This window comes from Emys orbicularis, chromosome 10 (assembly GCF_028017835.1).
Source record: "Emys orbicularis isolate rEmyOrb1 chromosome 10, rEmyOrb1.hap1, whole genome shotgun sequence".
NCBI classification, from domain to species: Eukaryota; Metazoa; Chordata; order Testudines; family Emydidae; genus Emys; species Emys orbicularis.
The window spans coordinates 29,969,607-30,041,695 of record NC_088692.1 but is presented as its reverse complement, the minus strand read 5'-3'; positions in this window follow the sequence as shown (position 1 = coordinate 30,041,695).

The window sequence follows — 72,089 nt, the reverse complement described above, 5'->3', positions numbered from 1 at the left end:
ATAGTCTGGATGCTCCCCATCAAAAACAGATGCCAGGTTTTTTTGTCCTACAAAAATAAAATTAAAATATTTTAAAGAAGCCTGATCTTGCTCTTGAATATATATATATACCGGGCTCCCACTTGTATCTATGAGAGACCTGCCTATATGTTATATGGTAGAATGCAGCCCTGTAGATTTTGGGAGAGGCCTGACATCTTAGTTGATATTTTGGGTAATCAGAACATCTACAATGTCCATTGATTAAATAAAGCCAATACGTTGGGGAGGGGAAAACCTTCTGCCTTTGGGGCTGGATTCCCCCATATGGCCCGGTTGCCTTGTGATGCTGTGATAGTAAAACTGGCTTAATTAGGCAATTTAGCCAGGTTTGTTGTGTAAAGCAGTCAGTGTGTACAACTGAATCCAGGCCTCTGATTTTGTACTTACTCCAAGTTCTTCAGAAGCAGTTAATTAACTAATAGATTCACAATAGTGTTTACCCATTCAAACCAGGATGGCCATGGAAGAGTTAGCTACAGCGTGATTTGGAATATTCAACACCCACATGAAATGAACTTTTGGAGACATTAAAGTTTTATGGGGTTCATAGCCAATTCCATTGCAGTGTCTACCTGCACAGACTAATGAAATCTGTGTTCATGTCAAATTGCAATGTACATAGGTTAATTCATTTACAGAATTAGAGAGTAGCTGTAAATGGATTTCTGGGTCCCAGCTGAGAGACTCCAGCAACAACACAAGGAGGGGTGATTAGCTCATGTGATGACTGTTAGTTATAAGACCCTTGGTACCTGATTAGCCCATCTAGTCATGCTGAAGGCATATTCTGTGGCTCTTGCTCCTACGCTACTGTACCTGTTCTTTGTGCAGATCTTTGGTGACTACTGTAGATGGCAGCAGAAGCTAAAGAAAATACAAAGATCTTGCAAAAAATATTTAATTAAACCATTGTTTGGTGTTGCCCTCAGTCTGTTTTATCTCTTGGTCTCTGCAGGCTCTTCCAGAGGGTTGAGGCGATTACAGGTGGCAGAAGCCAAATTAAATAAATTATATATTGAGCTCAGGTTTCGCTGGGTGACAGTTTGTTTTTTGCCTGGAGGGACTGTGGCTGTGCTGGCTCTGAGAGTATCTGTGTCAGCGGGGTGCCAGAAGCCAGTCTGCAGGCTTCTCAGTGTTTCTTTGAATTCCCCTGCCTGCTCCCGTGCATATCACTGTGTCAGAGAAAGGCCAGCAGCAATGCTGACAAATTATTTTTAACGTTCTGTCTCTGCAAGTGAATTATTTTAGTCTCTCTCTGTGTTACGGCTGTTAGCCACCATGGGAGAAGGCAAACAACTATAATGCAAGACAAAAATTGGGCACAGTCATCCTTCCCCCCTTTCATTCACATCTTAATGAGCAGTACGACTGGCATGTGCTGGTGCTCCACTCTGTGTTTTAAATCTCACCTTGAAGGATTCTCTCTGTAAAGTGGGAAGCTACTGGCATGACTTAATGACCAAATACTCAGAGCAGCTCTTGTATGCTTAAGAACACACAGTCCCTAAAACACAAGACCTGGATTTCTTTGGTAAAGTGAAGAGCTTTCATACTTCTTCATGGCAGCAGTTTGTTTATATTCAGCAATAGCGGAGCTGCTAAATCCTATTGATCTAATATAGTTTTCATATGAATAGAATTTTGCTCATTTTCAATACATTTAATTATTAAGGGTTTTTGTTAAGTATCTGACCAGCTTTAATTGATAAGGGAAGCCACTAGTCTGACCCTCTTCCAGGGGTGAAAGTAACTTAAAGGACTTACTGGTACGCCGGAGCTCCGGGACCTTTAAATTCCCGCCCGAGCCCGGCTGCCGGAGTTCCAGCGGTGATTTAAAGGGCCCGGGGCTCCCTGCAGCAGCTGGAGCCCTGGGCCCTTTAAATCACCGCCGGAGAAGCTGGTCCAGTCCGGCACGGCGTACCGGCTCTTGCCGGCTTACTTTCACCTCTGCCCTCTTCCCTGGGGCTGCAGCCTACATCATTTCTGACTCACTAGACTTCACTTGGCTCTCTCTAGAGAGGAGACTGCCTGGATTCATCTCCCTTGGGAATTTTGTTCCAATATCCAAGGGATGATAGAACACATTGGGTGGAAAGGAGATGAGTTATAATTATCTTGCCCTTCTTTAGTACCTTATAGTAGATCATTTTATGACCCCTAGAGAATTAAGCTTCACACCATCTCCAGTGAGAGAGGTAATTTTAGATATGGAAACATAAAGGCAGAGAGAAGTTCAGTGACTTGCCCAAGATAACACAGCAAGTCAGTGGCAAAGCAAGGAACAGAACCCAGATCCCGACTCCTGGCACTGTTCCTTAGTAGGGTTGCCAACCCTCCTGGATTGGCCGGGAGTCTCCTGGAGTCGGAATCGATCTCCCCAGTGGCTACTGAAACCAACCTGGGAGATTTTAACAGGCTGCTAAAAGTCTAGTAGGTGGTGCAGCGGGGCTAAGGCAGGCTCCCTACCTGGCCTGGCTCCGCGTGGCTCCCGAAAACGACTAGCACGTCTTTCTGGCTCCTAGGCACTGGGGTAGCCAGGGGTCTCTGCGCACTGCCCCTGCCCCAAGCTTTGACTCTGCAGCTTCCATTGGCCGGGAACCACAGCCAATGGTAGCTGCGGGGATGGTACCTGCAGGAATGGCAGCGTTTGGAGCTGCCTGGCCACCCCTGAGCATAGGAGCGGAGGGACATGCCGGCCGCTTTCAGGAGCCACCCGAGGTAAGCGCTGCCTGGCCGTACCTCTCACCCCCTTCCGCACCCCAACCCCCTGCCCCAGCCCAGAGCCCCCTTCTGCACCCAAACCCCTCTGTCCCCAGCTCAGAGCCTGCGCTGCATCCTGGTGAAAGTCAGTGAGTGTGGGGGAAAGTGAGCAATGGAGGGAGGGTGGATGGAGTGAGCAGGGGGGCAGGGCCTCAGAGCTGGGGTGGAGCAGGGGCGTGGCCTGGTGGAAGGGGCAGGGCAAGGGTGTTCGGGTTTGTGCTATTAGACAGTTGGCAACCCTATTAGCCCTAAGAAACATTGATATAAGTTCTGGTTTGGGGCCTGAAACATTCTGAGTAGTTTGTAGTCTATATAAGAGTAAAGAGTGCGGATTACACTACAGATGTGGTTTGGCAAAAAGAGAATCACATGTTAGGCCCTTAGCATTGAGGGGAAGAGAGCTCATTTTCATCATCTGCATTTCAATTTCAGTATCGTCTGTGATACTCTAGTGATAGCAAAGGCTTCTACCTTGTACTGGGCAGAGGCTCTTCAGATAATAGCTTCTTTGGATGCTAATAAAATGGATTGTGTTATACTTGCGTGTTGCAATCCTTAAAACATTTGTTGATGGGAATCTTTTCATTCCCAGAACAAACACAACAGTGGCAACAGAGCAGTTGAGGAGTGACAGATTATCAGCGATCAGGAGGATTGGTGGAAGGTTGTACTGTGAAGAAACATAGACTTGCTTTTTGGATGTTCATCCGTTATAGCCAATGATTTAAGAGGTCCTTTGGTAGAAATAAGTAAAGTCCAACCTAACTATAGGTTATGATGCTGAATTAGTTAATACTGTAGAGGAAAAGGATCTAGATGTAGTAGATCCACATGCTACATTACTAACAATTAGACCAAGCATTGCAGTAGTAGTCCTCCTCTGACCCCAGTTCCCAAAAGAATTGGATCCTTTAGAATATAGAAAAAGTGAAATACATGGACAAAACATAGTTATTTGTAATGATTAATCTAGATTTCTTTGCATTATTTTGACTCAAGCCTCATAAAACAGTTACCAGTGCTAGAGGTGCACTGTTAGGCTGGGAGCTGAATATATAGTCATAAACTATGGCCCCGATCCTGCAGTGAGCTTTCCACAGGTGGACTCTTGTGCCTGCACAAAGCCCAGTGAAGAAGGCACAGGGGTCTGTCAGCACAAAGCTCATTGCAGGATCAGGGTTCAAGTTAGGAAATCTATCAGTGCACTTGTATGTTGATGTTGCTTTTCATTTCCAACTTCAATGATAGTGTCTCACTCTACATTAGTGCTACTAGCATATCCTACAGAAAAGAGGAAATGCAGGGAAAACATTCACCAATCCTTCCACGGTCTCTCTGTAATGCATGTGTGTGTGTGTGTGTGTGTGTGTGTGTGTGTGTGTGTGTGTGTGTGTGTGTGTGTAAAATAAATGAAATCAGGACAAATATTACACAAAATAAAGACAATGAATGCATTTTTGAGTAACACTGGGCAAACACATTTTCCTGTTACATGTGTTGTCAAAGGGATTGAGCTGATGTGAATTTGGGGCTCAATTCTGTATTCATTGTATTTTCTTGCAGTGTTACTGGTTTCAGTCACTGCAGGATACATATATATGTATGTGTGTGTATATATATATATATATAATATTAGTTTTACATAATGCAGCCATCTGTGCTACATGATTTGTTAGTGATTCATCAAACAATCTGTTTTGCTTTGGATCTGTTTGGTACCTTTGTTGTGCCATTGAAGAATATCACCCGACACCTTAATCTTGATGTGTGTGCAACTTGTGCTATGAAGTGACCCATCACAGTTCTTTGTGACGCAGTCTATATCCTGCTATTTATTCACTTATTTCAATTTAAGCACATAGGACTCAAGCCTGCAGAGGTCTCAGCACTCTGTCTCCCACCCACCAAAGCATTTTGGTGTACATGGTTAACTTCAAATGCTTGAGTAGTCCCATTTACATCTATTTTGCTTTGCTCAACTGGGGTTACAGTGCTCAGCACCTTGAAGCATCAAGCTTCTAAAGTGACAAAAATGGTGCCCCTTCATAGGCTTTCAGCACCTTGACAGATAGCTGCAATCACAATCCACAGTAACAACAAAAGGTGAACTTTTATTGATGTGTTGCTCCTTTTCTCTCCTCTCCCTTTTGCACCCCCTGTAGATGGATTATAATTACTGTGTCTACACTACAGCCTATGTCAGCATAGTTTATGTCACTCAGGGCTGTGAATAAACCACCCCCTTGAGTGACATAAATTACACTGACATAAGCACTCATGTGCACAGCACAGTGTTAGCGGGATAGCGTCTCCCACCAATGTAGCTTCTGCCACTCGTGGAGGTGGGTTTTTTTATGCCAATGGGAGAGAGCTCTCCTGTCAGCATAGTGTCTACCAGATGGGCTGCAGTGGTACAGCTGTATTGGTACAGTTGCGCCACTGCAGCGCTGTACATATAAGAACATAAGAATGGCCCTACTGGGTCAGACCAAAGGTCCATCTAGCCCAGTATCCTGTCCTCCAACAGTGACCAGTGCCAGGTGCCCCAGAGGGAATGAACAGAACAGGTAATCATCAAGTGATTCATCCCCTGTCTCTCATTCCCAGCTTCTGGCAAACAGAGGCTAGGGACACCATTCCTGCCCATCCTGGCTAATAGCCATTGATGGACCTATCCTCTATGAATTTATCTAGTTCTTTTTTGAACCCTGTTATGGTCTTGACCTTCCTCTGGCAAGGAGTTCCACAGGTTGACTGCATGTTGTGTTTTAAAACCGCTGCCTATTAATTTCATATGGTGACCCCTAGTTCTTGTGTTATGAGAAGTAGTAAACAACACTTCCTTATCTACTTTCTCTACACCAGTCATGATTTTACCGACATCAGTCATATCTCCCCTTAGCTGTCTCTTTTCCAAGCTGAAAAGTCCCAGTCTTATTAATCTCTCCTCATATGGAAGCTGTTCCATACCCCGAATCCTATTATCTATCCCTTAATTATTCCCAGCATTCTGTTCGCTTTTTTGACTGCCGCTGCACCTTGAGTGGATGTTTTCAGAGAACTATCCACAATGACTCCAAGATCTTTCTTGAGTGGTAACAGCTAATTTAGACCCCATCGTTTTATATGTATAGTTTGGATTATGCTTTCCAATGTGCATTACTTTGTATTTATCAATATTAAATTTCATCTGCTATTTTGTTGCCCAGTCACCCAGTTTTGAGAGATCCTTTTGTAGCTCTTTGCAGTCTGCCTGGGTCTTAACTATCTTTAGTAATTTTGCCACCTCACTGTTTACCCCTTTTCCCAGATCATTTGTGAATATGTTGAATAGGACTGGTCCCAGAACAGACCCTTGGGGGGACACCACTATTTACTTCTCTCCATTCTGAAAACTGACCATTTATACCTACCCTTTGTTTCCTATCTTTTAACCAGTTACCAATCCATGAGAGCACCTTCCCTCTTATCCCGTGGCAGCTTACTTTGCATAAGAGCCTTAGGTGAGGGACCTTGTCAAAGGCTTTTTGAAAATCTAAGTACACAATATCCATTGGATCCCCTTGGTCCACATGCTTGTTGACCCACTCAAAGAATTCTAGTAGATTGGTGAGGCATGATTTCCCTTTCCTAAAACCATGTTGACTCTTCCTCAACAAATTATGTTCATCTATGTGTCTGACAATATTGTTCTTTATTATAGTTTCAACCAGTTTGCCCGGTACTGAAGTCAAGCTTACAGGCCTGTAATTGCCAGGATCACCTCTGGAGCCCTTTTTAAAAATTGGCATCACATTAGCTATTCTCCAGTCATCTGGTGCAGAAGTTGATTTTAATGATAGGTTACAGACTACAGTTAGTAGTTCTGCAATTTCACATTTGAGTTCCTTCAGAACTCTTGGGTGAATACCATCTGGGCCTGGTGACTTATTGCTGTTCAATTTATCAATTTGTTCCAAAACCTCCTCTAAAGATACCATGATAGGCATGGTCTTAAGTCTTTCCTCTGTCTTGACCATTTTCCCATTATCCTCCACTTGCTGCTCTCAAGAGCCAATGCTGAATGCCTCAGTTTACTTCCCTTCTCCTCCTAAAATGACAAACCATCTCTGTTAACAAGCTAATACTTAAACAATAAATAACTCCTAAGATAGCACATGGGTTCTATTTAGCAAGATAATATCCTACCATTTGAAGCTTACTAATCATTGGGGTTCTCTTTCTGTTAGTTCTCCAGGAAATAGCCTTTGATAAGCTTTGGCGTGTATCCTTCAGCAGAGGGGTAACACTAAGGCATCAGATGGAAGGGAAAAATAGACAACTGGGGGAACTTGCTATGTTCAGGATATACATCACCAATATCTAGAAGTAGGGCCACTTGCCACCATCAACGGATGGAATGAGGGAAGCCTCTGGGAGCTGGCAGCAGCATAAAGATAAAAGAAAAGAGCAATGAAGGGAAAGGAGCATACAGTAAATATATTACTTCTTAAAAGCCTTTTGATTTTTAATGAACCATTTGCAGTTTTCCATCCATCCCCATGGTTTAGGGGAAAATTTACATATCCTTGTCCCCTTTTCTCGTGTCAGTGCTTTAGCTGCTCTTCTACAATATGCAAGTCATTATTTTTAACACAGATTCTGTGAAGAATCTGCATTTGTGGAACATATCTTTGCTATTTATTATAATTGGTGGTTATTATGTAATATGTAAATTGTCCACAGTTCAACCCACAGTTGTGCTAGGCACTTTTCACTCAATAATATGGCAGAGTCTTGCCTCAAAGAGTTTACAATCTAATGTCCTATAATGGGATCTGAACGGGTATTTAGGGAGTTTCCCTTCATGGCTCTGAGGGCAGAATGAGGGCATAAATTGACATCACGGACAAAGGAGTAAGGGAAAGGATGCAATACCAGCTGCATGCTTCTGTTTTATTTTGTCTCATTGTTCCCTGATACCTCTTTTTAGGGAAAATAAAATACAATAAAATGGCCTGTGTCCACATGTTTTATCCCCCCCCCCCCACCACCTATTTACTGTTCTGTTCATATTGTAACTCCAGCCTATTCTTTCTTTTTGTTTAATTTATACCCCGGCCTGTTAGTCTTGCATTACTATTTACTCTGCATATGTTGTTACATTGTGTATATTATTGTATTTCTTTGTGAATCTTTTTCTCCCTCTTCTGCTCATGATCTTGTAGGTCCCGATCCAGCAAGGTATTTAAGCCTGTGTCTGACTTGAAGCATATTAGTACTTAGGCCCAAGCTTAATTATCTGTCTGAATCAGGACCTTAATTATTCCCATTCGACTTGCTTTCTCAGGCCAGGTCCATACTACAGACTTACATCGGTATAACTATGTTGCTCGGGGGTGTGAAAAATCCACATCCCTGAGTGATGCAGTTATATTATCCTAACACCCTGTATAGAGACAGTGCTGGGTCGACAGGAGAGCTTCTCCCATTGACATAGCTACAGCCTCTTGCAGAGACGGAAGCTCTCCCATCGGCATAGTAGCGTCTAAACTAAAACGCTACAGCGGCAGAGCTGCCCCTCTGCAGCTTTTTAAGTGTAGACCTGCCCTCAGTCTCTTTCTCTGTCTACCATCTTCCCTTAGTTTCTGTGATGCTTCCCGGGGGTACCCACGTTGTTTGGTACTTCGCTACCACCTGCCCCTATCATGAGGAAGACTTGTCTTTGCCTGTCGGACGTCAGCTCCCCAACTCCACAGAGCATGAACAATACAAGCGCTCCCCTGTAGGCCTACACAGGCCCTGCTGTCTCTCTACAGGTTAGCAATAGGCACACTCCAACCCCACACTCTCTGAGCATCTCCCTGGAGTGTCTGGAATTGCTGCTTCCAAAGAAGCAGGACACCCCAGCTTACGAGTTTCACCTCAGATCACCACCTTATTCGACACACAGAGGTTAGCTATGTTTATAACTGGAAAACAAATCAAAGTTTATTTAAACAAAATATAGAGGTTCAAGTGATAGCATGTAGAAGTATTGGAAACAAATGGTTACATACAAAATAATAGTATAACCCACATTTTAGAACCCAGACTTCGTTAACTAGCTATGTCCATGTCTTACCCAAAGTCTTTTCACCATTTTAAAGCCAGGTTTGGCTGTGATCTTCCATTAATGAGACAAGTCATGCTGCCAGCTTTTTTCTCTGGTGAAAGACTCAGGGTATCTCTTTGCACCCCCAGATATATCAGAACAATCCATTGTCATTACTCATAAACAAGATTCCTCCCTGCTGTTCCCCGCCCCCCTATTCCCCCTCCCCCCCCCGTATATTCCTTTCTTGTAGATTTGATAATCTCTTAATCAGCATCTGGCTCAGTATGCAAATAGGCACATATTGTGAGGCACATAATACATAGTAACCAGACAGGGAGATAAGAATCTGTTACTCAGTGCCTGAAAGGAAGCTGAGACATGTCACCTGCCTTAAGACCATCACTTTAACTATAGGCACATAACTTCTTAAATATTATCTGTACATACCTTTGTCCATTATTATAATGACCAGTGGGCTACAGGCTCTTGGTAGAGACTTCATATGCCACCCATTAATGAATTATTATTTTGTGTGTGTGTGTGTGTGTGTGTGCTCGTGCGCACACACAACTCTCTAGGGATCTCTGTAAAATCCTCTGAACCCCCTGTACCCTCTGCCAATAGTCCCTGGGTCACATCTTCCTATAGACTTCCTTTGCTTTCTGCCTAGGGTTGCCAGGTGTCCGGGGCTAAGGTAGGCTCCCTGCCTGCCCTGGCTCCCTTGCCTGTTGTGGCTATGCGCGGCTCCCGGAAGCAGCAGCATGTCCCCCCTCTGGCTCCTAGGTGTAGGGGCAGCCAGGGGGCTCTGCATGCTGCCTCTGCCTCAAACGCCAGCTCTGCAGATCCCATTGGCCGGGAACCATTGCCAATGGGAGCTGAAGGGGCGGCACCTGTGGACGGGGCAGTGAGCAGAGCCGCCAGGCCACGTAGGAGCTGTGGGGGGGACATGCTGCTGCTTCTGGGAGCTGCACCCCCTCCCACCCTCCAAACCCCTCGATCCCATTCTGCAGCACCCTCCTGCACCTCAAACCTCTCATCCCCAGCCTCACCCCAGAGTCTGCACCCCCAGCTGGAGCCCTCACCCCCTCCTGCATCCCAACCCACTGCCTCAGTCCGGAGTCGCCTCCTTCACCCCGAACTCCGTATTTCCGGTCTCACCCTGGACATCGCACCCTCAGCCGGAGCCCTCACCCCCTCCTCCACCCCAACTCCCTGAGCCAGCCTGGGTGAAAATGAGCAAGTGAGTGAGGGTGGGGAGAGCAAGTGACAGAGGGAGGGGGGAATGGAGTGAGCAGGGGCGGGGCCTCAGAATGGGCAGGGCCTGAGGAGGGGCAGGGTAGGAGGTGGGGCAAAGGTGTTTAGTTTTGTGCGAGTAGAAATTTGGCAACCCTATTTCTGCTGCCTCTGTGTGCTGTGTCTGTGTTTCTTGCCCTATATCAATCGTTCCCAAACTTGTTCCGCCGCTTGTGCAGGGAAAGCCCCTGGTGGGCCGGACTGGTTTGTTTACCTGCCGCATCCGCAGGTTTGGCCGATCGCGGCTCCCAGTGGCCGCGGTTCGCTGCTCCAGGCCAATTGGAGCTGCTGGAAGCGGCGGCCAGTGCATTCCTCGGCCTGCACCGCTTCCAGCAGCTCCCATTGGCCTGGAGCAGCGAACCGCGGCTACTGGGAGCCGCGATCGGCCAAACCTGCGGATGCGGCAGGTAAACAAACCAGCCTGACCCGCCAGGGGCTTTCCCTGCATAAGCGGCGGAACAAGTTTGGGAATGACTGCCCTAGATCTTTCCCTCCTCCTCCCTGTAGAAAACACTAGAGGGAGGAAAAAAATCAAAAGTGCCATGATGTGACATAATGCCAATTAACTGCTTAATTATAGTAATGTATTTCCCTTTTGCAACACCTCTGTTAAAGGCCATAAATGAATATAGGAGAAAAACAGGCCTGTGAAAGTATTTATTTGCAGTATTTGGAATGAAGGACTAAGTTTTAATGGAAAATTACTCCTGATCTTGAACTTATTACAAGAAGCAGTGGATGACTTTTAAGTAATGAAAGGGCATGAAAACAAATTATGTCTAAACTGCAAAGCAGGCTTTAGGTACAAGCAGTAAATAATCAGCTGTACCAAAAGGCCTATATTTGATTAACAAAACTGACTCCAAAGAACGAGCTGTGAGAGTTTGGGGGGTCATTTTCTTTGTTTTTACTCTGAAAACTATAAAGCTCAATTTTCTGCATGGAAGACATTTAAAATTAAGCAAAATATGGTGCATCAAAATAACTCTGTGCTTTTCAAATATTTCTGAAATCCCCTCATTATATAGGAAAACTGCAGAACAATATGGAAGTTCCACTTAACTGTGTTCAATACATCATGAAAGAAGGGCACAAAGCACTAGGTATTAAAGTTTGAGTCTATTAATGCACTGCTTTGGGGGAATTAAACTTTAATATTGATGATAAACCTTCCATAATAAAATGTGGGGAGAGCAGGAATAAATCTCTCTATTGCAAAGGTCCTCAACTGTTTAAATAACTATATGCAAACAGTATCTCCTGAGATACACTATGTGTATGCTTGCAAATGTCTGTGCATGTATATGAATGCTGTATTCATACACATGTATACTATTTGTATAGAGAACATTTGAATGCAGTTATCTTCTAACAAAGTGTACTATTTCAATGTGACTGTGCTTCCTTTAAATGTTCAAGATATAATGATTGATCTTTGCCATTGATTTCACAGTATTCCATTCAAGACTGATATCATTCACTACTTAGAATGTGTACTTTGGGTTCGATCCTGAGTTTTGCAATCAGTGGGAAGTTTTCCATTCACGTTTCTTTGCTTTGGATAAACCCAAAATGAAAGCAGAGGAGCGTGAAGTCCAGAATAGAAGCTTTAACATCTATGTGTCAATGTGCCATTTATATAGGCATTTATAGAAGATTGTAAGGAAAGGAGACAAAATTACTTTAAAATGTTGGATTAGAAATGGACAATTGTATGTTCCTGTGGCCTAAAATGTAGCATCACTCTCTTGTCCTTAGTGCCCCCCCACCAATATTATCAACAGCTAATTAAGGACCTGGTATTTGAGAAGAAAAAACAAGTCAAATCAGATGGCAAGAATTAAATATGAAGGAAGTCTGTGGGTTATCCCTTGGCTGTATGAAGTTGTAAAACATTAAATAGCCTTATAGTGGGAGTTTTATTTTCTACTTTTTAAAAAATTGTCCTGCTACAAATAGCACTTTTATAGTAATAGCCCTTGTATTCTGCTCTCAGCTACTGGGAAGGCAAGACAATTAATTTTATTCATATCAATCTGAAAATAAATAACCCTTCTTTTCCTACAAGGGAATTATTGAATCATAATTTCAATTTAACTTTATTAAGGCAATTTATCTTTGTTTGTTTTGTTGTGGGGTATTTTTGCATATGAATCATCTTTATTAGCAATTTAATCATTTCTCTCTCTTCCGTCTGTAGTGGATGATAAAGAATCCTTTTGAAGTTGGTTAATTTCTCTGACAATCTTAAAACTCTCTGATCTCTCTGGGAAGGTCTGTAAAATGCAAGGCTACATGGCAGCCTACATTGACAAAAGAATCCGATTCAAAACAGATGAAACATTTAAAATTGGCCTTTCATCTGATATGTATCAGATGAGACAAAAATTATGCTTTTCCAATTATCATAATCTAACACAATAACACACTGCATCAAAGCATTTTTCAGATGTTGTTACTTCATTTGGTAGCTCTCATCCCTGAATTTTGCCTTTAAAAATAAGCTGTATTGGTTAATTGTATGTTGTTCTTAATTCCTGGCTCCTGTAGGGGAGTACAAGAAGGCAATGAGACAATATTAGCAGCATAGGCAGTGATATCAGTGACCCAACTGCAGACAAGTTTTTTTTTTTTTTGTAGGTATCCAAGCAAAGCAGGGTTTTAAGGAGGATAAAGAGGTATGTTTATGGGGAACTCCTCTCAAACACAAAGGGGAACATGGGAAGGAATATTTGTTATAAAATTTAAGAAGTGGGCAATAGATGTTGGCCTCATTGTCCGAGGAGAGGCGCATGTCAGCATCTCAGTAGTGAATGAGAAGTGATAAGTAGGGTGGGGGATAGGCTGTGAAGGGCTTGAAAGTGAAGACGTTGCCCTTGTATTTGATGCGGAGTCTGGTGGCACCTTAAAGACTAACAGATTTATTTGGGCATAAGCTTTCATGGCATAAGCTTATGCCAAATAAATCTGTTAGTCTTTAAGGTGCCACCAGACTCTTCATTGTTTTTGTGGATACAGACTAACACGGCTACCCCCTGATACTTGTATTTGATGTGATACATAAGGGGGAGCCAGTGGATGGATGCAAAGGGATGGGCTAGGAGAATGTTCTTTGCAGCAGTATTCTGAATTGACATGTGCAAGGCAATATTGCATATGTGAAGGCTAGGGAAAAAGTAGCAGCGGTAATAGAGATGTGAGATGATAAGTGGTTGGGCAGAAGTTTTAGCTGTGTGAATGGATAGGAAAGGTTGTATCTTACAGATGTTATGCAGAAAGAATTGGCAAGATTTAGGCATAGCCTAGATGTGAGGACCTAGAGAGAGGTCTGAGTCAAAGATGACATTCAGTTTAGGAGCCTGAGTGACAGGCAAATAGTGGTGGTGTCCACAGTGATTTAGGGTATGTCTACACTACCTGCCGGATTGGTGGGTAGTGATCTATCTATCAGGGATCGATTTATCGCATCTAGTGTAGACGCGATAAGTGGACCCTGATCGCTCTGCCATCGACTCCTGTACTCCACTGCGGCGAGAGGCAGAAGCAGAGTCGATGGGAGAGTGACGGCAGTCGACCACGTGCCGCGAGGACGCGAGGTAAGTCAACCTAAGATACGTCGACTTCAGCTATGCTATTCTCGTAACTGAAATTGTGCATCTTAGGTCGATCACTCCCACTTCCCCCCCCCCAGTGTAGACCAGGCCTAAGAGGGGAGGCCTTGGGGGAAAGATTAAGGACACTGTTGACCTGCTTAGTCAATAAAATGGTCAGTCAAGCGTTAAAATATAGTCATTTATATCTCTGCAAAAAGGGGAGGGTATTTTTAATTGTGATATTGAAAGAAATATATCCTTAATTTCTTGCTAATAGGAAATCCTTATGTCTGATCAATTCAAGACATTTTGAAGCAGTCATTGCTATTAGTCAAGTTAATCAAAAGTTACTGCTGTGTTAAAAAAATCAATAAAAAACAGACAGATTATATAAGTAAGAGAGGATAATTCTGCTGCAGGGCTTTCATAACTTCATCCATCAATAAACAGTAGCCTCACTGCAAGAAGTATGCATATGTCCTGCTAATGTTATTAATCAACTGTGCACTGGATGTTCCATTGACTCAATTGCATGGCCTTATATGAAATCCCCCAATCTTCAGTATAAGATTGTATCCTGTGCCAAATGAAATTCTGAAGAAATCCAGAATATAAATTGAATATGATTTGTCTGAATGTAGAAACTTTTGTAAGTTTCCTGAGTTGCTTCAAATGCACCTACAACTGGTTTATAGTAGGTTACAGTTACAGAGGGTCAGAAAAACGTTATCAGGGCCATTTTCCATTGAAAAATGCAGTTCTGTCAAAATCAAGATGCTTTAAAATTGTGTCAAATTTCCACAAATTTTCATTTTGGAGAAAAACCCGGGGGGGGGGGGGTAAAAAACATTTTGATCTTTTCAGAGTGAAGCATTTTGATATTTTTTGTTTTGAAATGGCATTTTGTTTTGAATATTTTCATTTTATTATATCATATGTTTTATATAATGCAAAATAAAATCAAAATGAAACACTTTGATTCTACATGAATTTTCCCCAGAATTTTCTTTCACAGAGACTTCTGAAATTTTAGGGTTTTGTTCCAAACCAGAACAATATCAAAATTCTTTGTAAAATACAAGTCCCCAACATAGCTCCAGTCACAATATTGCACAATGGTAGCATTTATACACATGGAAAGATAGAGTAAGGATGGTAGAAATGGAGAGGCATGTTGAATAGACTTGGTTTTATAAGCATGAGAGTTAGTAGGAGGAAGTTGGGAGGTGACGTTTAAGAAGAGTCAGGTGAAGAGGGAGACAAAGAAGATAGTCCAAGTAATGGGAGTAGAACACTGGGGTTGGAATTCACTGTCCATGCTGGGGACGGAAGCAAACAGAAAGAAGAATGGCATAAAAGGAGAAGTTATAATAGGCTCCGTAGAGTCAAACCCTATTCAGAGATATAGTAGAGGATCTTCAAGACAAGGAAGAAGTTGTCTGATTATGATTACCTGGATGTACATTTACACAAGGACTCTGGAATGTAAATATAAAGCATTAAATGGGTGCATGGGTGCATTTCTAAATGCTTGCTAATTTAGGGGAAAATGCTTGCTAATTTAACTGCACATTGTAGCTGCTTACATTCTGCACCACTCCAGTCTTAGTGTTCTGAACTGGGATTATATATGCTTCTCTCCGTTGAAGGTAGGAATTGCCAGACTGGATCAGCCCTAGCTTGAAGAAATTTTAGCCTATGTGTGGCTGCCCAACTGTTCATGAACGAGCAGAATATTAGATATTCACTGGTCTCTATACAAGCTCTGTGATTTGTCATCTAAATTACATGGTAGTGTTTCTGTTCCCTTGATAAATATTTCGAAATCTAATTGAAACAGATTTAATTTTGTCACAGAAGAGAATGGCGGGGTGAAATTCTGTGGCTTGTGTCATGCAGGCAATCAGACTAGACAATCACAATCATCCTTTCTGGGTTTAAAATCTCTGCAATCTATTCATTTAGTTGTGATTAGACAGATCTTGACTGTAGGCTTAAAATTCATATTCTGTGAACACTCATGTTAACAAACTTTGCTCACAATAATGCTACAGAAAGCAAATAAAAAGGAGCCTGGTCACAGTGAAATTCTGTTTAGAACATGTATGCAAATAATTTTTTTTAATATGAACCTGACCCTGTGTTGTGCCAGGTGCCTTCAATTCCTATCAGCTGTACTTTTAGGAGGCAGTGCAATACTGTGTCCATTCTGCTGTCCACATTTTACAAAGGAAGTTGAATATTTGCTGTGGCTCTTTTCTTTGCCCTTTCCAATTTTTCAAGGTCTGGGAAAATGCTTTACAATGAGAGACTTCAATCTGTTTAGTTTATCAAAACAAAGGACTGAGAAGTGACTTGATTATAAGCACCTTCACAGGAAGAAAATACCAGGTACTAAAGGGCTTTTTAAGGTAGAACAAGAACTAATGGCTGAAAGCTAAAGACAGACAGAAATTAGGCACAACTTTTTAACAGAGAAGATGAATTAACCACTGGAACAAAGTACTAGGGGAAGTGGTGGATTGTCCATTTCTTGGTGTCTTCAAACCAAGACTGCCTGGAAGATGTATTTTAGCCCCACACAGGTTATTGGGCTCCATACAAGGCTAACAGGGTAACATTTAGTGGCCTGTGATATATAGAAGGTCAGACTAAACTATGTAATGATCTCTCCTGGCCTTACCTCTTTCAATCAATGATGTGCTCAGCACTGTGTAGGATCAGGCCATATCCATCCCCTTTAGAGCCCACTGGCTCTACAACACTTTGAACTTGCATAGCAATTTTCATCCATAACTCTCAAAACACCTTATAAGGGTGGGTGATGTTATGCCAACAGAGGTGGGAAATGGGGCACAGGACAGTTGAGTGACTTGTCCAAAGTCACAGAGTTATTTGGAAGCAGAGTTGGCAGGGGTGGTAGAACCCAGGTCTCCTGACTCTCCATCAGTGTCCAAGTCACTTGGCCATGCTTCAGTACTTACAGTAAGCTAACAGCTGGCTGTCTGATCTCATATTGCTGAAAGAGAGACACCAGCCTCAACGGTGAGACTGATCCTGTGTACATTTAAACTAATAGAAAAGTTTTTAGCAGAGACTGAGTTGGGGAAATGGCTTAAAACCAATATTTGTTTTACATGCAGATTCTCATTCAGATGATTGCTTCCTAATTCCTTCTGACCTTTTAACTTTCAACATATTTAACTTGCAACACATGCTGCAGTGAAATTCTAAACAAACCCTTAATGATAGACTGTGTAATTCCTAATTAATTCTTAATGCTTTCATGTATTTTTCCTGGGAGCTCTTCGCAAGCTACTCTGTGCATGTAGAGGACATGAATCACAAACCAGTGAACATTTATTTTGTTGTTTGATTTTTTCCCCCCTTTCTATTAACACTGTGTGATGCTCAACCAGGTTAAAAATGGAAAAAAGCTGTACTTGTTCCTTTGGATGTGCTCAGAAATGTTTTCCTTGGTTCCTAGTTCTCCTTATGACTCTTGTCACAGCTGTCACCACAGCCTCCATCAGCTTTCTGTGGCCTACCAGCATCAATAGTGTCCTCCAGCCCTGGTTCGCAATTTCTTGACAAGGTTTTTTTGTGGAAAAATGCCAATTTTTTTAAACATTTTGGATTTTTTAAATGAAATTGGACACTTGGAAGCAAAATCAAAATGCTTTATTTTGAAAATGTCAAAACAAAATATTTTAGACTTTCAAAACTATATTTGTGTGGAGCAAAATAATACAATCTAGAAAAAACAACAAGAATTTGCAAAACTTTTCAGTAGCTGAATTTGCATTTAGTACTGAAAAAAGTTTTCGTTGAAAAATTTTGCCCATCTCTAATCCAAATTTCTTTTATTCATTAGGAAACCTTCTGATTATGGGGGCGGGAATCCTCCTATAAGACTTTGCTACATTCTGTAATGGGGGGGTACAGATTCTCATTCAGATGATCACTCCTAGTCCATGGTAGAAATGGTAGTTTGTCTCATTAACCAGTGTGATTCCTGCTTTCTATTACTTGCTTTTGAAGGTGCAGTAGAGAACATACTGTATTTTCTGTTCAAGGTGTGACTGATAAAGTATGTACTGTAGTTTCAGTGGTCATTTCTGGCATGTAGAAAGCTTCTTTGCTCCATTCCTTGGCTTTGCAGATGGTATCCATCACAAGAGGGATATGCCATAAAAATGGCAGGCGTTGAGTTGCTGATTGGCAGTGGGGAAAAATAGAACACTCGTAGTGTCAAGACTGCATCAGAGCATTTGGATGCTGGATTTAATTTGCTGCCAGGTCCTTGCCAGAGGAGAACAGGATAATGGATTTGGTACCAATCCATAAACATAGATTTTTATAGTTACACCTAAAATTCTGGTCTTAGACTCCATTTTCACCAAGGAGGGCAATTGTATAGGATAATTAAACAGAACAATTCTGACAGTTCATTAGAACTTTAGGTCTTGTGGTTAAGGTACTGGATTAGGATTCAGGAGACTTAGTTTCTGTTCTCTGCTTCACCACAGACCTCCTGTGTGAGCTTGGGAAAGTCATTTAGTATACCTGTGTCTTGGTTCCCTTACTGCACAATTGGAATAATCCTTATCTACCTCATAGGGGTGTTGTGGGATGAATTCGCTGGTGTTGCTGAGCATCTGAAGTACTAAGGTGAAAAGTGCCATAGATAAGCCAAGAATAGGACGCTGGACTGGTTCTGACACTGAAGTGTTGTGTGACCTGGGGCGAGTCACTTCACCGGTTAGTCCGTCTTTTTCTGCTCCCACCCTTCTTCTGTCTTGACTTTTACATTTTAAGCTATTCAGGACAGAGACTGTCTCTCAGTATTGGTTTGTACAGAGCAATGGGTTTGTACAGTTAGCAAAATGGGGCTCCAATCTCAGTTGGAGCCTCTAGGTGCTACAGTAATATAGAATAATAATAATACTGGCTGAGTAAACACATTTAATGATGTGAATACTCAATAATACTTTTTGAAAATGTTATACATATATTAGCCAAGGGCCTGATTTTGCTACATTTACATAACACCCAATAATTGTATATATATTCCTCAGCTAGGTTGCACACACTTTCCAGTTGTGAAATGTGCCTCGCTCCTTAGCAGAATTGTACATTGCAAGGCAACATGAGTTTACCTTTCACCTCTCTGACTGCTTTACCCTTGCTTATTCATTCCAGCATGTGTGCTGCAAGACTCTGTTGATGAGCAACTGTAATCACAATGCAGCATTATGATTAGGTCTGTGCTTCTACCATTACATTTTTTTAGGAAATGTCATGGAGGGTCATGGAGCGAAGGGCATGGTGGCATAATTGGTTTTCCCCTTTCAGCATAAATAGCTAGAAATGCTTGTGCTGTGATAACGGAACAGGTCTGAATAAAATAGATTTGATCTTTCTTAACCCAGCCTAACTTTCCATTAAAAATTCAATAAGATTAATTCTTGCAGAAAGGTGAGGTTTCACTGATTTGAGTTTTTTGTTTCGCTTTTAATTCTTCTGAGAATTCATTAGTCCAAATTGTAGTTGCTGAACTCCTGGTCGGTTTGTTCATACAACCAAGGATGTTACTTGGCAGTACCCAGAGATCTAGAGGAAAATGATTTAACTCTCACTAAATTTCCTGCTGATGTAAATGGGTGGAACATGAGTGAAGTCAATACAGCTGCACCCATTTATATCAAGGAAGAGAATTTGGGCCTTTCTTTAAAAACCATGAAAATCACTAAATCCATGGCTTCTTGCAGCCTCACTAATTATATATTTCCTGTATCTAGCCTAGAGATTCCCTTGCCATTAATTCTTGATTATATGAAGTCTCAGTTATCTGCGTATATGTGTTGTCTAGTTGTTTGGATAACTGGGGCTTTATTGTACTTAATTTTTAAATGTGAACGCTTTGCTGATCTTTAAAATTACACGCATACTCTTTGCTGATTTTGCTCCTAAATAGTACTTATTGGATTTTGAAAAGCAATAATGTTTTAGCTAACTGCAAATATGCACCTTCACTTCCTTAAATTTTCTGTGCTGTAATGTTCTTGGCAATAGTTCCTATGAATGTGTGGGCTCATATGTTTAGGATTCTGAGACAACAGATCTTTCTGTAAATGAAGATGCAGTGGTGAAATTCCTTGCTATCAACAGATATCCTAATGAAATCCTAAATGACACTTAAGGTACAATCTTTTGGCAACCCAGTGTGTTCTGGAAGAACCACAAGAAAAAGTCAAGATGGCTGAAGAAACATTTGATACTAGATCGTGCCTTAAATGGGAGGAGGTGGGCAGGGCTGGCAGGGAACTGATGAAAGTGAGGATGCAGCAGCTCCAGGAAGCAGAATTCTTCCTGGAAGGTGCCCAATGCAGCTGCCCTGTCTTGTGCCCAATCAGCTCTCCTGACTAGTATGAGGGGCACAGGGCCAGGCCATGGCACTCTCAGTGCCTTGTGCTTTTGGGGAAGTTAGCTCAGCAGTAGAACTGGTTTAGAGCAATGTTCACCCACCATGTGGTGTGAGGGCACTGTACAAAGGCACCAACAGATGTGAGACTCCTTCCTTCCACACTTTCACAGGCCCACACAGGATAAGCCACAATCTGGCCTTTAATGTTTACTGTAACGGGCAAACAGTCTAAACAGAACCTTACAATAAAACCCAATCTTGCCAGCCCAATTTAACTTTACTCCCTCAAATATCTTATGCATTAGATATTAATCCCAGAAAAGAAAACCGATAATGTGGCCTCTTGGAGAAATGTTCTTCTTTGCTCCAAGAAGTGTTTTGGTTTGGGTTTTACAGAAGCTGCAAGAGGGTTGTATAGTGGCAATTGGTTAGTTGGTGGTGGTTATAATAACATGTAGAGACTCCAACCAAGACCCAGGATCTCATCGTGCTAGATGCTGTACAAACACATAGTAAAAGACAGTTCCTCCCCTTACAATCTAAATAGACAAGACAGTCAAAGGGTGGGAGAACAAAGTGTTGTTAATCCCATATTAATCAAGGAATGGAGGCACAGAAATATTAAGTGACTTGCCAAAAGTCTCTCAGCAATTCACTAGAAGAGCTAAGAACTGGACCCAGGACTCTTGAGTTCCAGTTCAGTGCTTCAACCTTGGCAGACCATAAACTAGTAGGGCAGCACAGTGCTCCCTACTAGTCACAAGACAGGGGAGTTTACAGGACACTGAACCCAATATTTTTCTGTTTTATGTTAAGTGCTAACTTGGTACTGGCATGTCAGAAGCTGACAAGGGTGTAAGAGACAGGGCTTCTGTGCTCTCATGTGTTCCAAGGACCCCGATTGGGGCAGGGACAGAGCCTTAGCTCCCAAACAAGTATCCCCCTAGGCTATAGTTTAGTACAGAGGATCATCCATTAAATGAGTTAACCGTAGTGACTTTTAGTGAAACTGTCAGGAAATACTATTCACACAGAGATAGTATTCACATAATGGTTCATAAATACAGTAGGTGGCTTTCCAGCTGAAGTTGACATGTGAATCAGGGCTGTGGTGATAATTTTGTTACATAAACATTTATGTTGTCCAAGGCTTGTAACACAGTCATTAGAATATCTCTCTAAGGTTTTAAAATGACACATTTGGCACAATACAGAAGTGTATGAGAGACTGTGTGTGTGTGAGAGAGAGAGAGAGCAAGCACATGCATTCGCATGCAAAAGCAGCGATGGTGGGGAATTAAAGGAAGGGCTTATTTTCTAAAAAAATAATATTCCAGCATCTTTAAAATAAGTGTTTAAATGTTCATATTTAGTGAAGGGAGTGTTTTTGAGTGGGGGAAGGGCATTGGAGGAGAACTTTCATAACTCAAATCCTATTTTTCAATTAATTCAAACATTCCATTTTGCTTAATTTGACCCAGTTACTGTACTTTAGTTATTTTAGAAAACATATCAAATGGCTTTTTAGTTTTGCAAAGCAGATACTATACGGAAGAGGTAAATATATGTGTATATATATGGTATATTACAGTGTATATCAATATGCTTTTAAAAATGTAACTACATTTTCATACCCATTAGAAACCACTAATGTGTATTAAAAACATTTCTAAAGACCTATTTACCTGATAGATTTAATGACCCTGATGGAACTATTAAAGTCTAAATAATAAGGGGTTTTAAATTGTTCTAAATACTGTCTAAAAAACCTAATGGGTCCTAAGGCGCTGCATTGATAGTCCGTTTGGCAAGCTTCACATATGCTATTAAATAAGGAAATGCTTTTTGCAGAATGAGATGATGCAGGCACCATAAAATATTATTTATTCCTATATCCACGATTACATTCAACAATGATGGAATAAAACAATTCAGCTAAAACTAAAATCTGCTTGTATAAAAATATAAATGAATAAAAATTATTATTGTTGTGTAATGATGACAAAACGTTTTTTTTTTCCAAACAGAAGTTTTAATATCCCAGTGAAAATGGGATAATTATTTGATGTATCTAAGCTCTGAAGAGCCTGGGACACCAAGGGTCTAGGTCTGCAGAAGCTGAAGTACAGGCCCCACCCATTTGACACTATCAGACACTAAGAGCTAGAAGCTTTGCTGCCTCCCAGCCAGGAAGGCAGAATGACTTCTAGTGTGACGAAAGCTCAGTAAAAATATTTTGGTCCCAATCAGTTTAGGACTTGGAATGTCATCACAAAGACCAACAAGGAGTCCAGTGGCACCTTAAAGACTAACAGATTAGTCTTTAAGGTGCCACCAGACTCCTTGCTGTTTTTGTGGATACAGACTAACACGGCTATCACCTGATACTTATCACAAGGACCTTGAACTCTGTCTGTACATCTCCTAAATCATTGCATCAATCAACAGTAGGCAGAAAGCAGAGAAAGAGAAACAGATCTCCTAAATTCAGTAATAATAGAACTGCAATCCAGATTAAATCTCAGCCTGTCTTTGACGACATCTCTTGGATGTTTAGCCATCAGTTTATGTTCAACGAGACCTAAACCAAGTTCTTCATCCTCCTTCCGACTTCATTGTGGATGACACCATTGTCCTGCCCATCACTCAGGCCTGTAACCTCAGTGTCATGTTAGACTTGTCCCTTTCTTTTTAATTGTGTGCTCAGCCCATAACTAAGCCTTGTTATTTGTTCCTAAACTACATCTTCAAGAACTGGCCTTCCTCTCAGTGCCCACAACTAAAACTCTCATTATATAGTGTCTTAATTTCTGCAACCTCTTCCCTTCTGGCCTGGATGAATGCAGTTATGCCCTGAAAAATGCTATTGCCAAGATCACTTTCCGATGAGATGCTCTGACTAATTAATCCCCCTCTTTCCATACATCCACTGGTTCATCCTTCTCCACCTTATTAAACATGAACTGCTTCTCTTTACCTTTTAGACTCTTCCTGACTTAGCCCTACCCCACCTTTCAATGTGTAGACATTACCAAACCATTCACGCCTGCCTCCCTTCTGCCAATGATGCCAGCCTTCAATGCCAATTCGAGGAATTTTCTCTGAAGCACCTTACTGCTTTCTCCCATACCACCCCTTATGAGTAGGAGGAGATCCTTCTAATGATCCATAAGGTGACCATATTGTCACTCTTCAAATCCTTCCTTTGAAATTCACCTCTGCTCTGATGCCTACAAAACTCTCAACAAGGCTAGGCAGCTGCTATGCTCTGACTGACACTCAGTGAGACTCCATTGCTTTACTGTTACCCTCTCCTCCATTCAGTCTCTTTGCTCCACCTGTTGTCCCTCAAATTATGCATGAATTATGAGTTGTTCAAGTCGGGGCACAGTGCCTGGCACAGTGGGGGCACTGATTGGGGCCTGCAAGCTTTACCATAATATACATGACAATTCTGCAGCCATCAACAAGTCAGTCTCTTTGGTGGCCCTGTATAGAATACATTGCAGTAACTCAACCTTAATGTCACAAACGGATGGGTAAGGATTGTAGCTACTAGGTCACTGTGGCTGAGGAACGGCTAATTTGCTGGTATTGATTAAAATGACAGCAGCTGGTCATGAGCATATCTGGATTTTTGTCAAGGCTACACTGAGACTACTCTTAATGGACTAGTGCTCTCTAGGTCTAAGCATTAATTTATACTTTTGCAGCTCCATTGACTCATGAACTTAGAGCAGCCTGAATTTCCTAGTAGTCAACAGGAGAAAACCAACTAGTCATTGTAGAACTAAAGCCTTTGTTCCAGGTGTTATGCAGAGGCATATCTGTGTCCAACTAATTCCAGCCAAATGATTCTCTGCACCCAGTGTGAAGAAAGGCAGATGATTAAATTGGGCAATGGCTTTGTTTCAAATCATGGAGTAGTCTTATTCTAGCCAATAGGTAGTTACTGGGATATCATTCCCCAAAGTAGTCTGCTGCCAGAAAATAAAGAATCAAAACATCTGCCCTGTGCACAGCTGTAAGTATGATACTGCTGGTCCTTCTGCAGAACATGTCTATGCTCAGTGGGTTGGCAAGGGATTTCATGAGTAAGAATATTGCATAATTTGGAAACATTTCTTTTTAATGCCCTCATTTGTTTTCTTGGCTTTTAATTTCTCTAGTGACTTTGGTTTGGCTCTTAAAGCTCACAAGTTTGACCAGATTTTGAAAGGAGATGGAGAAAATCATTTGCTCACCATACAGGCTTCCCTCCCTCTCTCCAGGCAACTGTAGCAGCTACTACTTGGCAGCTGTCTCTGGGAACACAGTCATTCCTTTTCAAAGATTTAGGCTTTGTCTACACAGGAATCTGAACGACAAAACTTTTTGCCAACGAAAAGCGCCGGTGTGAAGAGCTCTCCTGCCGACAAAGCTACCACCTCTCATAGGGGGTGGAAGTTTTTTGTTAGTGGGAGAGCTCTCTCCTGCTGACAAACAGCGGCTACACTGCATGCCGTTCAGTGGCACAGCTGTGTCGCTAAGAGGTGCATAGTATACACATAGCCTTAGTATGTACAAGTAGAAGGATAAGCTCTTCAGTCGAGGCACCAAAGAAGTTTAGAAGTGAGGTGGGAAAGGGAAACTGACAGGAGGTTCAGATTTCTATGTAGGTCAAGGCCTTGCTACGACTAATTTGGATCCTTGACCCTCCTAAAAAGTAACTGGCAAGCACCATAAATTATCAATGGATGAAGCAGTGACGCAAATGCAATGTGCTGAGGTACAGATTGACCTGAGTGGTTAAAAAGTTACTCCATTTAGACTGCTGTAATTATCTGTTGGAAGCATCAGATGCCAGCTGACCATATACTGTACAAGTAGCAGGGGGCAGTAATTTAGATGGCTTGTAATAGGTACTGTATAGGCCTTTAACAGGTGCTGTGAAAGAAGAACTCCAGTAACTCATCCATTGGGGGCGGGGAGGAACCTGGCACACTTGAGCAGCTCCTGGTATACCCTGTCCTAGTAAAGGGAAGTACTGTTTTTCCCCCTGTCCTTATCAGTGAATAACTGTTGCTCACAAAATCTCAAGATGGGCAAACATCCAAAACATCAATATAAAGATGGATGTAAATTGAATACTCTGCAGGTTTTTAACCTAAACTCTGATCAGATTCTGAATTTCACATCTCTCCCAACTACCAGCAATGGCCCCAACCAAAACCCTGGATCTGAACACCCTGGGATTTTGGGAAAGTTTGGAAGTGGAGCCAAATGCCATGGTTTGTCCCTTTTTGTTTCCATAGTTGGCTGAACCAAATTTCCAGATCTGAATATGCCTGAGTTTTGGGGCTTTTGAAATCCAAATCTGAAGGTTAAACTTGGGGAGTCCACCTTGAGTGTGGAGGTTTACTTGGGATAGATATTTAAAAGTTAGATGCTTATCCAAAATACGTTATCTGAACTTTTGATGTCCTACCACCAAAGTTAGAAGAATGCTCTATAAAACACAGGTGTGTGTGTGTATAAAATGGTAATAAAATGCCACTCAATCATGCAGATTTTGTTACAGGCAAGTTTAGCAGAATTCTAGAGCTTATCACGTCTCAGATGATGCACGATGGTATTGTAATATCACACAATACACGAGATCACTTCCCCATTCTAGTTCCTTAGTCAAACAGATGCAAAATGGTGACTAACATATATTGTATCATGAATCTGACTTTTCAAGTCTTAAATTTGTGTATGGTTTGAAATATCAGAACAGGTGACTTTTTTGAAGCTGTTGACATACATGTTGTCAAATAAGAGCTTAACTTCAAAGAACTACATATTGTATCTGAAGGGTCTTGCATACAGTTGCAAAGCACTTATGGTTGGAGTGGTTAATTCACAGTTTACAGACTAGCTCTCAATGTTTGAAGGAGAGAAGATAGTCAGGTTTTGGATCCAATCCCACTGCCATTGAACTTCATGGAAAGACTCCTACTGGTAGATTTGGAGTGGGCATACTGGTTAATCTTATCTGTCTTTCATCTTTTAACTGTACAATTCGGAGTTGCCAGCAATGTTAATATAGCTTAAGTGCTCAGAAAAGGTAAACATCCCATATCCTTTTTAACAAGATTCCTGCCAGGGAAAGGAAATTAGAGTATATATAAACTAATCTATAAATCTTGATTTTTTTTTATCCATTCCTTTTATTCCCATGACAAAGTGAAGCAACAGCCTGGAAAGGAATAAGGGATCCCCCGCCTATCTCATATCTGAGTGTGGGGGGGTATATAGGGGAGAGGATGGGGGGGGGGGTTGGAGGGAAGAGGAAGTGTGTCCTCTTATGATGGGGATGCCTAAACCCTTTCCACACTGCTAATTTACTTGACTTGACTTCACTTCTTTTTCTTTCCATCTCTGACTCATTCTATTGCAGTGGTTCTCAAACTTTATCTTTCTGAGGCCCCCTCAACATGCTATAAAAGCTCCATGGCCCACCTGTGCCACAACAACTGTTTTTCTGCATATAAAATCCAGGGGCAGAGTTAGGGGGTAGCAAACAGGGCAGTTGCCTGGGCTCCATGCCACAGGGGGCTCCCACAAAGCTATATTGCTTTGGCTTCAACCCCGAGTGACGGGGTTCAGGGCCCTGGGCTTCAGACCCATGCAGGGGGGCTTTGGCTTTCCGCCCTGGACCCCAGTGAGTCTAATGCTAGCCCTGCTTGGTGGACCCCCTGAAGCCTGCTCGTGGCCCCCCCATCCCAGGGGGCCCCCTGACTCCGGTTGAGAACCACTGCTCTATTGTATCCATACTATGTCCTCCTTTCTCTCCTCTGCCTTCTCTTTTTCATTATCCTCTCTCCATCCCATTCTTCTATTTATATGATTATTTGGAAAGTATTCTGTTCCTTATGTAATAAAACCTGTGATATCCAATTCAATAATTAATAGAAATGTGGTTTTAGAAAGCGAAGAAAAAATTACTGTAACAGCTAATTAGGTAAATTATTTTCAGTAAACATCAAGAACCTTGAACTGAAAATCCCCCATTAAAAGGTTGATTTTTCTCAAATATCTCTAATTGATTTCATTAATTACTATAGAAACTCCAGCAGCCTGGTTACTTTAAAGCTAATGATAATCAGCATTTGATAACATTTATCCATGCTGATGAAGCACTTATGTACTGGGGCACTTGTCAAGATTTTTCTTTATGCTAGCTTTGAAGCCCTGACACAAATTTTATTCATGCTTTTAAGTTGAGTTCTACCCTGCTGGTGCCCAGAAGTTCCATTATGATCAATGAGATTTATGCCTGTGCACAAAGAGTAACCATACCCCTGAGGAGAAGATTTCCAAACAGCACATGTAGTTTTTAGCTGCACGATTCCTATTAAAACCATCCAGAGTTGTGAAGTGAAACCCCCTGCAATCCAGTTCAAATTTACCTCTCAGAGAACTACAGTCTGTAAACCTCAGGTAATCAGTTAATTTTAAGAGAGATCACTGTGGTCAAATTTCAGCTGTAGAGATTAGTTTTCTTATTGAAGGTTGGCTGTCACCAACAAAAAGGCTCCCTCAGGAATGGCTTCCTGCTCAAACTTAATACCCTCAAGCACCTCTTTGAAATCATGCATGCTCTGAAAGGTGTACTGTGTTCTAGGGTGCAGACCTTAAGAATGTGCATGATTTTGATTCAAGCATGTGATCCCTTACATTCCACTTGATCACCTCTCCTCCATCTTAGCTGCTCCTCCTCTTCCTTCTACCTGCTAACCCTGTGCTTCACCAATGACAAGTCCATTATAACCCTCCCACTTGCCAAGTCCAACAGAATCAGCCTTCCCTCCACAGATAAGCTTGTGAACTCCCAAACTGCTGGGTTTTCCAGGATTCCATCCTGCCCACATATCAACCCCAATGCCACAAGCTGATACATATTCCCTTAATATGCTTGTTCATGTCTTAGCGTGCAAACTGCTAACATGCTCTGTTCCAGTGAATTGCAGTCCATTTACTTGGGTGTGGAATCAGGAAAGCATTTGAGCCAAATTCTCTAATGCCATTGACTTCACTGGATATGCTCCAGCAGAGAATGTGACTATCTGAGCGCACTTTTAAGAATTTAGTGATCTAGTTTCACTTTAAACATTACTGCCTGCTATCCAGCTTGTTAAAGAGATGGCTTTGGGACTTGGTTCAGTGGCAGTTACAGTGCTGTGGAAATTCAACAGCGTAAATACCAATTATCAAAATAAGACCTACAAACGGGGGCTATAAATGATATGTTAAATGACTACTGAGAAGAGGAAGTAGCTGTTGTTGTTTACCATTATATGTATTGTGGTGGTGCCTAAGAGCCTGAGTTATTAACTAGGGACCCCACTGTGCTAGGTGCTGTACAAATACAACAAAAAAGCCCCTGCCCCAAATGGGGTAATCTAAGAAGCAAAATGGAAATATTTCCCCAACGTTTGCATTTCTTACAACTCCACTGACTTTCCTATCAGTAACTACATGGTTTGTCTTTGTTGGGACACTAAGAGCCTTAAAATATTTAGTAGAAAACTCCAAGATGTGCTATAGCCACTGTTGTTCTCATAATGCATCCTTTTGTATTGAGAGAAATATATCTAGTTAATGATCCTTTGACAAGTCTGTGCATGTCTCTATAAATTGCATTATTTTTTATTAAAATAGAGCAGTAGACCATGCAAAGAAAAAACAAAATAGAATTTGAAAAGCTCCTCCTAGACTGCAACAAGAATTCAGTACACTGGGAAAATTACTGTAACATAATTAGCAGAGGGAAATACAGAGAGCTGAGAAGTGCAAGGTCAAGTAGACGTCAAGACAGGCAACTATGAAATTTTTCTGAGAGAATGGATGTTGGAAGGCTGTAAAAACACCTTAGGAAGTCCCTCAGGGCTACATTTCCTCTTGTCCATTCACGATTATTTCAACACATCAAGGCCAAACAACGATCATTTCAGTCAACAAAGAACTGAGAACATAGATGTAGTGGCACAATGTAAACCTATTGGATTTCTTTTTTATTTTCTCCCTTCAAAGAGTGAGATGTCAAGAAACTGTTTTAGTTTGAATCTGTTTTGTTTTGAATGTCTGTTTCAAAATACAGGAAGGTTTGTATGTTTTGTGTTTTGGTTTTTTTTCATGGTTAGTACGCATTTCGTAGCTGGAAGTGACAATTCCTTCAAAATTTAAGCTTTTTGGTCATCTGATAAATTGCAACCTGCTTATCATGATAAGGCAGTCATTCATGATGAATGAATTTTACTGCATAATAACACCAGATTCTTAAAAAAACCTTGGTTAAAACCCCAGACACAAATGTTACAGCTGAGACTTTCACAGCTGGCCACTGAAATTAATGAGAACTGGGCATCCTAATCCTTTAGCCAGCTTTGAAAATCTCACCCTCTGTTCTTTGCCCCTGATCTTGTCATGGATAAACCCTTAGGCCCACACAAAGAGTTCTATTGAAGACAGTGGGACTCAAGGTTCTGCCTCTGCAAATCTGATTGCAGGCTCAGAACTTTTGTTTCTTTGTATTTATACAGCGCTTTGAAGATAAATGTGCAAAGTATTAACAACTGTGTGAAATATGCTCCCATGTCTAGGATTTGCATTGGTTTGCCATATCTGATGGCGTATTCTCTCTCTCTCTCCGCATTATGCAATGAAAAGGAGGGTATTCTGATAAATCTCCCCACTGCTACATGATGATAAAATGCTGGTGCAAGACATACTGAAAATGTTTCATGAACTTGGAGGGGTTAATAAAAAAAAGATAATTTTAAAAATGGTTTTACTTTGTCATGTGAAACAGGTAAAGTGTCCCCATTTCATAGCATCACTGCTGCTGAGAATAATTATTAGCACACTTCCTTTTTGCAATTTCCCTCCAATACTTTCCATTCAGCAAGTTAAGCATTTCAGACTGTAGACGTGAATGTTAATGATGTGTGATTTTTTTTTTTTTTTTTGCTTGCTTTGAAAATGTTTGTCACAAGGTCAGGACTAACTACTAAGCAGAATTATTACCTCTTCTTCTGCTGATGTGAGATTGGTGGCCTAAAGAAAGATTGAAGGCATCGAGTGTGTCTTTTTGGGGAGCAGTTGTTTTCACTAACCCTATGCTAATATGTTCTCATACACAAACTGCAGTTAGAGTGGAGTCCTATATTTTCATGAACAAATATCCTGTTTTAACTAGCTAATTTCCAAATTTGAATTTTTTCAAAAGGGTCAGTTTTATTTTTGTGATGAGCTCTAGTTATGAGAATACATCTGACAAGTAAATTAATATTCTTAGAGTGACACTTCATCTTTACACAGTAGCATAAGACAGCAACAATATGTGCTATGATAACCAATAAAAATGTACACTCAGACAAATGGGATCCATATGTCTGAGACTAAAGATGGATTTCTATAGACATTGTGAGCTTTAAGTATATAAATAACATTGTTTACATGCACTGCTAATATGATATTTATGGCTGCATTTCTTGTTCCTGCAATGGGAGATGTCAGAACATTTTCTTCTTTTCAAGTTAGACATGTTACGTTTTGCATAAAGCGCCCGTATGTGTGCATAGATAAGTTTAATGTATGAGAATAATTGACTGATCTCAGCAATTGTTTCCATTTAACTGACTAAAATAAATGACTGCATCCATATAAATGTGAGCTGGTTGTGGAATAAGACGAAATATGGCCCTGTTCATTGTGTAGTTGATACTTGATCGCTTGATAAACAATTTACTGCTAGCTACACTAACAATATCTATTGATTTCATGCTGGAAAGGTTTACATGCTGAAAGGAAAGTGTACAGAGCAAGCAGTTACTAACCTTTATTGGTGCTGTACAGACAGAAGTTTGTTTTTGCCAACAGAAGCAATATAATAAGCTAGCATATACCAAGGAAAATTTCCAAAATGCATTAAGATAGGGAGAGAAATTAAAGGGGTCTGCATGGTTAAAGAGGCAAGTGAAAAAATGTTTTCAAATATAATTCGTGTATATTTTTCTTCGTTTGATCTGAGGTCACTTTAAAAACTATTAACTTTTCTTAACTGCCATACATTGTATATCTTTTTAGGTTCACAAAATCTTTTAAATGTGAAAATTTTGAATGCTCTTTTAAAAAAATAAATTAGATTTGCCTTTTCCTGTTCATTGTACCATGTAGGAATTTACTGAAGTTAATGAAACAGTGGGCCAAATCCTCAACTGGTGTAAACTGGAGTAGCTCTATTGACTTCAGTGGACCAATACCATTTTACAACAGCTGAGAATGTGGTCTAATTGCTCCGCATGCTCACATGCCCTGGGGATGACGGTAATATAAGAACTTGGGCTATACGGAGATTTGCTTTACACGGATTAAGTAACATGCATATAGTAGAATTTCATGATATTCATTGTGAAATGGAATGAAAACCCCAGACAATTCCAGTGCAATGAAATGTGCAAATTGCACTAATCCTTGCAAGGAAACTTCTCTTATAGAGTTATGTTTCACTCTTGTTTCTGCAAGGAAAGAGGAATTACCAAGCCCCCTGCACAGGCGAGAACCACCTAAGCAGCATGCTCTTGTCTGTGCACATGCTGCATTAAGATAGCTGCACAATAAATTCACCACAGTCCCAGGATGGGGACATGCTAGGAACCAATGTGGCAGGAGTCAGCTCCATGTTGCAATTGTCAGGAAGCCCTGTAAGCTCTCACCAAACTGAAAGTGAAATACAATAAGAAAAATCTATTGAAGGAGCGAATTCAGCCACAGAAATTGCTCAGGCCTTTATACCGTCCTACATAGGAAAGAAAGGTCATTCTGCGTCCACAGGATGTCCTTCCAGCATCTATCTAGGGATGATCAAACCAGCTTTGGAAGGAAGATAAGAAAATGTGAAAAAACAGAATAAAGGACTGGGTGAGATTTCCCCCTGGGCTTGTACCTATTGTTTGTATTGTGATATCCCCAATTGTGCTGTGCACTGTACACCATATATCTCTAGAAGAGGGTCCCTGGCTCAGAGTGTACAATCCAAGTATAAGACAAGAGACAATGGGTGAACACAGACTGTCAAATGAGGGAGCACAATGAGACAATACTGGTCAACAGGACAGGCAATGATCTCACAACGCCAGTTGTATATCCCTTCTCTAGGTTTTTGAAGGCATCATGGCAGGAAAGAGTTTTAAGGAGGGATTTGCTGGAGAACAATGCAGTAGATCTTTACTATGAGCTCTTCCCACATATAGAAGACAGCCCTTTGCCTCCTTAGTCAATACTTGAGACTATGTCTGGCAAATGAGGGAAAGTTTGTGAGAAATAACTGACTCTGAAAAATTTCACAGTATACTTCAAATTATAATTTATGGTCGCATTCAGTTGAGGGGTTTGGATTCACATTAGAAAGCCTTGAACATATGTTAGCTAAATGCAGCATTTCCATCTTGTTTAAATGTAGTAGACACACTCTGCCGAGTCACTCCCTACTGCTTTATGCAGAACATGCTTTGCTTGTGCCTAAAGACTGTTATTACAGAGACTGCAGACTACAGAGGTCTTTAACAAAGAGGCTTCGACGTAAACACTGACATTTGTTACTGCCTCTATTCAGCGCTGCTGAAAGTCCCCAGGAAGTTGGGAAACGGAGCTGTCAGAACTATGAAGATTAAATGAAACTTTGTTCTACGGCTTCAGTCCCCCAGGAAACCTTTTCAGGTCATTTGTCATTAGTATTGTGCAACGGGCTTTATTTATTATTTTGTTAATTATTCCTTCTTGTTGATAAAGATGGAGTGACAACTTGGCATTGCTATCGCCCCGTTTCTCTTTTGTTGAGGCATTGCTTTAATAACTGACAATGCATTTCACAGCCAGCCAGCTTGTCTTGTCTATCGCTGGGACAAGTTGTCACACAACCACTATAACAATTGACTTGTAAATTATTGTTAAGCTGATTCACAGTATGACTTTCCAAGCATGCACAAAACCACCTTTGAACAAGGTTCATTTCTCACTAAGTGAAGATATAAAGACAACTGTGGTTAAGAAAAAAGTTTAAGAGGGAAAATGAAGTGAAGTGACAGGATGGTAGGCAATGTGTGAAACATAGGGGTGTCTGAAAATTGCTGGGGCTTATTTGAGATTTTAAAACTCAGTTTAAAGGGGGGAAAAACAAACCAATCCTAAATTCTCTGTATATGACTTCCTGACATGTTCTTTGGAAGAGGTAGTATTGGTGGTCACATGATCTGTGTTCCCCAGTTGCAAATGTGCCTTTCACATATGGGAAAGGTATCTGCTTCATATAGCTAAGTATAAGAGAAAGTGAGGTCTACTGATTAGGCCTGGGAGTTAGGAAACATTGCTTTTCTCAGGGTATGTCTACACTTGCAGAGTTTTTGCACTGCAAGTTTCACCGGTGATAGAGAACTGGTGAAAGTAAAGCGCTGGTTTGTGTACTCACTTAATTCCTCAGGCGTCAGAGAGAGTTTACATTAGTATCACTTCCGTCGCTGATGAGAGCAGCGCTATAGGGCAGCTATCCCACTGTGCGGCTCTCTCGATAGGTCTTGTGGGAAGGGATGGAGGTGAGCGGAAGGCATTCTTCATGTCCCAGCAGCCCCATTAATTCCTTGTTTCTTTCGCGGCATTTTTTAAAAACCCCTGCTGTCTGGCTGCTTTCCCTGTCACATCTACAAGCAGGAATGGATCCTGCACTGCTGTCCACTACTCTGATAGTTGTCACTTGCATATTGCGCATGGCAGTGCAGCTGTTCTTAAACTTGCAAAGAGAACTGCAGTCAGAGATGCTTGATGAGCTGCCTGAAATGGAAATAAGTAACATTTGATTGCTTTTGGTATTCACTGAGGAGCTGAGCACTGTGGAATGGCGTTTTTGGGCTAGGCAAACTAGCTCAGAGTGGTGGGATCGTATCATTATGCATTTCTGGGATGATGACCAGTGGCTTCAAAACTTTCGGATGCGGAGAGCCACCTTCATGGAACTGTGTGCTGAGCTTTCCCCAGACCTGCATCACAAGGACACCAGACTGAGAGCTGCACTCACTGTAGAGAAGCGTGTGGCAATCGCATTGTGGAAGCTGGCAACTCCAGACAGCTACCAGTCGGTTGCGAACCAGTTTGGATGGGGAGATCGATCATTGGTGCTGTGGTAACTCAAGTGTGCAAGGCCATTAATTGCATTCTACTGCACAAGACCGTGACTCTTGGTAATGTGCATGACATTTTGGATGGCTTTGCAGAAATGGGCTCCCCTAACTGTGGTGAGGCGATAGATGGAACGCACATCCCTACTGTTGCCCCAGCCCACCTTGGCACCGAGTACATAAATCGTAAGGGGGACTTCTCCATGGTTTTGCAGGCGCTAGTGGATCCCCGTGAGCATTTCACTGATATTAATGCTGGATAGGTGCATGACGCACATATCTTTAAAAACACTGGCCTGTACAGAAAGCTGTAAGCGGGGACTTTCTTTCCAGACCAGTGGATCACCATGGGGGAAGTGGAAATGCCCACTGTGATCCTGGGAGACCCAGTTTACCCATTGATGCCATGTCTCATGAAGCCATACACTAGAAACCTAGATGTCAGTAAGGAACATTTCAACAACAGGCTGAGTAGGTGCAGAATGGCTGTCGAATGTGCATTTGGCCGTTTGAAAGCACGCTGGAGATGTTTGTACAATAGAGTGGAAATGAGTGAGGAAAATATTCCCATGGTTATTGCGGCGTGCTGTACTTTACATAACATTTGTGAGGGGAAGGGCGAAAGGTTTACTCATACGTGGAGCGTGGAGGCCGAACGCCTGGCTGCTGAGTTTCAGCAGCCAGATACCAGGGCTACTAGAGGGGCACAGCATGTGGCAGTTAGGATCCAGGATACCTTGAGGGAAAAGTTTGAAAATGAAAATCATTAAACTTTGCTGCTGTGCTTGGGAAAGGTTCTATATGTAATTTCAGTGAAGATGAAGTGCTAGTTGACTTGTAGCTGTGATGACATGTGCAGAAATGTGAACATACAAATAAAGCTTGCTTCTTTTTGAAAAAAATCTGCTTTTATTTTAAAAACAGAGAAAGTGCCACGTGCACATATATCAATCCTGAGTGATGGTGGGGAACAGGCTGGGGAGTGGGGAGCCCATATACCTCACAGCTATGTAAACTCCAGCTGTTTGACAAGCTATCTGGGGGTGTGGATTGTTGAGGAATGGAAAAATTTGCAGTGAGCCTATAAGAATGTGCAGTGGGAGTTTGGGGAGTGCATGGGAAAGAAGTCTGCACTTGCTGCACTGGGGGACAGGCACAAATCAGGTCACTCTGCAATGTAATGAGAGAATGCAACATATTTTGGGGGGAGGGATAGCTCAGTGGTTTGCGCATTGGCCTGCTAAACCTAGGGTTGTGAGTTCAATCCTTGAGGGGGCCACTTAGGGATCTGGGGCAAAATCAGTACTTGGTCCTGCTAGTGAAGGCAGGGGGCTGGACTCGATGACCTTTCAAGGTCCCTTCCAGTTCTAGGAGATGGGATATCTCCATTTATTTATTTTTATCTGTCTGTCGCTCCAGAATGTTGATTAGCCTCTCCGTGGCTTCCCTATGAAAAGCAGTATCCTCTTTTCGGTCTCGGTTCTCTCCCTCTTTCTACTTTGTCAAGGTTTCTCTCCATTTATTTGTAACATGCGTCTCCTCTTGGGAGTGCAGAATCACGAAACATGTCTGCCTTAGTGCATGTTGGCCCCTTTCTTATGCGGCGCAGACGGTCTGCTACAGTTGGGGGGGTGAGTCTTCCACAGTCATTTCTGGGGAGAAAAAAGCAACACGTTACTGTGAAACATACATACAGGAATCACTGTGTACATTGCAATACATCACTGGTAAGAAATCACTGTTCTGGTGACAAAAATCAAGCACCCATGGTGCACAAGAACCCAGTAATGGTGAGGGAATGCAGGGTTATAGGGTTTATTGCATTCACCCATTCTGAAAAGGGCAAGAATGAAGGGAGGGCACACAAACACAGTCATCTTAATACTCTTCTGTGCACTCAACCTGCTTTATGCATTGTCAAAGCAAAGCAACTTACTAGAGCTCTGCTCTCCTGCCTCTACCTCAGCAGACAGTGGCCGCTCACACTGGCTAGACACCTCCAGAGCGGTGAAGAAGGGATCCTGAGTGCATGCAGCAACAGGCTCCACAGCTTCCTCAGCCAAGCCACCTCCTCTCATCTATGACCTCCTCCTCCTGGCTACGGCCACTTTCCACTGCCTCCTGACATGAAGAAGTATCCACTGGGCTCTTTGCAATGGAGGTGGGGTCACCACTTAGGATTGCATCCAACTCACTGTAAAAACGGCAGCTTTGGGGCACAGCACCAGACCGACGGTTTGCCTCCCTCACATTGTGGAATGTGTTCCTCAGCTCCTTCACCTTCACTCTGCACTGCAGTGTGTCTCTGTTATGCCCCTTTTCCTGCAAGCTGCGTGCAATCTGCTTGTAGGTATTGAAATTCCTATGGCTGGAATGCAGCTGGCACTCCACAGCCTCCTCTCCCCAAACACTGATCAAGTCGAGTAGCTCAGCATTGCTTCAAGCAGGGGATCGTTTGCTACATGGAGCAGCCATGGTCACCTGGGCAGATGAGCACTTGCAACAGGAAATGGAGTTTCAAACTTCCCGGAGCTTTATAGGGGAAGCGGCAGACGTCCGTTTACCTGGTGTCAAAGCTGCGGAAATGCTGGCCAGAGTGGTCACTTTTGGAACTGTGGGATATCCTCCAGAGGCCAAAAGATATTTACACAGGAAGAACGTGTCTTCACTTTCACAACAACGCAAAAAGAACAGCGGAAAGAACTATATGCCTCTCGTGAAGATGGTTTTCTTTTTGCCATGAAACTTCTGATTTTCACCGCAAAAAGTCCTTAACAAGTGTGGGCGCTCCCATGGTTTTTGCGCAAAAAAGGGACATTTTGTGCTTTAAATGGCCAGTGTAGACATGTCCTCAGTTTTATCTCAGATTAGCTGTATGACCTTCGGCAAATCACTTAACTTCTCTGTTGTCTGTTTCCTTATCTGTGAAATATGGATAATAATTGCTACAGTATGCTCAATAGACAGCCCAAATAGGTGTTCAAGCTTAATTCATTAACATTTGATAAAGCACTGGGAAATCCTCAACTGATGGGGTACTGTAGAATTGTAAGACAATATCAGTAAAGCTATACTACAGGGTGTAAGACACAAACATATATGGGCTTGATTTTAAAATCACTACTTCATTAACTCAAATGTATATTTTATACTACAATAGAGCCAATATTTTAGGAACTAATTGGAAATTGAGAAATTAACTGAAAAGTTTATAAAATTGAACATGTCACAATTGCAGTAGGTACGGTGCATAAGTTACAGCAGGGTGCAATGTATTGCTGTGTGTCTATCATTCCCATCACATAAATCACACATACATAGATGCACAATAGTAGTAATTGACCTGGACGTCTTGAGTATGATTCTCACTTTCAAAATACCCATGCATAGGAAAGTTACAGAGGTAGGGGAGGGAAGGTCAAAGGTAGTCTTAAACCACCCTGGCATTACCAGAATTCAGGGGCTGTATAGGGCTGTTCTTACATATTCTCTGCTTTGAGCAGGGGGTTGGACTAGATGACCTCCTGAGGTCCCTTCCAACCTTGATATTCTATGATTCTATGATTCCATCATCTCTAGCAGTTCCAGGAAAGTAGAAGGTAACCATAGGATGGTGTACTTTGGCCACTCCAATGTATTCCGTTTTGCTAAAGGTGAGTTGTTCCATTTTATTCAACAGATTCATAACTTGGTTAGCCACAGATTACAAATCCTATAGCGCATTAACAAACCCAATGCTTATTTATAAATCCTGCTGATTCACTCTATGTAAAAAGTGCTGGTTTACAATTCCTGACTTTTCTAGGAAAATTAAGTAGCATTTGGAGGTGGTAGAAATTTTTTCAACTGAAGTTTTTAAAATTAGACTTTCACCAAAACTAGTTTTTCATTAAAAATGTCCTTTTCAACTCAATTTTTCGTTTGTTTTTAAAATTCAGAATGAAAGAACCTGAAATTTTTGGCTATCATGATTTTTGTTTTGTTTTTAAAATTGTGGGAAAATGCTTATTTTCTTTCCATATTTTACCCCTTAGTGGGAATGCATTTATACTGGTCTAAGAGTGCCTTCCTGTATGTGAATGAGCTATTCTGGTAAGCACATTTATAACTGACTCCAGCCTAGGAGAGTTGTACCACTTAAATTATACTGGTGTATTTTTGTGTCTAGACAAAGTTTTAAGATGTTATCAGTAAAACAAGTAAGAAACTTTTTTTATTTTACTTACTTACTTACCTTGAGAGTATTCCTTTGAGTCAGCACTTAAGAATTCTGTCACAGTATACTCAGCTTGGGGATAGAGCGAAAGAGACAGGCATTTACAGAAAAGAAGAAAAAATAGCCAAACCAATCAAGGCTACATCAGTTGAGGATTCAGAAAAATTCAGACTTTAATGAGGTTGTATATGGTGAACAGCCAGTGATATGAATAATTTAAAACAGCAGAAATAAGTTCTTCCACTACTTTAATTCATTCTCATCTAGCTATTTATAAGCCAAAGCCTCCTGCACTTCTCAACATAATGAAAGAAAGTATTTGGCAATAGACGCGTTTGTCCTTTTGAGTGAAAGCAATTAAAATATTTTAATTATATTTATGTTTTGATTTTCCTACTGGGTAGATCTATATTAGAATATGTCGAGGTATAATATAACACAAAGATTGCCAGTGACAAACAGGGGGGTGCCCTTTAATTAATAGTGTATCTGGGTTCGTCTGTTCCTCCTTATGGGTCTGTCTGGGTAGCAGAGCAAGCCTACCCACCTAGGGAAAGAGAGAGGAGGTCTTCTCTTGTAGCTACCTAATGGCTTACACTTAAGGGTCATTAAGAGACAGTGCCAGAGCAAGTAGTTTTAATAGCACTAGCCCACTATCCTTATGGAGCACTAAAGTCAGTTTGAACAGCATGGGTCACACTGAGGGAATCAGACTGAGTGTCCCACCAAGAGCGACACTGGTCTAGTGATTAGAGCAGTAGTCTCTGAGATGGGAGACCAGGTTCAATTCCCTGTTCTGCTACAGACATCCTGTGTGCTCTCAGGCATGTCAGTTAGCTTCTGTATGCCTCAGTTTCCCATCTGAAAAAGGGGGATAATAGTTCTAGGTTATGATGTGCTCATATACTACAGTATGAGGCTATATAAGTACGAAAGATAGACAAGCACATAGGGGGATCTGGGCTTGCTAGGATAATGTGAACTGGTTCTGTTTTCTTCCTGAAATTTAAGCAGAAAGCCTAACTTAACCCACAGTGAAGCGTAAGAGTAGGTGAGAGTAAATATGTGGGCAGGCTGTTTGTTCTTTTAAAGTATTTTTTTCTGTAATTCTTTGTTCCAACTGTTAAATAAAAAATAATTTTGTTTTAAGCAGTCTGTTGATCAATATCTTTGGTCCCGTGTTCCCAAAGGGAGGAAATGAAGGTGCCTGAAACTCAGTGGGTCCTACTGGTTGATAAGCAGTTGGTATACGTGGGGTAATGTAATTGGGTCCCAGTCCAAGAGAAGAATTCATCCTGAGTGTAAGACAGGAATGGGGAAGAGGCTGAATACCTGAGGGAGGACACAGAATTGAGTTAGGGGTGGGGGGAGGCTATCCCTGTAACCATGACAGAACTGTAAAGTTTATGATTGGTAGATATGAAGAATGGTCTGTTGGATAAAGCACTGGACTAGGGATACCTGGACTCAGTTCCTGACTTTCCCACAAACTTCTGTATGACTGTGGGCAACTAATTGAGTCTATTCTCTGCCTTGATTTCCTTCTTGTAAAATGTGGATGCTACTTCCCTGTCTCACAAGGATGCCGTGAGTAGAGCTGGGTGAAATTTTTTGGAGAGAACTTTTTTTGCCGAAAAATGCACATTCAGGGCAACCAAACATTTTGCAAATTTGTGTTGAATTCAGCAAACTGTTTCAGCTGGAAACAGCAAAACCAAAAAATTCCAAAGATGATGAAATGTCTCATTTTGACTTTTTTTTTAAAAATTAAACATTTCAACTTTTCAATTCAAAATGATTTTTCATGTGACTTTTACTAAATGAATTCTATTAAAACAAAAAAAAAATCCTCAAAAATGAAAGAAACTACAAAATCAGTTATTCACAAACCTCTAGTTGTAAGGATAAATAAAATGGGAATAATTATATTGGAGCTGGTCAAATAGCAGATAATACATTTCAGTGTTTCCCAAACTTGGGACGCTGCTTGTGTAGGGAAAGCCCTTGGCGGGCCGGTTTGTTTACCTGCCGCATCCAGGTCCGGCCGATTGCGGCTCCCACTGGCCGCAGTTCGCCGCTCCAGGCCAATGGGGTCCACTGGAAGCGGCAGCCAGTACGTCCCTCGGCCCGCGCTGCTTCCCGCAGCTCCCATTGGCCTGGAGCAGCGAACCGCGGCCAGTGGGAGCTGCGATCGGCTGGACCTGGGGACGGGGCAGGTAAACAAACTGGCCAAGCCGCCAGGGGCTTTCCCTACACAAGCGGCGTCCCAAGTTTGGGAAACACTGCATTAGATGAATAGCACTCAAAATTAATTAAAGAAACAGTCAAATAAAAAGGCAATATTTTGGGATAACTTATCTGGTGAATGTTTATTGCCCAGTTACCCAGGTGACAAGACAGTTGCGCAAAGCCCCCCTTAAATCTTTGGTCACTTGTCCTAAGCCCGAACTCTGCAGTGTGTTGCACATAGGTGGATTGCTGCACCTGTGTGGTACCCCATTGCTTCTATCTGTCTGTCTGCAATAGATTGCAGAATCCAGGCTTTGAAATGTAAGGTCTTGGGATAAGGATTGTGTATCCATATGTATCTACACAGTGCTTAGTACAGTAGGCCTGATTTGGGGCCTCCTAGTGCTATCACAATATGACTATTTAGTACTAGTTAAAGGCAATATATACTGTATAGCACTAGAAAGGATGCCTTCTGTCCCACCTAAATACAATGGAATAGCCATCAGACAAGCTACAGAGAAATTAACAACTCTAGCTGTCAGCTACAATCTTGAGGACATCAAGATCATGTCTTGTGATTTGTCCCTTCCCTTATTTGTTTTATTACTGCACATGGAAAATAAAGACAGTCTTCCCCTACAAGTGCCTGTTAACTGACAAGATGACATTGTGCACCCCATGCTTTCTTCTGAGTTGTCAGTGCAAGATGTTTTGTCGCACGTGAATCTGACTGAAGACAGGATTTCTACTGTGCATCATAGTGATATTTACAGGGCGTTCTTCTGTGCTGAGACGGCAACTAAATTTGCAATGGTTTGCACTTGAATGACATAAGATAGGACTGGGACGAAGTTCCTAGTTTTTCAGTTTGAGCTGAGATCTAATAGTAAACTGAGAGTGAGTGTGGCAGAAGCAAATCAGTGAAGAAAAGCTGTCAGTACCGTCCCTGTGTTCCAAATGGAGCTACAAAATAGGGCTGTCAAATGATTAAAAAATGTAATCGCAATTAATCACAAGGTTAAAAAAATTAATTGCGATTAACCGCAGTTTTAATCGCACTGTTAAACAATAATGGAATACCAATTAAAATGTATTATAAATATTTGTGGATGTTTTTTTACATTTTCAAATATATTGATTTCAATTGCAACGCAGAATACAAAGTGTAGAGTGCTCACTTTATATTATTTTTATTACAAATATTTGCATTGTAAAAAAGATAAACAAAAGATAGTGGCAGTCTACAAATCAAAGCATGAAGGGGCATATGAATGTTTAGCATAAATACCTTGCAAAGCTGGCTACAACAGTGCAATGTGAATGCCTGTTCTCACTTTCAGGTGACATTGTAAATAAGAAGCAGGCAACATTATCTCCCATAAATGTAAACAAACTTGTTTGGCTTAACAAGAAGTAGGACTTAGTGGACTTGTAGGCTCTAAAGTTTTACATTGTTTTGTTCTGGAGTGTAGTTATGTTAAAAAAAATTCTACATTTGTAAGTTGCACTTTTACAATAGAGGTTGCACTACAGTACTTGTATGAGGTGAAATGAAAAATACTATTTCTTTTTTTTTACAATGGAAATATTTGTAATAAAAAATAATACAAAGTGAGCACTATACACTTTGTATTCTGTGTTGTAATTGAAATCAATATATTTGAAAATGTAGAAGAACATCCAGAAATATTTAATACATTTCAAGTGGTATTCTGTTATTGTTTAACAGTGCAATTAAAACTGCAATTAATCACGATTCATTTTTTTAATTGTTAATTTATTTTGAGTTAATTGCTTGTGGTAACTGCAATTAATTGACAGCCCTACTACAAAGCCATTAGCTTCATTCTGCCCATTGTTTTCTTCAGAATGAAAGCAGCACAGGACACTTCAGATACAAAGGCATGTGGAGCACATAATTGCTTGAAAAACTTCTAGAATATGGGGCTTTGCAGTATCGTATTTATCAGATGGGGAACAAAAACTTTTTATTGAGTAAATGAAATGCCAAATGACCTAAAAACCATTAGTTTGCCCCTTTGGTTATTGTACTGCTGCAGGTTATAGAGATCTTACATGGTGTTACTGAAATCAATTATCAAAACAGGCTTGTTAATCAACTAATTAAATTCTACTTAGTGAAATAATGTTGGCTAATGGGTAATTTTATGAACATTAATAACGTTTGCAGCTGTACAGGCTAAAATGATGATATGAGGGAAATCAAACCTCATGCTTTACAGCATTGGCTGATAGGCTGGAGGGACTTGGGAAAGGGACCTTTTCCTTGCAAAGCATTTCACAGTTCGTTAGATGCATTACTGGGGAAAGGTTCTTGCATCTCTTCAGCATCAGGCACCAGAGGCAGAATGCTGGACTCAACAAACCAGAGAGCTGAGCTGACAGCATTTATGACACAAAAATTGGTGATACAACAGAACATACCAAACCATCTGTCCCACTAAATCAAGGGAGGGATGGTTCTAGTTGTAAGAACAGCCATTCTGGGTCAGACCATGCTCCCAGTATTCTATCTCCAACAGTGGCCCATACCAGAGCATCAGGGGTGGAGAGAATGGTGCAATTATGTCTTCTATTTGTCACCTTTGTCTTCTATTCTCGGCTCCTGGTAGTGGGAGGTTTAGGGTTGCCCAGAGCATGGAGTTGCATCCCTGACCATCTTGGCTAAGAGCTATTGAGGGACCTATCCTCTGTGAACTTATCCAGTTATACTCTTTGGCCATCACAACATCCCATGGCAATGAGTTCCACAGTTTAATTGTACATTGTGTGATAAAGTTCTTTCTCTTGTTTGTATTCAACTTGCAGCCTATTGATTTCATTGGATGGCCCCTCTGGTTGTTTTTTTGTTTAATTGTGCAAAAGATTAAACACTTTTCTATTCACTTTTTTTCTACATCATTCATGATTTTATAGACCTTTGTCATATCTTTCCTAAGATGAACAGCCCTAATCTTTTTAGTCTCTCCATATATGGAAGCTGTTCCATACCCTTCATCATTTTGTTGCCCTCCTCTGAACCTTTTCCAATTCCACTATATCCCTTTTTGAGATGGGGTGATCAGAACAAGACAGAGTATTCAAAGTGTGATGCACAGTGGATTTCTAGTGGCATTATATATTCTGTCTTGTTTTCTTTCCCTTTTCGAATTGTTCCTTACATACTCTTAGCCTTTTTTGACCGCTGTTGTGCATTGAAGTTTTCAGAGAATTATCCATAATGACTGCAAGTTCTTTTTCTTGGTAACAGTTAATTTAGTCTAGACTCCATCATTATATATGTATGGTTGTGATTATTTTTCAATGTCATTACTTTGCACTTATCAGGGGTGGCACTGGGGGAGGAGGGCCTTCTGGGGGTGATAGCCAACCCAAAATTTGTCTTAGCCCCCCCCTTTGTAGCCACTCCATTGTAGCTGCCATTCTCCAAGAGTGGCGGCAGCAGGCTTGGCGCCCAGCTCTAGCAGCAGTGTAGGAGTAAGCCTAGGTGAGGGGGCGGGGTGCCCAAGAACATCCCTTGGCCCATGTCCCCGCCCACTGAGGCATGCCACCCAGAGCAGGTGGAGGGTCTGGAGCTCCCAACAGCAGCCACTCTGGCCTGGGCTTCTGAGCCCCACCCCCTGTAGTCACTGCTCCCCACTCTCTGTGAGCAGTGCCACGCACTGTCCAGATCTGGGTTCTGGCCTCAAAAGGGATAGAGGGTGGGGTTTTGGGGAGGGAGAGGAGTAGCAGGGGCCTAGTGGCAAGGGAGTGCTAAGGTCCATCTCAGACCCCGCACTGGGAAGAGGCTGGCGCTGCCTTTGTTTATCAGTATTGAATTTCATCTGCCATTTTGTTGCTCTGTCACCCAGTTTTGTGAGATCCCTCTATAACTCCTCACGGTCAACTTTGGACTGAACTATTTTGAATAATTTTGTGTCATCTGCAAACTTTGCTACTTCACTATTCACCTTCTTTTCTAGATCATTAATGAAGATGTTGAACAGCACAGGTCCCAGTACAGATCCTGCGGGATGCAGCTGTTTACCTCTCTCCATTGTGAAAACTGGCCATTTATTCCTACCCTTTGTTTTCTATCTGTCAACCAGTTATTGGTCCATGAGATGACCTTCCCTTGTATTCCATGGATACTTAGTTTATTTAAGAGATTGTGGTGAGGGACGTTGTCAAAGGCCTTCTGAAAAATGTGGGTATTCACCCACGAAAGCTTATGCTCCAATACGTCTGTTAGTCTATAAGGTGCCACAGGACTCTTTGTCACTTTATATTGACTGGCTTACCCTTATGAGCATGCTTGTTGACTCCCTTAAAGACTATTAATAGATGGGTAGTAAGGAGATGTTGACTTCATGAAGATTGAGTTGCAACAAGTTTTGGATGATTTTTATTAGGAGAAATCCTTGCTGATGCACTGTACAAAGAACTAATAAGGCTTTTGCAATCACTTAATAAAAATAAACATACCTTTTTACAACGTAAGATGTTGAGAATTTAAAACCAACATCCCTCTCCTTAAAAAGCCACTTCTTCTGCAAGGCCTATAAATGGTAGGACTACTAGGTTTTCTCCTGTGTTTTGAAATAGTTTAAAATAACAAAACAGAACACCCAAGATATTACGTAACCCTCAAGATGTGAATGTTATCTTAACAGTGATCTTATAGTTGTAAACCCTGTCCTGCTTACTCCTAGCTTCCAATGTTTGTTTGCTCATCATTCATATCTTATCTCGGATCCTCATCCTGTAGCCCCATAAATAGTCTAGAGTCATGCAAGAAGCTCTGTATTGCTGTCACAAGATTGTGAATGGACCTCACATTCTAAGTTCTGTATTGAATGCTTACTCAGGTGACTAGTCCCACTGAAATCTGAAGCACTGAAATAACTGGAGCTATGCACATGACTAGAGGTCCATAGATAGGCAGCTTGTATGATGTGACCACTGCTTATTGTGCTGGCCAGAATTGTCTGATTGTTTCCTTGTGCTCACCCCCTCCCCATCAGTTTGTTGTAGCCACATATTGTGCATAACCTTATACTTGTATTGTAAGATTTTCAGGGCAGGGACTAACAATGTGGAGTCTGGTGGCACCTTAAAGACTAACAGATTTATTTGGGCATAAGCTTTTGTGGGTAAAAACCCCACTTCTTAAGATGCAACGGGCAGGGCAGGGACTGTCTCTGTTATCTGTTTGTACTGTGTCCTGCACAATGGCCTATAGGCAGGCACTACAGTAGTACATATAATAAATAGTAGTAGTAACATCCACTAAGATTTTAAGCTCTTTGAGGCAGGAGCATTGTGTTTAACTCCTCAGTGAAGTATCAATTGATTGCATTGTGTTAATAACATTGATTGCATTGTGTTAACACCAACAATGAGGGCGTAGTGCTGCTGCAATGTCAGAGACAAATGAAAAAAGGATTAGGATGGTTTGGGATACATGGGGGGGCATTCAGGCCCAACTATAATACAACATTTATATCAATTTATGTCCTATTTTTCATCATATCAAAAGTTGATTAGCACATGTAGGGCATTTTACTAGCTGAGCACCACCTCCCCACCCGGATGAATTATTTGTACAAAGTATTTGAACTGTCATGAAAGAAACTTTGTAGATAAAGAAGCCATACAGGCTTGTTATTGGCTTAGAAGCCACTCTGACCATTTGTAGATACTATGGTGGTGGGTGCAATATAAAAATCTAGACATATTATTTGGCTCCGATGTTCTTTTTACTTACACTGGCGCTACACCACTATAATTCCATTAACTTCAATGAAATTACTCCTGATTTACAGCATTGTGAGGGGAATCGGGCTATTTCAGTTCAAAGGAGGTCCAGTAATTGTCCTAACTGCCTGGAATAAGTATCAGAGGTGAATTAACTCCTATAACTTTGTATATAGATGCCCTGGGAATCTCCCATAGTGCAGTTAAGGCCAGGGACTATATGTATTCAAGGCATGCAAGACTTAAGTGACAGTAGTGATCAGTTGGAGCGCATCATGGTAACAAAAGAGATTAGTTGAACTAGGGATTCGGTTGATAGAATGAGTCTGGAATGGCTTTCTCTATTACGTTAAAGGAGATTATTAGTCATTCCTTCAGGTGAATTTGTCAGCTGAATTTGAACTGCTCCTGATACAGTATGTTACTTGGATTTTTCACAAATTGCTGTAAACCCAAAGGTCTCCGGTTAGGAGAGGATGAATAAAATCTCCAAATACTGAACATCCCGTGGCCTTAGTTGAATTAGCAGTATTAAGAAAATAGCTTCGGCTTTGCTTGTTTCGAAGTCTGTTGCTGCTAAATGTTTAAAGCCTGCACGGAATTGTTGTTGCAAAAATCATTCCAATTTTTGTGAATAAACTTGAGTCTGAAAAAAGACTAACTTTACTGGCTCATAAGCAGTAGATGGAAATTCTATCCGATCACTTAATGGGCCTGTGAGAAATGGGACTGCGACTAAGAGCTTTCTGTTCTCATCACTTGAGGCCTACCTTCTGCCCATTGAGAGTCCTTCTATTGGCTTCATCGTGCATTGGATCAGGCCTTTGTTATGTAGTGATATTTCTCATCGGAATGCAGGACGGTGTTTAACAGCAGACTGACAGATCCTGCGTGCCTGCTCCTAGGCCTGACCTGGAGAGCTGGGCTTTGCTGACCAGGAAGTGTGCAAACCCTGCCTGGCATTCTCAAAACGGCACCCTTGCTAATGCAGAGCTTTTGCTGGTCTTGGAGACTTCCACACTTGTGGTGGTGGGTGGTCAAGATTTGTCCCTATTTGCACTCAATTTGCTGATAAATCATACAGGATGCACACAAGAATATTGTTTCAGCGCATCTCTAACCTATTACTTAATCTCTCGATCAAAAAGACAGTTCCTCCCCGTAGAATTACTCCCTTTGGCATTTAACAGCTACCTTACACTTAAGATATGATCATAATGTTGGGCATGTGTTGTTTTGTGGTCCATCAGAATATTAGTACGGTGTAATGTCCATGCTTCCTTGCAGTGTCTTACAATAGGTCAGTGAATGAATTAACTAGTATTCTCTATTACAGTAAAAAGCAACAGAGGGTCCTGTGGCACCTTTAAGACTAACAGAAGTATTGGGAGCATAAGCTTTCGTGGGTAAGAACCTCACTTCTTACCCACGAAAGCTTATGCTCCCAATACTTCTGTTAGTCTTAAAGGTGCCACAGGACCCTCTGTTGCTTTTTACAGATTCAGACTAACACGGCTACCCCTCTGATCTATTACAGTGGTTCCCAAACTTGTTCCGCCGCTTGTGCAGGGAAATCCCCTGGCGGGCCGGGCCGGTTTGTTTACCTGCCGCGTCCGCAGGTTCGGCTGATCGCAACTCCCAGTGGCCGCGGTTCACTGCTCCAGGCCAATGGGAGCTGCTGGAAGCGGTGCAGGCCGAGGGACGTACTGGCTGCCACTTCCAGCAGCTCCCATTGGCCTGGAGCAGCGAACTGCGGCCACTGGGAGCTGCAATTGGCCGAACCTGTGGACCCGGCAGGTAAACAAACCGGCCCGGCCCGCCAGGGGCTTTCCCTGCACAAGCGGCGGAACAAGTTTGGGAACCGCTACTCTATTATATATGCTTGCACATGTGCCTTTTTTCTCTGTAGCTATCTAGAGTGGAAGAAATTAACTCATGAACAGACAAATATCAATTGGGGAAAAAATTATCCTAGTTCTAGTTTTTATTACTCTGGGTACTGGACATCCTATAATAACTTAAGATACCTGTCAACAAGCTCTTTCACCTCAATGGATTTTTTTCACTTTTAATATCCATTTTGTTGACAAATAAAAAAAAAAACCTTTTATTGCGATATCTGCCCTTACCTCACACAACAAAACCCTCCAGTTTACAAAGACAGCTTGACTGAGTTTGCTGTATATAGTGTTGGACTTTTCCATTGTCCTAGGTGATCCTGTAAATGCTGTAGTCGCTCTAACCATTGCCATCCATTTATAGGCTTAGAGGGAACCTCTGAGTGTTGTCTGTGTGAATACTGCCTTAATATCTCAGTTGATATGTTAATCCTGGATTCAAGCTTATGGCTTATACTGGCCGACATGATGGCACAGCCAGATAGGGGTTCATTAATGGACCTGGGATGAATTTCTGACAATGGGATTCTGCTGCTACCTGAAATGGGACAGAATGAAGTGTTATGGGTAGAGAATGTGAAGTCATGATCCTAGGGTTCCATTCCCAGCTCCCATGATCTGCTAACTGCCCTTGGGAAAGCCACTTAACCTGTGTGTCCCTACACACCATAAAGTGAATGTAATGTTACTTTGAGTCCTTTGAGATCCCCAGATAAAGGCCACTGTATACATATTTTTCATTTATAACAGAAGTACTGCACTAGTAGCTCTGACCATTAAAATATTGGTCCGTCAGCTAAAAGGTATTGTCCCCTGGATTGGAAACTGCTAGTGATTCACACTGGCTCATGAAGACTCAAAAGCTGCTTTTTACGTGAATTGCAGTGAGTTAACATTTGCTATGTGTTCTATAAATATATTAGATATATTACATTTACAGAGAGTCATAAGGAAACCAAATACAAACTTCTTCTCATTTGCAGCCCTGGAATTCATTTTTCACATCACATTTCATCAAAAAGTGATTGCTTCCCTGGCTGACAATCCCGATCCTCTAATACTTTTGGATTAACCAGCAAAACCTTCTTCATTTCACACCTGATGCTAAACCTAGAAATCCATGAAAGTTAAACATAAAGTACATTAAAGGCTCAAATATTCTGGCCCTCTTAGTGTAAAAGACACTTGAATGAACAAAAGGCAATGAAAGTAAATTCGTATACAATTTAAAAATAATCAGGCCAATACATTTTGTAGTTTGATGCCTTTACACTAGCAGGTTAGAATGTCACTCCTAGTTCATAGTGCATAACATTATAGTTGCTTTCTTTTCCTGCATGGATGTACCCCATGTTGTCAGTGCCTCAGGCCAGGTCTACACTTGGAAGGCTTTGCCAGTATAGCTATAACAGCATAATATCCAGGCAAAACGCTCCTAGTGTGGATGTAGCTTATACTGAAAATACTGTGTTTATGCTGGCATAGTTTATTTCATTCCCTGCACCCCCACACAAGTGAAACAAGTTACACTAGTAACAGTGCAGTTTTGCCAGTATATAACTGCATCTAGGCTAGGGGCTTTTGCTGGCACAGCTATGTCAGTCGGGGATCACACCTCTACCGACATAGCTATGCTGGCTGAAGTTTGTAGTGTAGACATGGCCTTACACTGATGTTTGCACCATTCAGCAATCACATTGGAAAAATTAGAAATGGGACCCTTAACAGAATTGTATTGCTTGTCAGTTCTTTTTATTGAGTCTGACAATGTGTGATAGCTCATAGTATCAGATCCAGCAATTTACATTCAAGAGTATCTCTTTTCCAGGTCTGTAACCTCCCTGTACCTTTTCTCTGCTGTAAAAAGTGGAGAGAGGGAAATAGGAAACATACCAAAATTCAACAGTGAGTTTTTATGCTGAGTTGGACATGTAAATAGAAAGAGCTATACATATTAGTGAGTTATTTCATTTGCATGCTATTTCTTCTTACTAAATTAATATAAATTGCATTATGGGAACAGAAAATTGTTATAAGCAGGGCAATAATTTGGCTATAGTGTTATTATAATCAGTATCATATATCCACAGGTACAGTCATTACTACTGAAATGTGAACTCTGTTGCTAGGTTTTTATTTAACTGTTAACTTGTGATTTGACTTACAATCTTTAGTAAAGCTATATGTGTTTCAGATAACAGCATTGCTTCCATTCAGGTTGATATTCTATGTAAATTCAGCTTGGATAATAACTTGGGAGCCAGTTTTGTATTTGACAGGTCAGAACACTTTGAACCAACATTGCATACGTAAATGTAGGACTTTCTCCTATTGTTGGCATAATAATGGTTGACCACTGGCAGGTGTCTGGGCTCAGTGCATCTGAAAACCTTTTCCAGATCCAGATTTTCATAGCAGTGAGTCAAAGATTCAACTGTTCCCTGCTGCTTTGATGATGCACACAGTTCTTTAGACAATTGAGAGTTGTACCTATAGCTCCTCCCAATAGTAGATTTTAACCCTAAGCAGGGGCTACATGTTCTATGCATTACAGTACAAAATGCTGCACAGCCACAACTCGTATTCAACCAGAAATCACTTTAAGCCCAGATTTTGAAACAACAACATTTGTGTGTATGTTTGGCTTATATGTATGTACATTGGAATTAGTCCATGCACATACCAATCCCAGTCTGTGCACACACATTGTGCAAGTCAGATGTGTGCGTATGTTTCATGTGGGTTTCAAAATCTGAGCACTGATTTGTTGGGGGTTTGTTAAGTTTGGTTTATTAAAGCTGTTAGAATTTTTTTTCTCTCCAATGTTTCCTGATGATAGAACTTCTTGCACAACTGAGCTCCAGAAGAAAAAATATGGAAAACTTATGTTTTTTGGGGGGGTGGGGTGGGGGAAAGAGGAACAGATGAATTGCCGTAATAGAACTAGTCCAGTAGGCTGTGTGTTGCAGTGTCCAGCACTGGAAACTTCACAGCAATGTGCAATAATAAACCTTAAAGTGGAGGTTAGTGAATAATCTACTCATAGAGGAAGTTTCTGGCTAACCTGTGTCAGTAAGTGGTTGACTTATGCCTTGGTGCATGTGGGTTTCTTTCTCTCTCTCTCTTAATTCATATCGAATGTAACTGTGGCTGTTGCCATTACACAGCCAAACTTACGGGCCCTACAGCACTGCCCAGTCAAGGTCGTAATAATAAACATAAGATCAGGAGCTTCAGCTTCATTAGACTTTGCAAATATCTTTAGGGAGGCTGTCACAGTGCCTCAGTGGGTCACAACTGAGAATACCAAATTTATGTCAAGCTGCTGAGAAATAGGGCAAACCCCAAAACTGGTGGTTATTCTTCCATAAGATATACCAATCCAGCATCAAAAGTAAACATCTGTCTTACCACACTGGCTAACAAGAAATTAGTAATGCAGCCTTCTTAGGTATTCCAGTCCTGGATTCAACTCCCCGACACTAGACTTAATGATGAGTGGTTATTTAAAACCAATTTCAGCAAACAAAGGGTTCTTTTGATCCCAAAGTACTAGCTACATACCCAGGCCAATATATAACTCAGATCTTACCCAATAATCATGCTGTTGCCAATCCTTTAGTATCTAATATCTAAAGGTTTATTTATGAACAGAAAGAAAGGTGAGAGTTATAATTGATTAAAGGAATCCAATACACCTCTACCTCGATATAACGCTGTCCTCGGGAGCCAAAAAATCTTACCGCGTTATAGGTGAAACCGCATTATATCGAACTTGCTTTGATCCACTGGAGTGCACAGCCCCGCCACCCCGGAGCGCTGCTTTACCATGTTATATCTGAATTCATGTTATATCGGGCCGCATTATATCGGGATAGAGGTGTACATATAATAATTGCAAGGTTCTAGGATCAGGCTTATAGCAGTGATGGAATAAACTGCTGGCTTAAGTCAAGTCTCTGGTTACTCCCAAATGATTTGGAAGGTCCTCAATCCCTTGGTTAGAGTGCTCCCATTAGAATAAGTCCATAGTCCAGAGATCAGAGCTGGAAATAGGCAAAATGGAGGTGTTTCCAGTGCCATTTATAGTTTCTGCCATGTGGAGGGAAACCCATTGTTTCAAACAAAGCCCTCAGTCCAGTTTGTGGAACAATACAGGTAACAAGATGGAGTTTAGAGTCACATGGGTAAGTCACATGTCCATGCATGCTTTGCTGAGTGATAGCTTTGCTGAGTGATTACCTATACTCTAGTTAGAACGTTCGCATGAAAGTCCATCGGGTGTGGATGGGCATCTTCCATGTTCCATTGTGAATTAAATGTTCCTTGATGGGCCATTCAACTTGAATAGTCCCTTCACAATGTGCTGGGTAAAAAGCTTGTGGGTGTTACCAAATGAGCAAACACATTTGAAATACAGATACATGGTCAATATTCATAACTTGAAATACAAAAATGATACATGCATACAAATAGGATAATCATATTCAGCAAATCATAACTTTTCCATAGACTCCTTATTTGATACACTTTGTACAAGATTTGTTGGGATTATATAACAGCAGTAGCAACAATGATCTACATGGTCATATTTTAATCATAAAGTCACAGAGACAACCAAGTAGCTGTGGGTTTATTGTTTTTAAAATATTAGAACCATTTCTTTTCTTTTGTTAACACATTTGAAAAATGCCTTAAGCTAGGCAAAGTTAATAATTATTTTGGGAGTGTAACTCCAGCCAAAGCCAGCAGGTTCTATAAAATGTAGGCTAAAAGCTTGAGTACTAAGTAAATAACGAAATATCCACGAGGGACCCTTTTCCATTGGATTTGCAATAGAGACTTTTCCCTCCATTTCAAATTAGGCTGTTTTACAGCTTAGTTTAAACAGACTGAGCCTAGTTTATAAAAGGCTTGATTCTGTACCACAGGGGGTTTGGCCACAGACTCAGCTGTGAAGAGGGAAATATACAAAATGTGGGTAAAATATACAAAAATACCTAAATATCAGTGTAGAAAGGTATTTAGGTGCTTAAAGATCCAGATGGTGGGATTTTCAAAATTGCCTTAGTTAGACATAGCCTATCACTTACTGTGGTATAACTTATGTCCCTTGGGGTGTGAAGAAGCCACCTTCCTGAGTGGTGTAAGTTATACCAACCTAAGCACCAGTGCATATAGCACTTATGTTGGTGAGAGAGCTTCTCCCACTGACATAGCTACAGGAGTTAGGTTCTTAACTCACTTAGGTGCCTTTGCAAATCCCATTAGGAACATATCTGCATCTTTAGGTGCCTAAATACCATTTTAAATCTGTCCATAAGTGATTTGGGCACTTAGCAACATTAGTCTGATTGACTTTCAATGAGACTTAGGCTCCTAAGTCACTTCGAAAATGGGAGCTAGGCTCCTAAGTCATGTAGGTGGTTTTGAAGATGTTACGCTTTGGCTAGTTTGGGTTTAGATGATGGACTTCTTTAAAATAAGTAAGATAAAGGTAGGTCAAGTAATATTTTTTTATTGGACCAACTTCTGTTGGTGGAATATACAAGCTTTCAGTCTACACAGAGCTCTTTTTCAGGTCTGAGGAAGGAAGCAGAGTGTCTGAGCTAAATACCAGGAGGGACACATGGTTAAGCAGAAGGGGTAACCCATGTTGGAGGGAATCACTTGAAATGAAGTGAGCAAATCGAGTGTTAGATTGTTATACATAAAGTGCTTGAAGTGGGGGCAATTAAGGGTAGCAGGCAGTGTGGTATATTACAAATTGTAGTGAGCCATAACACCAGTGTCCCTGTTAAGTCCATGGTTTTTGGTGTCTACCAGAATTATGAATTTAAGTTTCTAGGCTCACCTTTTGAAGGTGTTATATAGGTTTCCTTTGAGGACAAGTATTGAAAGATCAGATATGGAGTGATGGCTTTATGAAAAGTGTTTGCCCACAGGTGTTAGGGTGTTTTTGTGTTTTATTATTTTTTTGTATGAATTCATTCAAGAGTGTAGTGGTCTGGTTTCACCCACAAAGCTGCTTTAGGAGCATTTGATGCACTGGATGAGGAACCCCACATGTGATAAGCATGCATAGGACACACGAATCCTGAAAGATGTGTTGTGGGTGGTATTCATCATCATAGCAGTGGAGATATGTTTATATGTTTTCTATCTATTGTTCTCAGAGGATCAGGTGCCTGTTTGAGTTGGTGGTGTCCTGGTCTATGGGGAGCTTGCTTTTGATGATGAGCTTGGCAAGCTTGGGGGGGGTTGGTTGAAGGCCAGAAGAGGAAGTTTGGGAAAGATTTCTTGCAGGATGTGGTTGTCATCAAATATGAGTTGTAATTGTTTGATGATATCCCATATAGGTTTCAGTCTTTGGAGCAAATTCTGTGGTAGCTGGGTGCCTGGGTGTAGATAACAGATTTTTGGATATGTCTAGGATGATTGCTGGATCTGTGGAGGTAAGTGTGGTAATTAATCCGTGTATTTTTAAATAGATGTTTGTGTGGTTCTATTGTTTAAGCTTGTGGTGACCAAGAAGTTGATGCTGGTGAGGAAGAGGAGAGTTTGATGGATGGGTGGTGATGGTTGACGTTGTCATGGAAATCTATGAGGGTGCTTAGGTCTTCTGTCCAGAGGATGAAAATAGCATCGATGTATCTCAGATATATCATTGGTTTTGGGGTGCATTTTTTCCAGAAATTCTTCAAGGTGGCCCAGGAAGAGGTTGGCATATTGGAGAGTCCTCCTAGTACCCATGGCTGTTGCCGGGGTTTGAACAAAGTGTTTGTTGTTAAATGTGAAGTTGCTGTGGGTGGGGATGAAAAGGATGAGTTTGATGTTTTTTGGGTGACTTTCTGAGCATTATGCATTATCTTGAAGATATTTGAGGCAGGCAGCGAAGCTGTCATGGTGAGGAATGTTGGTGTATAGGGAGATGACATGCATGGTGGCAAGGATAGTGTTCTGGTGGAGGTTGTCAATGTTGTGGAGTTTCTGGAGGAAGTAGATAGTGTCTTGGAAGAAGTTGGCCCTTCGTCCACTGAGTGATTTAAGGATGATTTCTATGAGTCCTCCTGATCTTTCAGTAAGAGTGCCATGACCAGGTATGTTGGGTCTGTCTGGATTCCCTTGTTTGTGTATCTTGGGGAGCATGTAGAAGGTACCTGGTGTGGATCTGTGGGTTGTAGAGCTTTTCTTGGATTTGTTTGGGGAAGGATTTGATGGTATCTTTAAATTCCTGTGAATTATGGTCTGAGGTTGTCTTTGAGTTCTTTATAGTAGGTGGTGTCAGTTAGTTGTCTGCTGGCCTCATTGATGCAGTCATCAGGATTAAGGACTATGATAGTGCACACTTTGTCTGCAGGTTTGATCACTATCTGGTGGCTGGATTTCAGAGACTGTATAGCTACCTCTTGGTGGCAGAGAGACAGTGGAAGGTGGAATGTTTGTTGAGGATTTCACAAGCTGTGGTTTTTTTCCTGAAGCAATTGATGCAATGATCCAGTGTGTGGTTTCCTCTGCTGAGAAGTGTCCACTAAGATATTTTTTCTTATGACTGTCAGTGGGGATGGGGTGGTTATAGGTACTGGTGTCTTTGTAATTAAAGAATTCCTTGATGAGGAGCTGGCATCTAGTTCTCCACATGTTAGTATTGTATCAGGTTCTGTGGCGGGATGGAAGTTCAGTCCCTTGGAGAGTACAGATACTTCAGTTCTGGTTTGGAGTAGTTTTAATAAGTTGATGATGTTGGGGTGTTGTGGTAGTGTCCATGTGTTGAGTAATAGGGTTTTGGTTTCTCCTGGAGATGGTGGGCAGGCTGTTGGTTGTGGAGTTGTTGTAGTAGGTTCCATTTTTTGGTTTTGCATTGGATGGCTGTCATCGTTTTTTTTTATAGTTGTTTTGGATTTCCTGCATGATCTCCAGCAAGGTTTTCTGATTTTTTTTTCTTCCAGTGTGTGGGAGCACATCATGATTCTTGTCTAAGGTGGTGCCTTTTGGAGTTTACAAGGTGCAGGAGATGGTTCTACAGTTTTTCTGAGGACCTTTTGAAGAGCTCTTCAGCATATTTGGAATTGTGTATAGTTGCACTTAAAAGAAGTGCATGTTATGATCCATATTTGAGAGCAAATTGCCATATTTTTCTACACCGTGGCAGATTAGGAGAAGGGGTGACAGAAAATGATTGTTGTTCATTAGTATGTATGGGAAATGGTGCAACAGGCAACGTTTGCTGCAACAGCCGGGGAAATATATTACTGCTTACATTTTGGTCATGAAGGATTTCCTATATCAAAAAAGTATGACCGAAAGTTATATGGGATGCTATAACATTGTTAGCCAGTGATAAGTAAGAGACATCACTTAAAGGCTGTTCCTGAAACAAAAAAAACCCTGCACTTCCTTTCTTCTTAAACAGTTTGTTTTATGTGGGTAGTATGTTTCTTCTTTATCCTACTGCTGAATCCTAATTGAATAATATTTTGGTCAGCCCTAGGCAATCAGTTAGGGGGTAATAACATGAAGTATCACACGTTAGGCAAACCACCCACATGTCTCTGGGTAGCAAGCAGGTTGCGTTACTTGGTTAGTCATGGTAGTTATGATGGCATTGGGCCTGGGAGTGGCTATATGATCATCCTGTGCTTTGTTCCCCATCACCCACCAACAGAAAACATTAAGCAAACAATACGGTAGCTGAGAGCACATCGAAATGTTATTAGCTTGCATGATTTTAATTTCCTTGTGCCTCAGGGTGAAGTTGATATGGCTCAGTTTGGAGTTTAGCAGGCTCTGAAATGCATGAGGCAAGTCAGTGCTGAACAGCAGAATATCCATCGCTGAGTCTAAGTCAGAAAGATTAAAAACTCATGTGAGTGCAAACCTGGTGGTTTATGAGGGGAAACAATGAAGGTTCCCATATTAAGTTATAAACACACTGACCTTTTTGTGAAAACAAGCAGCTCTGTTTGTAGAAAGGCATTTTAAAGGGAATACATAACTAATTCACCATTTACAATACCAAGTTCATTCATTAGTCATCAGTCAAGCTCTTAAAACACTTTAGAACCATTTAACTATTAGGGGATGGTTTGGTTCTGTTTTATTTAAACCCTGTGTATATCTTTCTGATTGCCCCTCCATCAGTTTTGGTTTTTATTCTAATTCTGCTTGTCCTTTTATAGCTACTAGATTTTAATTTCATTCGCAGGGTCACTGCTAGCATTGAGCCCTAACATTTTATAATCTGCTATGGACCTGAGAATGTCTCTACTAATAGTGACAAAAACAAATTGCAACATTAGCAGGAGTAGTGAAATGATCATATGTCCCACTTTTACTAGGACACTGATGGTTTTTTCATATGGTACACTGGGAACACTTTCAGAATGTATGAAATATCCCAGTTTCTAATTTAATCAACCAACACATTTTTTTAAAAATTAACTACAAAATGTTTCCTCAAGATATATTGCAGGATTGAGCAGAATTTACACTGTGTTTACCAGGAACAAATAGTCCAGTGGAATAAGTGTTGAATGTGATGAACAGTGTTTGGAGTGAAGAGAAAAGTCAAATAAACATAGACACCATCAACCCTGTTCTTTTTCTTAGAGTGAATGTTAACAACACTTATGCAGTGTCTCATGATAAACTCATTCAGAACAATGATACTTGCTAAAATCCTCCACTCTCATAAACATGCATGTATCACTTCTGAGTCAGAAGCTGATAGTAGTAACACCAATGCATTTTTTTTTAAAGTATACTTTTTGGCAGCTGAAAAGAAAAATTTAAGACAAAAAGTGAAAATGTTTGGTTTTTGGTGAAAATATTTAGATTTTCAGCAAGTATTTTTAGATTTTAGACAAAAGCCTTAAAACAAATTCAAGAGAAATTGCAAACCTTGTGTTTATCAATTTTTTTTTAGTAACAAAACCCGCCAGCTCTAGTATTTCATCCATTTGTTATTGCTATTTGTATTATGTGGTTAATAATCTAAATCATATGGGATTGTTGTACTTTATCTTTCTGCTTCTTCTGGGTGACAGTAACTTTTTAAATCAGTGACCTACAAATCATGAAGATCAATGTACTATCAATATGAATTTTCAGATGAATGTTAAATTCAAGCTAAAACTCAAAAAGATTTAGGGATTCATTTTTGTGTTCAAATGCACCTTACAGCTGTTTAGATACTCTCGAATTAAAAAAACAAAAACCTATGCTACCCAGTATATACACTATGAGTTACCCATTACTTAGTGAAAATTGCCAAGGACTTTCTTTTATCTGGATAACCACCAGAAATCACCAGAAAGGGCTTTGTTTTATTGTCTTTTCTAAAGAAAGATGCTTCTGTCAGTGCAGCACCCCCTAGTACAGGGCTGCAATTAGGGCTGTGTATGAGTGCAAGTCACAGTGTAGGATTTAAACTTACTAATGGACATTAAGAGACATAGACTCTACCAGCTGAGCCACATGGAAAGACAAATCTTCAGATGGTGTAAATGAGCACACAGGCTTTGGCTTGGAATATTTAAAATTAACAGACGTCTCAGTCAATGCTCATAATAGATATAACCATAAAACAAATTTAATTCCCTCTCTTTTTATAATATAATTGAAGGACATACTTTAACAATTAGAAGTGTACATCACCTACTCATTAGCTCTGTCCATCCACTGTAGTAGGCATTGTTTTTCATTTAGCTAAGGGAGCAGTAAGTACAAGAATCATCTGACAATACATCTTCGGCTACCTTAAAACTGCCAATACTGTTAAAATTAAGATACCATAATAGCTGTTGAAATAATGATAATTAGACCAATTACAGCACTGAGGACCAAAAAAGGGGAAAAGGTTGTCCTTGGTAAGTAATGAGCTTTGGGAAATGCTTTTTCAAAACTCTTGCCTCTGTCAGTTTTTGTCACTTGCTGTGGTCTTGAAATTTCCCAGTTACCCAAGATGGAAATAAAACAAATAAAATATTAATTGAAAATATTAATCTTATCAGTATGATTGAAATGGAGTTATTCCTGTACCTTGTTGTGAAAGGAACATTATTTTACATACCAAAATCATATTAATGTGATAGAGCAAAATTAAATCAGTGGCAGAGGGGAACTGGCTATAGAATATAGTTTTTTCATGTCCAGGACATGGGTATGAATCCAGCCCTCCTGCTGCAGGATAGGGAGATAACACCTGTTGAAGTCAATCTGGTCCCTAGTGACTGTTGCCACCTGACAGCTCTTGGGTGGCTCATGTGGAATGAGTTGTGGCCTCAGAGCCAGTTCCTAACAAAACAGTGACCAAGCCTACAACCCTTTGGACTGACTCTCCATGGTAGTTTTCAATGAGAGTAACCCAGTGGAGAGAATATTAGACCCTCGTCTTTCTCAAATTTATTGCAGTAATGACGCAGCAAGTGCTCAGGCTTATAACCTTGGCTTGGCTTTTGACATCCTCTTGGTCAGAAGTAATTTTCTCTTCTGTTAGGGGATTCTGTATCATTTGTCACTAATTCCAAATTCACTTCAATGAAGCAGGGTTATGAAAGAAAGGAAGGGCAGGTTAGTTGGGAGGCAGACTGATTCTGATCTAGTTTACCTGAAAATAAGTAAGGAATAGAAGTGTTTTAAATTTGCCAATTCAACCAAAAAAATATTTTTTTTTGCACATTTCTGTGAAAAATTGATCCCATTTTTCAACCAGCTATAGAGCTGGCTGAGAAATTACAAAATATGAAATTTTGAGGAGACAAATAGTCTATGGAAAAAAAGTATAAAAGTCCTTCCCCTCCCCCCCCCCCCCCAAACCTTCTAATCAGGGCTGAAATCAGTGGTGCTAACCCAAGTTAAAGTTGAAAAAAAAATAGACAGGAAAACCTCTCCACAGATTGACTGGGCTACAAATACTATGTGAGCTAGAAATTTTGTTACAATTAGTTTACTCCTGGGGGAATTCTGCACCATAAAAATTAAAAATTCTGTGCACAATATTTTAAAATTCTGCAAATTTTATTTTTCAAACTAACACTATATAATCAAACCAGTTTCAGTTATTTTGGTAATTTTATTTCAAAATACCTGTCAGCAAGTATGTCTGTAACAATACAGATGCACACAAAATTTCCCCCACGAGTAGAGCGTTAAAGAAACCCCTATGACAGCCCAGTGCCTCTTTCTCTACCCCCTGTTCCCCAGAGCCCAGCCATGGAGTCTGCCTGGCCCAAACACTCACACCCCTTACCTTCCCAGAGCCCAGCCACAAGCCCCCCGGCCCAGATGCTCACACCATCTAACCCCTAGAGCCCAGGGATCCAGAGGGAGAAACAGCCTGATGCTGGGTCCCAGGCTTGCATGGAATTTCCTGTGTGCCGCCGCCTTCTTCCTTCAGGGTATGCTGGGAACTGCAGATTCTGGAAACCCTCCAGTTCCCTCCCCCTCCCCCTCCCCCGGCCTCGTCTTCCATTTGCGAGCTGGACTTTGCTGGGTCCAGCAGCCCCTAGTGGCGGCCAACGTCTCTGCAGCCCATTTCTGGGCAGAGGGAGGAAATTCTGCACATGCTACGTTAATTTCTGCAAAATCCCCCAGAATTCCCCTGCACCTACAGCAGGACTACAGAGTTTTGCTTGTCTCTATTCTCTTGTTCTAGGTTATAGTTGCTTCCTTTTGCAAGAGCCATCGTGATGTCTAAATCTGAGCAGCTAACAGCTATATTACCAGAAGTCAGTGGAAGCTGTTAGTACTAGGGTTGAATTTGACCTGCCATATTTGTCCAAGAAATATCCATCCGCTCCGTGTGTGTGTGTGTGTGTGTGTGTGTGTGTGGTCTTTAAAACTGAATGTAGTATCTTACTTCTTCGATTATATGGTATAATGTATAACAAGTGGCTTTTCATTACTAAGCAATTCAGCCAAAGGTGTTGTCAAGGCTGTATCCCTACTTTGAACTTTAGGGTACAAATGTAGGGGCCTGCATGAAGACTTCTAAGCTTAACTACCAGCTTAGTTCTGGTCCGCTGCCACCATCCCAAGGCTAATTCCCTTTCCTGGGTAGCCTTGAGAGACCTTCACCAATTCCCTGGTGAATACAGATCCAAACTCCTTGGATCTTAAACAAGGAGAAATTGACCCTTCCCCCCTCCTTCCTTTCACCAACTCCTGGTGAATACAGATCCAAACCCCCTTTGGATCTTAAAACAAGGAGAAATCAATCAGGTTCTTAAAAAGAAGGCTTTTAATTAAAGCAAAAGGTAAAAATCATCTCTGCAAAATCAGTATGGAAAATAACTTTACAGGGTAATCAAACTTAAAGAGCTCAGAGGAATCCCCTCTGTCTTAGGTTCAAAGTATAGCAAACAAGATAAGCACTCTAGTAAAAGGTACATTTACAAGTTGAGAAAAACAAAGTAAATCTAAGACGCCTTGCCTGGCTTTTACTTACAATTATGAAATAAGAGAGACTTGTTTAGAAAGATGGGGAGAACCTGGATTGATGTCTGGTCCCTCTCAGTCCCAAGAGCGAACAACCCCTTAAACAAAGGACACACACAAAAGCCTTTCCCCCCCCAAGATTTGAAAGTATCTTGTCCCCTTATTGGTCCTTGGGGTCAGGTGTCAGCCAGGTTACCCGAGCTTCTTAACCCTTTACAGGTAAAAGGATTTGGAGTCTCTGGCTAGGAGGGATTTTAGTACTGTATACAGGAGAGCTGTTACCCTTCCCTTTATAGTTATGACAGGTGTCTACTTAAATGTTTAAATGCAATAGTTACATTAAGGTACAGCCATCATTTGTGTATTCTTCATTGCTTTTTTTAATAGTCTTTTTTAATAAGAGGTATTAAATACTCCTCAAACTGAGAGGCTTCTCCCACCCCCTTTTAAGTTTTCAAACTGGAGAACATTTGAGATTTAAAGTATTTGGCTTTTATGCTCAGAATTTTAATGTTTGTTGTTCATCAAAAAAACTAATAAAAATTAAATGATAAAATCAAGTGTTCTCGAAAGGTTACACATAAAACTTAATTTTTTTACTTTGGCAAGAATAAAAGAGAATAGCTACAGTCTGAGGTTTTAATGAAAATTTTATTAGAAATATTGAAAAAGTATGATTATGAATCACTCAGATAAGAGCAAATATAAATAAAACCACCTGGGTGTAGTCCAATGAGAGTAACAAAAAGTAATGCAAAATCTAATGATGTGGGCAAGTTCACCATATCATTATCTCTGTGGTGTGTGTGTGTGTGTGTGTGTGTGTGTGTGTGTGTATATGTATGTATGCGTACACATGAACGCATACATATATATACACAAACCCTTTATTTATAGTGTCAAGATTATTAATTCATGAATTCTGAAATAATGTCATCCCCACTCCTGAGGAGAAAATTCCTATGTAGAATACCAGGAAACTATCTATCTGTAAATCATTAGAAAGTTTTGAGTTATTATAAAGATACACTGAGTCTTACACCAGTATAAATCATGACTGACTCAGTTAAGTTATATCAATGTAAAACTTGTGTAAGTCAGAGGAGTATCAAACCCACTGTGCCTGAAGAAAGATATTAAATAAAACACTATGTAATTAATTTTCTCTTTCAATTACTTTTCTCTTTCAATATTATATTGTGGTAGCTCTGTAAATTCAGATGAAGTCTCTCTAATTTATTTACTATCAACTTACTCGCTTCACTGAGATGATAATGCTTAACACTGATGTAGTATACTTTACATCTTCGGACTGTGAGTAAATGATGATTGTTTCTTTTCCCATGTGGTGAAAATTTACTTCTGTGCAGAGGGTACAACATAAGGTCCATATGTTACTTATGCACTCAAAATCTGACATGCGTAGGTCTTAGATTTTGTGCTGTCTCTCTGGTGTTACAGAACTTGACCCAGTATTTGGATGAGTGCACAGAAGTTGAGAGAGGCAAGGTGCCCATTTAAATTCTTATTTGGGTGCATAAAGTCCTTTTGTGTGCAATATACCATTTATAAACATCATTGGATACCATAAGGGTCAGATTGTAACCTTAGCTATGCTCTCATACCTGCAAGTAGGAAGCTACTTTACTCATTTATAGGGTCCTACCAAATTCACGGCCATGAAAAACATGTCATGAACCATGAAATCTGGTCTCCCGCCATGAAATCTGGTCTTTTGTGTGCTTTTACCTTATACCAGTGTTTCCCAAACGTGGGACGCTGCTTGTGTAGGGAAAGCCCCTGGTGGGCCGGGCCAATTTGTTTACCTGCCGCGTCCGCAGGTCCATCCGATCGCAGCTCCCACTGACCACGGTTCGCCGCTCCAGGCCAACGGGGGCTGCTGGAAGCGGCGGCCAGTACATCCCTCGGCCCACGCCGCTTCCCACAGCTCCCATTGGCCTGGAGCAGTGAACCGCAGCCCCTGGGAGCCACGATCGGATGGACCTGCGGACGCAGCAGGTAAACAAACCGGCCTGGCCCACCAGGGGCTTTCTCTACACAAGTGGCATCCCAAGTTTGGGAAACACTGCCCTATACTATAGATTTCATGGGAGAGACCAGCATTTCTCAAATTGGGGGACCTGGCCCCAAAGGGAGTTGCAGGGGGTTTGCAAGATTATTTTAGGGGGGTTGCGGTATTGCCATCCTTCTGCACTGCCTTCAGAGCTGGGTGGCCAGAGAGCGGTGGCTATTGGCTGGGCACCCAGCTTTGAAGGCAGCAGTGCAGAAGTAAGGGTGGCAATGCAATACCATGCCACTCTTACTCCTGCACTGCTGCCTTCAGAGCTGGGCGGCTGGAGAGTGGCGGCTGCTGACTGAGGGCCCAGCTCTGCAGGCAGCAGCGCAGAAGTAAAGGTGGCAATACCATGCCAGGCCACCGTGACTTCTGCATTGCTGCTGACTGCGGCTCTGCCTTCAGAGCTGGGCTCCTGGCCAGCAGCCACCACTCTCCAGCTCTCCAGCTCTAGATGCAGTGCGTTGCCAGCAGCAGCACAGAAGTAAGGGTAGCAGAACTGCAACACCCCCTACAATAACCTTGCAAACATCTGCCCCCCATAACTCCTTTCTGGGTCAGGACCCCTACAATTACAACATCACAAAATTTCAGATTTAAATAGCTGAAATCATGAAATTTATGATTTTTAAATTCCTATGACTGTAAAATTGACCAAAATGGACCGTGAATTTGGTAGGGCCCTACTTATTTGCATGGACTAGCCATACCATAGGTAGTCTCACAGGGAGGAGAGTAGCCTTGTTTCTGTCTGCTCTTAATATACCAGTCACCACAGCTGAGGCAGCATGGAAGAGGGATGTAAATTGTGCCAGACTTTTTCCTTCACCTCTGGAACAAGGTCAAGCAATGAACAAATTGTGATACTGGATATGTCTACATAGCAATGTAAGCCTAGGGTTAGTGGGACTCAAGTCAGCTGACCCATGTCAGGGAACCCTGTGCTCTACATTGCATTTTAACCCCAGGTTAAAGATTTTTTTGACCCGTTCTTGAGCCTAAGGCCCTGGCATACACACTGCAGTGCACAGACCCAAGTCAAAATAACCCTATCCCAGAGCACCTAGTACTGTCCACCCACCCGCCCCAGAGTTGACTCTCTAGCCCTATGAATGTGATTCACTGTAGGAAAACTCTATTGCCATCTCTGTTTCCTAACTGTGATGGTACTATTGATGGGAATCGGGTGCCTATAAGCAGCACACGAGTATACAAACTGCATAATTAGCTCCTTTGGTGGCTGTCCCAGTAGAATGAATGCAGTTTGAGAAGGTTTTATACTGAACTACCATCTAAACTGAGAATTAGGCTCTTCATCTCTAGTCTGAGTCATATTGGCAGGATAATGCCCATGTGCACCTGTTCTGAGGATAATTAGGGCATCAGTTTCCAGGAATGTCAAACTATTAAAATGAAACTTTGCAATTCTTAACATTTAAAATGGGTTGTTCAATGAAGATGTTTTGGTTGTTTTTTTATTTATTTTTGTCTGTTCTGAAGTTTGACATAAAATGTAGGTTTCAGAGGAAACACTCACCCGACCCCTGGCTGTGGAGCAGTGAAGTGCACCCCCAGGGCTTGGGGTGCAGTGTGCTCTCACACCACATGGAGATCCTTTATCCCCGCCCCCGCTGCACCTTTGTCAGCAGGGATAAGGGATTCTTGGGAACCTGTGAGGAAGTTTTGGGCTGGCTCCCACTCACCCTCCTCACAGTGTATGCTGTCCAGGTGCCCCTGCACAAACAGACCCACGAAGGGCAGGGGAGGGTGTGGAAGCAAGGGACAGAGAGTGGAGTGATGACCAAGCGGCTGTCCTGCAAGGACGGTGAGCAGCAGAGCTCCTGGCTCAGCATGGCCAGGGGAGGGAAGACCCCAACATCCTGGTGGCTGGGAGCCACCACCCGCCTGTCAGGTTTGCTACCTGCTTTGGGCAAGTGCCATGCAGCAGCAAGGAGGAGCCGGAGCAGGAAGGGAAGTGCGCTTGGCCAGGCAGTAATGACACTTCTGGTCTGCCAGCGTGAACTCTGGAATAATCTGGTAGGCTTCTGGGACCAGAGTCAAGGTGGGGCCATGTGCACACAGGAAAGAAATAGGGCTTGGATCCTAAGTCCCATCTTAACATGGGCTTCGGGCCTCCAGTCTCGCAGGGTCCTAGGACCGTAGGTCCAAGCCCTAGGCTAGCACAATTGGTGTGTGGACGCAAGAGGGTTAGGCTTGAGCCAGGGCTTAGATTGCTGCGTGGACATACCCACTGAGTCAGAGTGCTCTGCTCCTGAGGCAGCACTCATTGCCATTAGTTCAAAGCAGATTTGAATTTGCCAATCCAGCCCTAAGGGGTTTTTACACAAAATTGGCAAAAACTTTTGCCCTGTGGCTTTTAATCAGCATTTACAAAAATGCCTTACTTAGGATATGTGTAGAAGGAGATGCATTAAGTATACACAACTCTGAAGATAGTATGAGTCAGATTCTGCTCTTTTATACTGATGTAAATCTGGAATTATACAAAAACTAGGCATAATTTGAATGTGCAATTTATATAGTCCATCCTACTACTGTCACTTTTTTCTATTAAAGCTTGACCCAAAGCTCATTGAAGTCAATGGAAAGATTCCTAATGCCTTTAATGAGCTTTGATTCAAATCCCTAATTATTCTGTTGACTTTAATTTACTCTTCTCAGAGCTTGGAAGATTTGCAGTTGAGATCTTTGGTTACATACTATAGGGTGAATTCCTGACTGCATTGAAGACAATCAAGGATAACCCTGCTTCTCAGTTACATAAATTGGAAAGGTTGCAGATTGCTAGTATCTAAGTGGCTAGTATCTTATCAGCAGTGGCTTTTTAGCTAGTTTTGTCATGGTCTTAATTTGGGCTTTGGCTACACATGGCAACTAATTCAGATTAAGGTAGGGTCTGAATTAAAACAGAGTAGCTATTCCCTGTGTGGACACTCTTATTGTGAAAGTGAAATAAGATGATATTATTCTAGACTAATTCCCCATGTAGACAAGCCCTTACATTTTTGTAGGTAGAATAGTTCCCCCCACCCCCCAGTACATGTGATTATTTCTACCCTGAGATTGCAGGTTTATGTTGGTCTGTCTTTTGGGCTTTTTGTTTGTATAATCATTAAAATGTGTAAACTTCACACTTAGCTCACTCATCATGGAAGTTTTTGCAGTTTCGTTGAGTTACAACATTTATTATTCTCTGCATGGAACTTTGAAGTTTCTAACATCTGCTTTAAAGCAGTTTTGCTTTTTACGTTCTATTTAAGCATTTCATGTGTTCAATCATTTATGCTAGGAGGAAAATATTAACTTTCCTGACATTACTAAAACGTCAACTGCTTTATGTATATTGCTGATGGCTGAACCATACTCTGATATTCCAATACCTATTTCTGGCTTTTTATGTCCCTTTTAAATTAAAGGCAGAACTTGTAGGACCTAGCCCAGTACCACTAGTTTTCCTAATCGTCCTGCTTCCAAAACTGCTCAAATTTTGTGTTTTTGCCTGGGCTGATAAGCACAGATTATAGGCCTCGGACTGATTGCTTTGCACCATTGCAAATGTTACAGGAAGAGAAGAACATGCTACATTTAGTGGAGCTATTACCAGAAAGTTGTAAATTACAATAACTTTTCCTTGTTCAGTTTATATTAGACATCAAAATATTCTCTTAACCTTTAGAATTACATTTATTTTTGTACTCATCTTTATAATCAATCCATGAATTTCTTTTCCAATTGAAATCTAGGTTTTTTTTTCTTTCTCTCTCAAATACATTTTGGTGTTCATATGATTAGTTATTAAAAACACTGCAAGGTCTACCATGCCGTTAAAAATGCAATTTTTGTACTCAGTCTGTTTCTTGTTTACCCTGCGAAGAATCTGCTGACAAGGCATACCTCAATGTCTGACCAAGGTATGGCCAGCCAATAACTTATTGCCTCTTTATACATGAAAATTCATTCAGCATTTTGAAGACTTAGCATGAAATCTTGGATCCACTGAAATCAGTGGGCATTTTGCCATTGACTTCAGTGAGGCTAGAATTTCACCTTAGTAGTGTTATCCCTTAGGATAAAGTAAAGTATCTTTCTAGCAACAGGTTTACATGTAATGGCCTGTGGATGGCCTAATGCGGAGACTGGAGACTTTCTCACCCTGATTTCCAGTTCCATGTTGTTCTGTAAGGTTTTGTTTAAAACTTCAAAGCACTATACAAACTTTAACTAACCCTTGCAAAACACCTTTGAGTGCCATTATTCCAGTTTTACAGAATGATGCAAAGACATTGGCTTAGTCAAGGCGAGAAATGCCGTTATCTTCAAAGCTGGAGGGAGTCAGTGCCATAATCTTGCCTTTAATTCTATTCCACATGCATACAATTCTCTCTGTGTTGCAATGCTTGCCGAGTGACATCTGTTCAGAATTGGCTTCCTTTTCTATTGATACCATATTTTTCCTGCCATTTGTGTTAGGCTGAAACGCATTATTACACATTACCACTATCTACCTCATTTAATATCTTATGTACCTTCATGAACTTACTCTGCAAAGTACCTTTTCTTGCCAAGCTATATAGATTTATTTTTCTTAAGTATACAATTTTAAAATTACCCTTAGGGCTCATATCATTTATGGTTAGATTGCACCTTTTTTTATCCAGTTCCAAGCGATAGAGTATTTTTCATATGACACTGACAGCAATGAACACAGGACTCTAAGTGCTCTTAGCAGAGAATTGCATAAGCTTGTAATAACTGCCTGCAACTAAATTCTCCTCTTGCTGTTATTCATTGAAGTGTTCTGGTAGGATTTTCAATTGCTTCCTCATTTTGTTTGCATTTATGTTTTTATGAAAAAAGAGGTATCTTCCATTATTTCAGGCCTCATGCAGTTCAAATATCAATGTGCTTAAAAAAAGGATGAATAACTGTAGTTAAAACTAAAGCTCAAATACAAATCTTCAGTTTGCTTACAGTTCTGCAAGAAGTCTGCATTTAAACAGCAGTTGTTCTGAGCAGAAGGTGGCATGTAATTGCAGTTATGAATCGAAACTACATTCCAAGTACAATTATTTTAGTTATAAAATGTCTGGCAATGACAGTCCTTCAGCATGCACATTAAAAGCAAAGTCTTCCTGAGTAAAACAAGTCTTATAGTTGGATTGCCCCAGATAGGCACAGGCCTGGGTCAGGTCAGTGCAGAGCACAATGCTCTAGGAAGAGCTTAGGAAAGAGTTGTGTCCGGAAATACATGGCAATAAATGGAACATATCAATCTTTTATCATGTAAATAGAGCCCTGCAATGGAATTTTGCAAGCTGCTAAAGCCAAGAGAAATTGCTTATGAAAACCAGATGACGCTCTGATGTGTACCAGTGTGGAGCTAGAGAATTGTTATCTAGGTTAGCAAAGACGATTTTAGCCAGAGAAGCGTCTGCAGCCATTTGTATCCCATGTACATTGCTGATTGTCCCCTGCAATGAAATATTCTTACTTTGAGACAAATCTCCATTTTATGAAGATGTATCTGTCTATAAAAATATTACCATGTTTTACACCAATGGCCCCAAACCCTATGGTAAAATTGTTGCATGGAAAGGGATAGTTTCTAAGCATCTGCACGGTATATTTTAATAGTTGTTTTTTTCTAAAAAGTCTTCAGCCATAAAACTTTGGGGATTGGGAGGAAGAGATGGACCCAAACCAAAATGCTGCATCCAAATACCCCAAACATTTTGCAGTTTAGGAGTTGGATCCAAATTTTGCACCCCAGGTCATCTCTAGAAAAAAAGAAGAGTTGCTAGGGACTGTGGAACGGCCAGTGTTGGGGTGTTAATGTTCCTTTAATGACAAAGTCACAAATACTTGTAAATTATTCTAATAGTGGCCATGCAGACAGCATTTGAAGTTCAATAAGTAACTTTCCAATATGCATATTACTGTCACTAATATCTGGATAAGTATGGCTGTGTTTGATTGTTGAGTGTCTTCTAAACATGCACAGGACTTTATTTACATTTTATTCTAAAGCCAAAGGACGAGATGAGTAAAGTTGCTTGAGTGTGTAAATGTTTGCAGAATCAGCCCCATGGTCTTGAAGATTGGGATTTTAAAGGGTTTGAACAAGTTAGGCACTTAAAAAGTCAGTGGGAGCTGGCTTCTAACTGATTTGTGCCTTTGAAAATCTGCCCCATACAACACTTTGGGATCCTTGAGAATGACAGATAGTATTAAAATGTACTGTACTGTTATTACCATCATATTGATGGGTATCTGTGACCGGAGTCCTAGGGGAGCCAACTGAGGTCACTCAGTTAGGTGAACTGCAAAGAATAGGGCAGACAATCCTCCAAACTGGTGGATATTCCAATACTTAGATTTACCAAACCAGCACAAAACAGCTTCTATAATACTTCACTGGTTACCCAGAAGTCAATAACACAGTTCCCTTAAAATAACCCAGCCTCAGGCCTTCACCTAGACACCCAACTCAAATACGATGAGGATTTCTGAAAATCTTATTCATCATATAAAAAAGGTTCTACCAATCTCAAAGGATCGGACACATTACCTCCCAGGTTAATGAATATTCCAGATCTTACCCAAATACATGCTTACAGCCAATTCTTATTAACTAAACATAAATGTATTAAAAAAGAAAAAAGAGAGAGTATAGGTTAAAAGATCAGTATACATCCAGACATAAGTACAATCTTGAGATTCAGATTCATAGTAGAGATGCGGAGATTTGTAGATGCAAAGAGTTCTTTCAGAAATCGTTCACAGGATATAGTGCAATGTTTATATTCAGGGCAGTCCAGTCAGCGCTGGGATCTCAGTCCTTATGGCTTAGGCTTCCCCTGTATGAAGCCTCAAGCAGATCTGAGATGACAGGATCAGGACCCAAGCCATTTTGTATACAGTTTCAGGCCCTCTCGTGACAGCTCAGAGTCCTTCGGCGAGCAATAGGCACTCATAGAGACTTTGAAGTGGACCCATTTCCTAAGCATCACCTGTAATTATTCACACAGATTAACATGAGGCAATTGCCTGTTTTTCCACCATTCGCAGATGATTTGCTATACATTTCAAAGAGAGATGAATACAGCCATATCCTATGTTTACAGGTTTCAAAGTAGCAGCCGTGTTAGTCTGTATCCGCAAAAAGAACAGGAGTACTTGTGGCACCTTAGAGACTAACAAATTTATTTCAGCATAAGCTTTCGTGGGCTACAGCTCACTTCTTCAGATGCATAGAGTGAAACACACAGACAGAAGATATTTAGACATACAGACTGGACAGTCTCTACGCAAAAGAATAAATGGACACAAATCTGACATCAGGAATCATAACATTCAAAAACCAGTGGGAGAACACTTCAGCCTCTCTAATCACTCAGTGACAGACTTGAAGGTGTCAGTTTTGCAACAAAAAAACTTCAAAAACAGACTCCAAAGAGAGACTGCTGAACTCGAATTAATATGCAAATTAGACACAATTAACTTAGGTCTAAACAGAGACTGGGAATGGTTGGGTCATTACACTAATTGAATTTTTTTCCCCCATGTTAAGTTCTCCTCACACCTTCTATGGGTCATCTCGATTATCACTTTAAAATTTTTTCTTCTGCTGCTACTGATAGCTCATCTCAATTGATTGGCCTCTTACAATTGGTATGCGTACTTCCACCTTTTCATGTTCTCTGTATGTATAAATATCTTCTGTCTGTGTGTTTCACTCTATGCATCTGAAGAAGTGAGCTGTAGCCCACGAAAGCTTATGCTGAAATAAATTTGTTAGTCTCTAAGGTGCCACAAGTACTCCTGTTCTATGTTTACAGTTCATTTAAATGTTAAGTTGTCCTTTTGATCTTTGAATTAACAAAATACAGCATAGACAGGGACTGTTTGCTTACCGTGTTGACCACTATGGATATATATGTAAATACACAAAAACACAAACATTATCCCCCATATGTCTTTAAGGGTTGAATTTGAGTCATTTATCCTACAGGATGCTTAACCCTTTCTGGGCATGCATCACAGTGTCATGGCATGGTCTTGATATCAA